The sequence below is a fragment of the Mya arenaria genome, chromosome 9 (assembly GCF_026914265.1).
Source record: "Mya arenaria isolate MELC-2E11 chromosome 9, ASM2691426v1".
NCBI classification, from domain to species: Eukaryota; Metazoa; Mollusca; class Bivalvia; order Myida; family Myidae; genus Mya; species Mya arenaria.
Window position 1 is genome coordinate 2,881,927 of NC_069130.1, and position 72,089 is coordinate 2,954,015.

The window sequence follows — 72,089 nt, forward strand, 5'->3', positions numbered from 1 at the left end:
CATGATTTGTCTTATTTTTATGATTTGTCAATCACGGACACCTGTTTAAATGATGTGTGTGTTTTGGTTCATTTAACATTGATATCATGAGTTTGTCGTAGTCGTATCATTGCACAAACGGTTCTTATTTTCAGACGTCGACATCTTTGTTTGCAAACTCGCTTCTCCGGTCTGTTTATATAAGATAATGTACTGAAACATTAGAACTAAAACCAGTTTGATCTTAAATATTAAATATTTTACTAAAGATATATCGCATTACCAACACCAGTTCAAGTAATGAGTGGATAATACTTACTTTGACATACGTTCTATACATTTTTTTTATCAAGTATAATAATTTTTCTATTATTAGCTATCTACCTCCAAAATTTGCCAACAGTCCATTTAACGCATTGCATATTATAATAATTTTAACGAAGAGTTAATTCAAGAAGGAGTTTAATTTCTGAAATATCAATTTCACAACTTCGAGGTTTTGGCATTTAAAGAAGAAATTAACCTTAATATTTCTGTCCCACCTTCATTCTTGCACACTCAGCTGGTAAATGTTACTCTAGAGCGTTGCATATGGGCTTTTAAACATGGACCAGACTCACCGTTAAGCAAGACACCATTGACAGCGCTAGAGTTACGTGTCCTGTTTTGGGCGAAACAAGTTTTAAAGCACACACTAACAGTATAAAACTAATAACAATTCAAACAACATCTGTATTGAAAATATGAGTGATTCATTTTGACGCTAAGTGCAATTATTATGGGGAGCATTGATGTTTAATGAAACAAATGTATGTTAAAATAAAACCATATGGAAGTTGAGATGTTTTATAAAAAAATGGCCGGGCTCTCCTGAATGGATTTTATTTGTTTGGAAGCAATGGTCTTTGTGTCATAGTATGTATCACTTTGTGTGTAAGAATATGGACTTTTATTTTATTTCCAAATTATTTCAAACACATATATATCTATAATATTGTTTTGTATATGTATCATCGTCAGCGAAAAAGAACCGCGTGGAGGAAAAAGGGATATTTTCATTTTTGCGATGTATCATGTCTCGTAAGCAGGCAATCACAGCCATTTTGCAATATCTGAAAAGTTTATCTCATTCATTCTTTCTCAATTTTATACGGCGATCCTATGCAAAATATAATTGGTTTTGAATTCACAATTTAGGTGTCAGTCATAAAAATAATAAAATTATTATACACAGCATTGCTAACTATATAGTTATATAGCAACGAGTATGTACATACGTCCTGGTACTGTCATAAAACAAAGTTCATATTGTACACTTCTACACAGCTGATGTTTATCGTTCACACAACTTGTGTTCATTGGTCACATCCTAATGCAAGTCAAGTCAAAGTTGTGATACATTATGCAATTAATAAACTGCACAATACACAAATACAAATACACTCGATGGCAAAAATGAGAATATTTATATATCATAAACATGAAATAAATACGAAATCATTTTGTCAACATGTGTATAGTTAGGAGTAAGGTATGAACCACAACTAAACGTGGCAAAAACGATAAAATAGCGATATTATTATTAATTTTTTATCAGTATCACAAAACACAACTAACGTTCAATGTTGACAAATTTACCCAGACATCATTTCGTGTCTTATTATATCTAAATACGTGAAAAGCTCACACCTTTACACAACTAATGTTCCCGCATTTTGTTCGGCACGACTCAAAATGGGAGATCTCTCAGTTTGCACATCCACGTGTGTTTCCTTTCTGCAACACCTGTTATCAGTTACCACGCGATACAAGTAGTCCCGCACTGTATTATCTACGACACAAAATAACACAAAATTCCAGAAACCCTGCCAACTGTCGCCAACACTTTGCAAATCCATTAAAACTTTTTGAGCCATATTCAACTGGTTCGAACCACCTTCTTTCTTCGCCAAAGCGATGACAAAGCGAATCGTTCCCCATAACCGCAGTAAATACAAAATGAAGGGAACGAAGATAAAATTACGATCTTCAAGCCTGAAGTCTTCTTCCTCCTCTTTGATCCAGCTGTATATGTACGCTGTGTGCTGAGCCTAAAGTGTACCAAAAATGGTTTCATTGCAAAAAACATGGATGTGCAAAATTTTATGTAAAGTCGTGAAAAACATGTATATTCTTTTTTTATAAATTCAATTTTATACATAACCGAATATGATTCAGATTAAAAGAAAAGTAGCTAGCAACCGATATTTTTTATATTATCAAACGCGCCAAATGGTAAACTTCATAAATAAACAGATTTTATAAGTGGGCAAGTTTAAGTTACTATATAATAGTTTAATAAAAGTGTTTATTGTTGGCCTTTTGAACTATTAAGCCGTCATGCGAATGCTTTGTCTTAGCGAGTGCGCATGCGCGAGCTTCTAGTTATTAGTTTAGTTTAAACATATTTATTTTACAACGATTGTGAAACAAGTTATTAAAACATTATATTAGAGAGAGTTGTCAGAGTTTATCCAAATGAATAAATGTGAATCTGTCAGGCGATTCCATTGGCGGAGGCATGGACCTGAACACGTAATCAGTGCTGCACGCATTTGTAATCATTGCGACATTAACATCGCGAATGAATAGTCCTCTTTGCCAGTTCACCGCAAAATACTTGCAACTGCAAGTAAAAGTAGTTATACCCTAAGATAGAAGTTTATAACGAGACAATTACCCTTTTGCACAGGATCATTTTCGTAACCATGTAGAGGAGGGTTGTCAATATGTAGCACGTTATCTCCCATGCTTTACCGCTGACAAACATCCAGAAGTTCTGCTGGTCGTACGTGATAGCACTCGTGATCCAGCACCACCCTCCCGTCCCTACAGAGTTGTCTTGGCCTAGCACACCCAGACACAGGGCTAACACAGTGATGTAGCCTGAAAATGCAACGGTGTAAGCAGTGATAATTTATAATTTGTCCCGACGCATTTTCATCACATGGTTGAAGCCTGAAATAAATGAAGGGTTGAAAGGTTATATCTATCGTTTTTGCAGTTTATGCATACGAAGGCTCGTTAAAGATGTATTTACCGAAGTAAACGGTGTAGTTATACATATATAACTACACAATAATGGCACTCCTGAACAACACAACACAAAAATGGGAATATCTCTACGACTATTATCAAGCAAGGGGCTGGCTGCCACAGTGATATAGCTATAAGGTAATGACACAGTATTTACGAATGGAAGCTGCATCAGGACCCTTAAGCGCAAGGCTGGTTACCACAGTAATATATTTTAAAAGTAACGACAATTCGTTACAAATGGCAATTGCGTTAGGACCCTTAAGCGCTCGTGATCAAACACAGTGCTTGCTACCACATTGACAAAGCCTAAAACTAATCACGCATTAGGCGTAAAAAGATTTGTTTGTTTCGAGTAACCCGACCCTACCTAGAAAAACGTGCCGGAACTAACGTTGTTTTCCCTTTCCCATAACGATTTTCAATTAGTCCTCGAATTTCATTATTCCTCCGCAAAAAAGAGAGAGCTTCAAAGGGAAAAAAACGCTTCGTTTGTAACGCCACATTTGATTGGTTCTGGATTTAATATGTCGGTATTAAAGTCAATAAATAGCCAAAAACATTATTTTAAGTTTCTATTCCTCAATAACATGAAATTGATAAAAACATTGATTTTGCAAGGAAGTCTCATTTGCAAGAAAAATACCTTCTTGTCTAGACTGATACCTTGTATTTGAAAAAATAAATCCTTACATACCCTTCCTAGTAGATTTGGGAATGTTACCCTAAACAAACAATCATTTTTCGGCCTTAGTTACATAGATGCGTTTAAACGTTATATAGTTTACAACGATAGCTTATACTAAGTCACTTAGTTGGCACGATGTTGCGCGAGAGTATGGTCTTTTGATGTGGGGGAAACCGGAGTACCCGGAGAAAACCCACTTGTCCGACTTGGTGACCACTAACCAAACTCACATGCTGGGCCAGGCCGGGGATCGAACCCGGGTCGCCTTGGTGAGAAGCGAGTGCGCTAAACACTGCGCTAACCGAACAAATTTATAAAGGTTAATTGCGTCAGGCCATGTATGCGTTCGTGATGAAGAACAACCCGACAGAGGGCCACAATTGATATTGTATGAAAGAATTGACATTAAATACCATTTAAAATACCTTGATAAACAACGAAATGTCTCGGCGACCTCAGTTTACATGTACATGTACTTGATATGACATACGAGTTCAGGGCGTAAGTTTATCCGTTTTAGGCTGAGTTTGATAGTTAGGTAGCACGTGAAGTATTGTATCGTACAATGCTGCCAATGGCAACGCCCATTATCATGCGTGCGTATCAGTGAATAGCGTTGTAATTTATACGCACGAAGGTTATTGCATGGTTAAACTTCTCCTACTTAGTATCGTAAATATATGGGACTTAATGCATAGACAAAACCTCAAAGAAAACACACTCAACTATTCTACAAATTGCAGATTATAGTGCATACTTATGTTCTTTATTTTAATTGAAGATGAATGCATGAAAACTACAGTGGCGACCCTTGAAGGCAAACAGTTAAGTGTGCAAAACTATGCATAGTAACAATTAAGCAAGCATAAGTATACAAGCAGTTAAAGATTCACTATTACTCCGAAATAAGATTTAACACATTTAGTACAATTGTTTAAATATACCAAACAGGATGAAGCAATGTCGCAAACAATGATGCTTATGAAGGGGACCTAGTTTGAATTAAAAAATGGGCAAAAAACACGGTATTGCTACCTTATGATGCCATAGTAGATCGCAGTAAATCTTTTAGCATTCACCAATCATTTTTCTTGCGATTAAACACACCGTTACAATATTATTAATAGTAATTAATATTTTCCATAAATACATTATTTAGTAAGAAGTCGTCTTCCTCCGCTTTGATCCAGCTGTATATATACGCTGTGTGATGAGCCTAGAATGTAGCAAATGTTATTTCATTGGAAATGAATAATTAAGTAAGTTAGTAAATTGTTTTTTATTGTGACATGTGCAATTGAAACAGAGTAGTTTTAACATATATACAAACATTTGCACCCGACCCGTTGGGTCTATAGGTCACCGTATCTAAAATGTAATGTAAGTAACATAACGATTATAACATTAAAGCTGCACTCTCACAGATTTACCATTTCGACAACTTTTTATTTTTTTGTCTTGGAAAGAACAAATTTTTGGTTTAAACATATTTTATTGAGCAAAATTTATCAACATTTTAATACAAATACATAATCAAATTTCAGGATTGTAATGGTAGAAATAAACTAATAGAGTTCCTTGCCCTGTTATGATAAATTAGAATTAGCATTTGAGGCGGAAACTAGTGATGGAGTTATAATCATATTAATACACAAGCTCATATTAAATAATGTTTAAAATTTAGGCAATTCAATGATAGACGTTAAATGCAAAAACATTTATTGTAGAAAAAACAACTATATTCTAAATTAATCAACTGCATTGAGGTAGAAAAATATATAGTATGAGAAAGAACGAAGAAGAAAAGAAGGAGAGGCAAAGTAAAATATGTGCGAGCGTTGGTGGTTTGAGTCGATCACTGGCTTTCAAATCTTTTTGACAAATAAATAAAACGATGAACTGCATCAAACAGAGTACTATTTTGCTCTTCAGTCAGTGTGTCATCACCATATAGTAAGCAACGGAGGGTAACTTCAGTTAGAGATTGAACAGTATTAAACATATTTTGCCTTTGTTCAGTAAAGAGAGGACAAATAAAGAGATAGTGGTATGTAGTCTCCTGTCTTCCACACATGCAAAATGGTGAGGGAACAATATTTTTAACATAGAGATGGTGATTCAGGGAACTACAATCGTTGCATAGGCTAGTGTGCAGGACCTGAAGCCGGCGTTTCCCGTAATAAAATATTCTAAGTGTTTTGGGCTTATCAGAATAGAGGTATGATTTAAAACCAACAATATTGTTTATAGCCTTTGTGTCAACTGGTAGAAAATTCCATGCAGATATTGTAGAAGGAAGGAATGCATTCATATACAAAGATGTGCGGGCTCGGAAACTAGATATATCGGATGAATTTCTAAGTGTTCTTGATGAAGCTTGTCCTACTGTCTGGGGAACCAAAACCGACAAGTAATCTGGCGTAAAACCATTTTTCGTTTTAAAGAAGAGAAGAAGTTTGTGTTTCTTGCGTCTAGTACTTAAAGTTTCCCAACCAGTTTCAATTTGTAGTAAATGCAGAGAAACAAGTCTAGTACAACCAGTAACTATACGTGCACATTCGTTTTGTATTGTATCCAGTTCGTCTTTTTCGTATTGTGTACAATTATCCCAGATAGCATTTGCATACTCCAAGATAGGCCTAATAAAGGAAAGAAATATTACCTCCAGAGACCGCCTATCAAGTAGATAACGAAGACGTTTCGTTATATTAACTCTGGACCAGGCTTTATCTTTGATGTAGTTAATATGAGCATGCCAACTGCAATAATCAGAGAGAAAAATGCCAAGGTGTTTGTGAGATTCAACAGAAGAAATAGCTGTGTCGAACATATTCACTGGTGGGTGATTGGGTTTATTTCTTTTACGAGATATGACCATTGATTCTGATTTTGATGGATTGAACTTAATGAGCCATTTGTCGGCCCAGAGAGATATTTTGTTAATATCATTCTGTAGTTTTAAGGGTGTAGACTGAGGGGAGTCGACAATAACAAAGAGACTCGTATCATCCGCAAAAAGGTTTATATTTGAATCAACCTCCTTAACAATATCATTGATGTATACGAGGAACAAAAAAGGACCTAGAATTGATCCCTGTGGGACTCCAGCTTTAATCTCAGATAATGAGGAAGTAGCTCCTGGAATTACAACGCGCTGAGACCTAATTCCTAAGTAATTGGAAAACCAAGACAGTATACGACCAGAAAGTCCTGCTTGTTCAAGTTTGTACAATAGGCCACGATGCGAAACCTTATCAAAGGCTTTACTTATATCGAAAAAGACAACTCTTATTTCAAGTCCATCGTCGAGAGCTTGACAAAATGTATTATAAAACCTGACTGGAAACTGGTAAAGAAGTGTGAATCACGAAGAAAATTAAATACATGCTTAAATACAATTCTTTCAAAGACCTTTTCCATTGTATTAAAAAGAGAGATTGGGCGATAGTTAAAGGGGTTTGAAGGATCACCTTTTTTGAAGACGGCGCAGACATTTGAACATTTCCATTCTAATGGCATAACCGAAGAATTAAGCGAAACATTAAACAATTCACATAAAGGTTGACTAAGTTGGACAGATGCTTCACATAGGATACGATTATTAATGCCATCTGGGCCCGATGCTTTACCTGTCTTGAGACAATTAATTGCATCCTCAACCTCAGATGGTAAAATGATTACGGATTCTTATTTTCCTTGTTCAGCTCTAATTTCGTGTTGGGGAACAGCTTGACTAGAGTCGTCAACGTATGTTTGGCGGACAAAAAAAGTCATTGAGAATATCCGTCTTATGTTGTTCATCCGTAACAAGTTCACCATCAAGTTGTGACGGAATGCCCCTTGATGTTGTCGGAGTGATAAATGATTTTAAAGTTTTCCACCAGTCCTTTGAACTGAACTGCGCTCACTGGATTTGAGATTCGAAGCAAGTTTATCAAAATAAAGTGATTTAGAACTACGAACGAGAGCAACTACTTCGTTTTGCAAGCTGCGGAACCTTGTCCAATGTGTCGGATTATTTCAGCGTTTAGCTTTTCTAAAGTCACGTTTTCGTTGCCGGATTTTTAATTTAATGCTAGCGTTCATCCAAGGAGGTTCATTTGGATAAATATTTACTACCTTGCTTGGAATACAACTACCGGCAATATCAGTAATAGTTTGTGTTAGATTAGAGGTAAACAATCTATATAAGCATTTCTAACAGTTGTCCAATCAGTATCCGAAAGCTTCTGTCGTAATTGTACATAATTGCCATTATCATATTTCCATACTTTACGACGAGATAACTTCTGTACTGATTTTTTCAGTAATTCCAAATACAGGGCAATGAAATCGAATGTTTTGCTCGCGAAAAGGCTCACCAACACCACTGTGGGCAAGAGAGTTTGAGTTAGAGACGAATAAGAGGTCAATAATTGAGGACGAATGCTCAGTAAAATGTGTTGGTTCTGAGATACATTGCTCAAAGCCAAACTGCTGTGACAGAGAATGAATCTTACGCCCTGAATTATGAACTTGAATGTTAAGATTGAAATCACCTGTTACAATAATATCATCAATACCGCTTTCTCTCGCCAAACCTATTGAGTTTTCAATGTTATTAAAGTAGTTGTTACCTGAATTAGGAGGGCGATAGAAGACACCAAGCAGAATACGCTTAGTTGTGCGGATCTTAATTTCCAACCAAAGACACTAAATCGTTTCTTCTTTTAAAATTGATACCTTCTTTGATATAAGCGGCAACACCACCATACGAATCACCACAACGATCCTGGCCTGGCCGGCCGCGAAAATCCAGGAATAAGAATTTGGTCGTCTAATATTGAAGAAGCTAACCAAGTTTCCGAAAAGGTAAGAATATCAAAGGAGGCTAGCTCAGTTGTAAGTAAATCCAATTTCGGTAAAAGACTTTGAATATTGTAGTGTATAAGGGACAGGTAGTTTGGACTACACAAGAAATTCGAAATATTAAGAGAACTTTCACCATTCAAACTGACAGTGGATGAATTGTGACTTGAACTAGGACCAGGATTTGGATGAATATCTCCGGACAATAAAATAATAGTGTACAACCAAGCTAGTATAACCGTGGAAAATAATAATTCCGTTATTTTTTTCGCAAAACAAGCATTATTACGATACGTTTCACTTGGAAGATAAGAGCGGGCTCCATCGGACATAGACAAGTGAATGTTGTTCGAACGAACAATATTTAACTTGACTGAGTAGCTGCTATGACTATTTTGAACTATAACTAATGCGAAAAATATTGTCAAAAATAATGGGAATTGAACATATAGACAGTACTTAGGCATGACAATTATTGATGGTATATCACGAGCGGTCAAGATATGCGCAAAAGTAAAAACAAATACATTTCTACGGTTGTCATGCCTCTCAAAACTATACTGTAAACAACTGGACAAAAGGGACATTATTCGACTCTAACCACCAAATAACACAGAAACTGTATAGAGAGAGAAGAGGGAGAAGAGAGAGAAGAGAGAGAAAAGAAAACAGTAAAAAATGCAATTCACAAGTAAGCATTGGGGAAGCGTTCTTACAGGCCGATTATTAAAAAAAAAATTATCCGTTTTAAATGAGATCGAAAATATTATTATTATAGCTGTACAATTGACCGGTAAAGTGGTTATTCAACTAGAAGAAGAAAAAAACAACAACAGGAAAACATATTTGATGCAAAAAAAAAGAGAAAAGTGTTTAACACCTACAGAACAATGAACTTATTGCTGTAATAGTAATTCATATTTTCATCGAAGAGTTTAAACTGTGTTCTTAAGGAATTGAACATTAATTTACACTAAATGGTAATCAACCGTTTGTACAAGTTGATAGCATAAATATAAACATGTCAGTTTGTACATAGACACAAAGGACACCTAAACACTTTAAGTCATAACCTATTTAACATATTTTCTTGAAAGATCCTCAGTTTACTTAAAATTGAAATAGATGTTCTTCAAACGAGATATATAAGTAAAATCAAGTAATCATCAATAGTACAGTATAGTACATATACGCACTATGAAGATGCCGTAACTATTACGAGTATCCGTGAAGTATCGCATAGGTTTCTATCTATATGACAAAATAAGTAGTATGCTATGTATTAGGACAAATGAATTGAGATATTTTTATAAATGTTGACATTAAAGCATAAACATGAATATTGTATACAACTTGACAGACACTGGCACACTCACATGTATATACATACTTATACATAGTTACGCAATACAACACGCAGCACCACCAATGAGTAAATAACCTATAGTCGGATAACCTTAAGTTTAAAAGGACTTTAACAATTTTAAATGAAAAGGTCTTACACAAGTTTAAATGTGAATAATGAGTGATTAAACATCGCGTTTTAAGTGAAAATAAATAAATGTGTCGCGGGGTCAATTTGCCCTGCTCTATATGTTTGTGTTAGTGTCATATGTCTACATGTCTACATGTATGTTTATCCAGTACACGTACTTTCCAAGTCCATCTTTCTTGTGATAATCCATTTTCCTATTCTTCCATTCCTTTCAGTAATTCCTATCATTCACTAATTCATATACTAATTTCACTTTCATTTTCGCTTTCACTTTCTATATTTATTAAAGTAGTTCGCCTCGTGCACAGCTGGTGGCGGTATTTTCCTCGTGCACAGCGCACTCATATTTTGTCGATGGAGACGTAAACATCGTTGGATAAATTTGGAAACTTTATTGTTTCATTTCTTTATAAAAGTGTATTTGGATAATTCCAGGTATGATTTATTACTATAATATACATGTTGGCATTGTGTGAATTTGTCTTTTGTGTAATTTGATGTATTGGCACTCATATTTTGTCGATGGAGACGTAAACATCGTTGGATAAATTTGGAAACTTTATTGTTTCATTTCTTTATAAAAGTGTATTTGGATAATTCCAGTCGCCCTGAGAGACGAACCATTTTCATTCGCGACAAATGATAATTTAAAAAAAATAAAAATAAATAAATCTAACCCAATGTTAACATAGATACTATCTTAAAGATTAACAAAACCGATACAACATGCTATACTAAATCGACAGGTATGAATTAAGGCACAGGTAAATAGTATATGCACAATAAATTCATCAATGCGAGACAGACATACTCGTACACCACAATGAAAAGGATTAAAGAGAATCGATGTAAGTGGTCATTTTACTGAGATACACTGGTCACCAATAAAAGCGTCACACTTAGTACAGAAGCTTATTGGGGTCGTCTTCTGTACTCACACGGTGTACAAAACTGCTTCCAGGCATTTTGATTAAGATTGTTCCATCGTGAGTCCAAGTACTTAGTATACGTTTGGATTTGACTTGTTGCCTAGCCAGGAAAAGAAGTCGCGAGCGCTCCTTCGTTAGATCTTCGTTGACGAAGATGTTCTTGTAGCCCTTGTCCTTTGCAAGTGCACGAGATGTGTTCTGTTTGCCTGTGCGATGTGATCGGTCGATGTCGCATTTATCCATTGAGACACCAAGTTTAGCACAAAAGGTGAGGACATAATCATCAGTGTCCTCTTTATTAGACTCGGAAGCGGTGTTTCCTACTGGTGTTTGGTTAACTTCAGGGACTCCAGATATGCGGAGGATGTTGCGTCTTGAGTACTGCTGAGCAGCATCTGCTTGATTTTCAAGTAGTTGAACCCTTTGGCGTAATTTGTTGTTTTCATTTTCGAGAGATTTGATCTTCTCGCCAAATTTGGAGGCAACTGCATCAGCAAGACTAGATGCGAGCTGTTTAAATTGATCATCTGAGAGCACAGGGTTTGCTGGATGTTGGCTGCGCAGAAGTGAAGCTAAGGATTCAATATTGTTATCTGAAAACTCAACTCGCAGGCTGTCATCCCCACCAACGGAAACATCACTACCAAGTCTGTTTCTTTTTAGATCAGCAAGTTCTTCTGGAGAAGACACGGGTCGTTTTTTGGTTTGGTTGACTGGCGTATCAATTGTCTCATTTGTTTCGATATTATTTTCTGACATTATGATTGAGTAGGGTAACCTTTTTCCAGTAGTATAGATTTGAAAACAACCGGCGTGGATTTTCAGGGATAATTAGTTTATAATAAACTAATATATAACATTTTCGAAAGTTCACAAATTCAGAAAATTCAGTTTAACAATTCATACTTCGAAATTCGGCCCATCCGACGTTGAGTACCTAGCACATCGCAGAGTAATTCTCGAATTAACAGAGAGCAGATTTAAACAGCCTAAACCGCCATGACACCAAATTTTTGTGTAAATATCTGCAAACCAATGATATAAGATTGCTGACAAAAAATCAGATCGTAGATTTTCATATTTTCGTTCGAAAATTAATGTTTTATGGCTTAAACCATTACTAAACCGTTACTAACGGTTTAGGAAAAATGCATAAAACATCAATTTTTGAATTTAAATATAAAAAATTGCGATCTAATTTTTGTCAGCAGTCTTATTTAACTGGTTTCCATGGATTTTTGCACGAATTGGCTCGTTCAAAGACAAAAAATAAAAAGTTGTCAAAACTTTCAATCTGTGAGAGTTACTGTCTATATCATGGTCGACTAATTGACGTGAAATTATTTCGTTCAGGTGTAACATGTATGAATAATGCATTCGCAAGATTTTATGGGAAGTCGTGAACAGCATGCTTATACCTTTTTGTATAAATTAATTTCACACGTAACCGAATACCATTTAGAAAAATAATTAGTTGAGGGTGTATCAGTCAAAATTTATGTTTGTAGCACATGTGTATGTATTGATTTTGAATAAAAGTGTCACTTTAAGTATGCCAAGAAATAAGTATTAGCTAGTTTAACTCACAATAATCATTTTAAGAAGACAGACAGAACTGCTGATTGCCGTAAACATGTAATATAGCAGTTTCTTGACAAAATATAATAGATATAAGGATATATATATATAAAATGTCAGTATGGTCACAACGATGCATGGCATACATACAAGAAAAGAAAAAAAGTATTAGTCAGTTAAGATTACAGGCATTCAACAAGACACGCAACGCCACAATACACAAGGCACAGATTACATAGATATTTAAAATCTGTATCAATAAATGCTGAGGCTACCAGGGGCGTAGCCCTCTACTCATGCGGATTCGAAATTGTGCTAAGGGGGCCCGGGGACATGCCCGGAAAATGGACAGTATTAGGATCATGGAGTCAAGTACGCATACTGCAACATACGCTGATTTTTTTTGTCAGAATCATGTGTATTCAGCCGCGTACTCTCATATTGGCAGCTACGCGCCTGGTTACGGTCTTGAAATGGCAGCGGTCAGTGAACAAATAGTTCGTTGGGAATTTAAAGGCCAAGCAACAGTTAGTTAATATACTTGGGTCGAACTTGTATACTTCCATTGTATGGCACATGGCCAAATACGTAAGGGTGTAGTGAGTTACATTGGAGTAAGAACTTAAGAACACAAAGTAACACGAGGCGTACCAATAATAAAGTTGTTTCTGGTTGCATGAAACCCCCGCCCCCCACACACCCCTCAAAATGCCCGAAAATCTCTTTTTCGAAAATCGCAGAGAGTGTTTACAGTATTACTCTCAACAACACAATGTCTTTTTCTAATTATTCTCTGATTTATAGGCAATTGTTTCTGAAGATTTTTCCGTTACCCTAAAAACTATAAATTTAATGCCGAAGAACATAATTATGTACATGCTATCAGTATTGTCATCACTTGTATTGTTGAAAGCCAAAAATATTTCTCAGGGCAATTGAAAGGTTTTGGTTCAGGACAAAAATTGGGTGGGTCGGGAAAACAAGTAAACAAACATTATTTTTTTACGCCTTACCTGGAAACCCCCAACATATGAGGTTGTAAACAACCAAAGCTCTTTTTGAACGTGTTCCCACTGAGCGCACAGTTAGCTGCAAGACAATGTATCCTGCAATAGCAACCGTCCAGAAGAACGATGCCATGCTGGAGAAAGTCGTGATAAAACTCTGGGCGACACAGACGCTGTCTGACTTCTGAAGACGCTTGCATGGGTTTTCCGAATATTCCAATGCAAAGTAACGTATACCACCGATCAAGTTTCCGATTGCAGTGAGCAGGTCGGCAACGGTGAGAAAGAGAAGAAGTTTTCTTGAAAAGTTTCTTATCGCTGGAATTTTCCAGTAAGTCCAAAATATTATAACTGATCCAAATATGGAAGAGGAACATGATATAACGAGAAGAGCGAATGTGTGGGTTGGTATAAAATCTATGCAGCTGTCGACTAGAACTTCCATGTTGAACAATTAAAATGAACATTCATTGATTTTGACTAAATCGAAAGTCCAATGTTCACTGTATTAAATCATGTATTTAAACGTAGGCTTAAATGTAAAAATAGTAATGTTAACATTAAACTTCCGCAATTAAGATGAATGCAGTATACACACGTTAATAAATAACATCCGTAACTTGTCCGTACAAAGCACACTTAAAACAGCAACACGGGACTTAGGGTGCACTTAAATTCATCAATTCACTGATGGACTGGTTCCGGTTTAAAGTATGTTGAAACTATCCAGTAATTCTTGAAGTAAGACTTATTGTTTGAACGCCATTATTTTCCAATAAACTGTATATATGTATTGACTCAACACGCATTAATAAGTGAGTTAAGGGACCAACATGAAAACTACAGTGTATGAGTTATTTTCCCTAAGACAAACATTCCCCGTTTTGTGTTACAGTCCTTGTTACGTTCCGTTCAGCAAAATACAGTTAGCTGTATTCCGAACACAGTATGTACATTCGGGGCACCTTGGCCATTCTTCACCAAAAACAACCTCGGATGTACATGGTCGCTTTAGAATGTCAAATATCTGTACACTTTACTAAGCTGCAAGTAGATCGAGTAGTAATTTTAATTTAGCAGTTAAAATTATGAAGTCACCCTTGGGAATCTTATTATTATTTATGCAATAATGTACTTCGCCGGCAATCAAATTAAACTTAATAGTACAAAATACACATTACAACACTACAGTTAATTAATACTATGATTATTATTTTACGAACTTCCTCTTCCTATGTTCCGGCATACATCCGAGGCATTCGAAACAATTCAGCCATCTCCGGCATACATCCGAGGCATTCGAAGCAACTCGGCCATCTCCGGCATACTTCCGAGGCATTCGAAACAACTCAGCCATCTCCGGCATGCTTGAGATAGTCAATTCCTGTTGGATACTGGCCGACGTGTTCCGATTGACATCCGAGGTTGATTTCGATTGAAAATAGCCAAAGTGATTCGATTGCTGAATATCGTGCAATTGTCCGGTTCTCTGCGTAATGATATTTCATACAATGTAAAGGGAAGGTACTCCAGACAGCATTTGCAATAGCATTAATCAGATGAATTTGGAGAAATGAAACGGTATAAAATAATGACAAGGAGCATAACTCGAACGAAAAGGTATCACTAGCGGGTTCAGGCGGGGGTGCACCCCCTCCCCCCATAAATTGTCCATGTTTTCTTTTTATTGCAGTTTAGAAAAAAAGTAATAAAATATGCGGTAAATGCACCATTTCGGACCATAAATTGTTGTAATTTATTTGGAGAGTACCCCAAAACACACATTCAAACACTTTAAACCAAATACATTTTGGTTGAGAGGGAGGGGCGCACTACGTTACACCCCTCAAACGTCAAATCCTGAAGCCACCACTCGCTATTATATGATGACAAGGGTGCAGCTCAAAGAATCCGATGAAGTATTATGCCAAGGGGTACGGCTTTAACAAACCAATATGACATAATGCAATGGGCATAGCTCAAAGCAACAGGTGCGATATGATGACAAAGGACATCGTTCGAACGAACCGATATGATATGATGACAAGGGGCATGGCTCCAACAAACCCAAATGATGACAAGGGACATAGCTCGAAAGAACCGTTATGATATGATGACAAGGGGCACAGCTCAAAGGGGCCGATATGATAACATGGCAAAAAGCATCGCTTGAACGAACCCAAATGATGACAAGGGACATAGCTCGAACAAACCGATAGGATATGATGGCAAGGGGCATAGCTTGAACGAACCGATAGGATATGATGGCAAGGGGCATAGCTCGAACGAACCGATATGATAAGATGGCAAGGTGCATAGCTCGAACGAACCGATATGATAAGATGACAAGGGGCATAGCTCGAACGAAAAGATATGAGATGATAACAAGAAGCAACGCTCGATAAAAAAACGGTATTATATGATGACAAGGAGCATAGCTCGAAGAGGCTGGAATGATATGATTGCATGGGGCAGAGTTCGAATGGGCCGGTATGATATGATTGCAAGGGGCAGAGCTCAAATGGGCCGGTATGATAATATGACAAGGAGCATAGCGCGAAGAGGCCGACATGATTATATGACAAGGGGCAGAGCTCCAACGAACCCAAATGATGACAAGGGACATAGCTCGATTGAACCGTTATGATATGATGATAAGGGGCATAGCTCAAAGGGGCCGATATGATAACATGACAAGCAGCATCGCTCGAACGAACCCAAATAATGACAAAGGACAAAGCTCGAACAAACCGATATGATAAGATGGCAAGGGGCATAGCTCGAACGAACCGATATGATAAGATGGCAAGGGGCATCGCTCGAACGAACCGATATGATAAGATGACAAGGGGCATAGCTTGAAGGGGCCGGTATGATATGATGACAAGAGGCAGAGTTCGAAGGGGCCCGTATGATATGATAAAAAGAGGCAGAGCTCGAAGGGGCCCGTATGATATGATAAAAAGAGGCAGAGCTCGAAGGGGCCCGTATGATATGATAAAAAGAGGCAGAGCTCGAAGGGGCCGGTATGATATGATGACAAGAAGCATATCTCGAAGGGGCCGGTATGATATGATGACAAGGAGTATATCTCGAAGGGGCCGGTATGATATGATGACAAGGGGCATTGGTCGAGGGGGCCGGTATGATATGATGACAAGGGGCACTGGTCGAGGGGGCCGGTATGATATGATGGATGACGAGGAGCATAACGCGATGGGGCCGGTATGATATGATGACAAGGGGGATTGGTCGAGGGGGCCGGTATGATATGATGACAAGGAGCATTGGTCGAGGGGGCCGGTATGATATGGTGACAAGGGGCAAAGCTCGAAAGAACCGATATGATATGATGACAAGGGGCATGACTCGAGGGGGCAGGTATGATATGATAACAAGGGGCAAAGCTCGAAAGAACCGGTATGATATGATGACAAGGGGCATGGCTCGAGGGGGGCGGTATGATATGATGACAAGGGGCAAAGCTCGAAAGAACAGGTATGATTTGATGACAAGGGGCATTGCTTGAAGGAACCAATGTGATATAACGACAAGGTACATTGCTGACAAAAAAGGTGTCCGTTGAAACTCTCCGCGTACATAAAACAACCGCATATGACTTGAAGCTTTTGGACAGTTCAGTTGAAAGCATTGTCATTGTGTACCGCGAGTGATTTTGGCTATGAAAATATCGTTATCATACATAATTAATGAGGCAGTTTCAGTGGTTCCACAATGAAATTTTCCGAAAATGGAACTCTCACATATGTACAGACACTCACAATAATATTTTCCCGTCGCATTCTGGCAAATGCTCAAAATGAACTCAGTCCGCCTGATCACTACAAATTTAAAACCAGCCACATAGACCATGGTCAAAGGGACTCGCTCATGTTTCAGGCCATGTTGTTTCACGGTAACGCATCTGAAAACACTAATATATTTATTATACTCTTTGATACCGAAATTGCTGAAAATTGTCAATATTGCTTTGGTTTAGTGGTTTAGTGGGGAGTGAAACAACGCCGGTAGTCAAGAAAAATATAGAAAACTTTCAGCAAAACCACTCGCCCACAATGACTCGAGCATAAGCTGAGGGATAATCAACATTTTTGAAGGGTTTAAGCGGTCAGTATCTAAGTTTTAACCCTGATTTGTTTGCTCACTTTAGTGTGTGCATTTTACAAAAACATGAGCAAGCATATAATAAACAAATATGTGAGGGTTAGTTAACGTATTTGTCAAGTGGATTCACTTTAACTGAACACATTGAATTTCACGAGATTATTGACAATGGTCTTTTTATGCATTTTAATAAAAAAAACATTGGCCATATATGTTGCAAAAACTTTAGGGGCCATCCTGTGATTATTACTCGTAGGTGTCTTAATTTCAATTTTATTGACACTCATAAACGTGATCATATTTTTATGTTCACTTTTAAACGATTAATTTTTAACTATTTGTAGTAAATGTGACATACTTAGGACACAAAAAATTCAAATAAAATATGAAAAGAAAAGTACGACAAATCATTGTTTTATTCTTCAATACATAACTAACAAATTATAAGATAGTCTAACAGCCAATGTTATACAGCAATGATATCAATTTTCCAATCGGTAGTCGCTCTTAAGTGTTTATGCGTTTCTATTGAGGGTCCCTGCTGCTTTCTGACATTTGATTTATGTACTACTTTTGATGAGCGTGTATTCTTTACTTTTACTTTAAGAGGTCTGTTCTTCTCACTGTGACAGCCATCCTCTTCATGCTTCCGTTTTTTGTTTATCTTTCTTGAAAAGCTAGAAACAAAGAACCCATTGGTCAGTGTAAGGTCATGTGACATCCTTACACATTTTTCTCCATGCTCATATGTAACAAGACCTCTCATTGGCCAATCAGGCATAACATGATCAATTTCGAAAATCTCACTCACATGTGAGTACACTTCTTCAACAACTTGTTCGTTTTCTTCTTCGTGAATAGAACAGGTTGAATACACAATTTTCTTAACATTAGGAAAGCTCAATGCATGTTTTAAAATAGAGATCTGGAACTTTGAAAGCTGATTTAACCTCTCCTTGGGGTAAGAATCCTCGTCACTTTTCATAGACACTCTATTCACCATTCCTGTAATTACATAAACAGTGATTAAGGAAATTGTAAAATTAGTCGTTTACCATCAGAATTGGTAGGTGGTTAAAGGCTAAACAATTTTTTTTTCAAAATCTTTAATAATATTCTTTCCAAACATTTTCCTTTAATATTTGTAACCTGTATGTAATACCGTTTCTAAAGACACCAGCATATATGAGGTGTGGCCAGGCATCAAACTTCAACATTACTGTCAAGGGTTCCATGAAATCACAGGCTGATAAACTCTTATTTGAACAAAAGATATCTCATTTTATTGCAATATCTTAAACACATGTATAATAAACAACACAAAATACATTTGTTATGCTCATTAATGTGCAACATTCACTTTCTCCATCAATATGGTGTAACAAACTTTCAAAAGTTAACATTCGGTTTACATATTAAACTAAATATTAAAAAGATAATGCATGTACATCACAATAAATACTATGTAAAGTAGAGATAGCTTTTTGAAAAAAAGCTCCCGTCTCCCCCATTGTGTGATTTGAAGTGAGGAATAATCAATGATGGACTTGAAATTTGTATTTTTGGACTGGAAACAAACAAATAAAGAGGTTATGTAATGGTCATGACCAACCTGCATACCAAGTATGAAATTCTTGGGTGCAAGTATGAAGTTTCTTTTTTCACCTGAAGGTCACAATGACCGTGCCCTACTGACCTCAAAAGTCAAAAGCAACAGGGGCCATCTACTTATCAAGACCAACTAGCAAACCAAGTATTAAGTTCCTGGGCTGAAGCATTCTTTTAGTTATTGAACAGAAACCATTTTTGACCTACTGAACAACAGGGGTCATCAACTAGTTTTGAACAACTGGCATATCAAGTATGAAGTTCCTATGTGCAAACATTCTTTAATTATTTAGCAGAAACCATTTTTTCACCTCAAGGTCACCGTGACCTTGATCTTTGACCTACTGATCCCAAGATCAATAGGGGTCATCAACTAGTCATGACCAACTGCCATACTAAGTATTAAGCTCCTTGTTGCAAGCATTCTTTTATTATCAACATAATTTTTTTTAAACCTTAAGGTCACCCTGACATTGACCATTTGACTTACTGATCCAAAAATTAAAAGGGGTCATCAACTAGTCATGACAGACTGGCATTACAAGTATGAAGATCCTGGGTACGAGTGTTCTTAAGTTATTATGTGGAAACCATTTTTGCACCCGAGTCACTGCAACTTGACCTTCTGATCTCAAGATCAATAGGGGTCATCTACTAGTCATGACCACCTGGCATACCAAGTATGAAGTTCCTGTGTGTAAGCATTCTTTAATTATTGAGAAGAACCCATTTTTCAGCTTTAGTTAACCACAAACACTTCGTTTTTCAACTGGCGGTCAATGCAACCTGATCTTTGACCTACTGATCTCAAAATCTTTAGGGGTCATGTACTGGTCATGACCAATTTTCATACCAAATTTGAAGTTCCCGGACCCAAACAATCTTCAGTTATCGAGCGAAAAACGTTTTTTCACCTCAAGGTCACTGTGACCTTGATGTTTAACCTTTTAATCTCAAAATCAATAAGGGTCATCTAATGGTCATGATCAACCTGCATACAAATAATAAAGAGTCTGGATCAAGTTCTCAAGTCATTGAGCAGAAATGAAGTGTGACATACGGACCGACTGACTGACAGACAGGGAAAAAACAATTATATCTCCATATCTCCCCCATTCATAATGAACACTCTACACAGTAGCCCAAAATAAGCAAGAGGGCCTATCATTTCTTTCAAATTTGAAGCCTACCTGATCCAGAACATGAGGGGTCTACAAGGATGTACTCCACCCGTGCATAGCTGCTGTCTGTAGGGTCAACAGAGAGGAAGTCTTTAAACACGGGCGTAACACAAGTGGCTCCAGCAGTTGTTACCATCTTTTTTAAGATTTCCACTCTCTTCTTGTCCTTATCAAAAGCAAACACTTTCCTGAAACAAAGAAAAAAATATGTACTACAATATGTTAAAGCTGCACTCTTACTCCCAAATACATTTGTACGACACTTAATACAATATAAAATTGTTTTCATTTACTGGAAAGGATGAATAAATATCAAGACTAATGGCTCTTATGAAGGATACTGAGTTTAATTTGTAAGAAAGTTGCAAAACACCGAATTTCTACCTTATGAGCACTCAAAAGTCATTTAATTTTTTGTTTGTTTTCAGCTATTAAATACACGGTTACAATATTGGTATCAATATTAAATATTTTCCAAAATTGTTTAGAATTTATGTTTGTAATACTTATGTATGTATTGATTTTGAATATGAGTGTCACTTTAAACAAAAGTTGAACTTTCTAATGAAAGTTTTAAAAAGTTTATAATATATTTGGTGTACACGAAATCAATAGAGCTCCAGCAACTGCCAATGACTTTCTATTGTCAGTTGTTGCTTTTGTTGTTGTTTTTGTAAAAGATTTACATCCTGCATTTATAAAAAAAAATAGAATATTTGCACCAGGGCTGCATGCTCGGAAACCTGGAAACCGGCAAACAATGAATTCTAATGAGGACTATTACCCCTGGCGATAGAGTATCAAATTCTGAATCAGAGGGTCCCAGGTCCGATCCCAACTCGGAGCTTTGTCAATGATAGTACTGGTTGTAACCCAGGAATAGTAAATAGCTCTTTATCACATGTTTATACCAAATTTTAAAGATGTATGTACGCTCGTTGCTAAAAAGCTCTACGGACAACAGAGCTTATGTTACACGTTCTTGACTGTCAATGAAATTTGTGACGTTAATAAATCTTACCCTGTGTTGCCCATGATGGCAGCTAGGTGGGTGGTTTTGTTCCCAGGAGCAGCACAGCAGTCTATCACTGTAGATCCTGGGGGTGGGGATAACACATGCGCAGGGGTACAGCTAGCCTGGAATACCCAGTTAAAAAGAAGAACATTTAGTTTCAACTATGTACAATAGACCTCTTTGGCTAGGTTTTATATACAGATATGGGAGGCAATATAGAGAGAGGATCACAGTAGATCCTGGGGCTGTGGAAAACACCTGCACAGAGATACAGTGATGAACTTCCATACTGCCTCTACAAAGAAGAGTATGATTGTACCTAAATCCTATGCTTTTTGTTTTGTTTTGTTTATATCACTAGACCATTCTCACCCTGAAATGGATCAAACCCACAACCAGTTGGGTGAGAGGCAAATACTTATATAACTAGACCACTCTCATCCTGGCAAGGAATAGAACCAAATATATCTTGGATGAGACAACCAGACAGATTTCCCTCTAGTTTGGATTACACACACAACCACTTGAATGAGAGGTGAACACCTCTAGGCTTTTCTCACCCTGGAATTGATTAAACATACAATCCCTGTGTAAGATGGATGACACAACTATTGCGATCACGTTTGTAAGTGATCATTCAATATACCGTCTTTGGCAAGACAAAATCAAAGAGCTTAACATGTACATGTATGTTGATTGGTTGATATAAAATAACAATACATCATCATGTATGGCTATTACTTGTCTCACTCTACTAGGAAGCCCTTTACCTTGTCCTGAAGTATAATGGCCCCAGTCTTGTAGAGCCGGTGTGAATGTAGGTCTGTTCTTGGATGGAACACTAGCAGATTGGGGATGTGGGGGTCCCTTAACACAGTGTGGGGTGTAAGTAGACTTGGTATGTCAGAAAAGCTGAAAACAATATACTTTCTGTTAGATTGTTATCTAATCACTTATTAAAAATGACGAGTGCATCTAAGAAAGAACCACAATGCTCATTTTTGATTTCTTGTTGAAAAAGAGGCATAACTAGATAATTGTTAATTTTAGAGTTACCCCTCTCAATTAAGGACAAATCCACTAGATTTATGAGACAACTTGTTGGTTGAACTTCCTTACTCCTAATTCCTTTCTGATATGCGGGGCGCCTGACAGGAGGGCAATTGCTCCCCATTGTTCAGCAACCAGAACAAGCCCCTAGAAAGGCTTGAACATGCAACCTATTGTTACAAAGGTACACTCCCTATCCACTGGTTGTACCTTAGCCAAATCTAGAGAGTGGACACCAAATATACAGTTTTTACACATTTAAAAGCAAAGATCTGAAGTGACTGAGGCATCATAGCTGCTTATTTAACATGACAGCAAATGAATTTAACCAAGATATTCTGCCATTAAACACATTCTGACCAAATTTAGCGATGATTTGACATCATGTTATCAAACTTGTTCAAGATATTATGCCCATACACATTCTGGCCTGGCTTGGCTTGGCGATGATACTAAATGCTTCTAAAGTTATTGATCAGACAAGACCAGTTTGAGGTAATATCTATGATTAAAGAGCATTATTTCTAAAGTGACTCAAGCAATATGGCTGACTAACTTGTCAAAGGCCTTTGGCCAATACACATTCTGACCAAATTTGGTAATATTTGGACAATGTCTTCCAAGGTTGTTGTTGATCAAACACCATTTTGGATGATGCCCACCTGCCCAAATGCTACATACATAAAACCAAATTCGTTCTGTAACTTAAGTGATTACTAAAAATATACATGTAAAATTCAGCACTTACCCAATATTTGGTCTTGAGATGAAGGTGAATGTCTTTCCAAGTTCTTTTTCAACATCAGCCATTGAAATCTTGATGGTATTCACCCTGACGTACTTGGGTAGTTCACCTACATGTATAAGGAAGAAACAAGACGGGTTAAAGGAAAAAGGTTCAAAGTGATACTTAAAGGGACTAGACACCAGATGATACAATTGCAAGAAAAAAAGAACATGGTCAAAAACTTGCATATCTTTGTGTACAAGGTATTGAATCTCACTAACTGATGTCTCAGATTGCTTAAGACACATTTCTTTATCATGTTTTATCCCAGTTAATGTAAAAATAGTGTCAGTATCTGTGCTTATAACATGACTTTCACATGCCAAAATTTACACACTATAAACTGGAAAACCAATACGTGCTATTTTTAAATGGGTTAACTGACAGCTGAGACAGCAAAAAAAAATTCTTTCAATCATGTAAAATGATGCATTATCTGCCTCAAACTAGCTCTTATCAACAATTCTAGGCTTGTTTTGTGTTTTCAGATTTTCAGACCATCTGGTGTCCAGCCCCTTTAATACATGTGCAAATAGAACCTTTCCACATTCACTCATGAAAATCCAAACAGAGATGAAGATCTAAATCCTGGCAACATTGCCAACATAGCTACATAATTTGATTGTTAGTTTCAAGTAACTATAGAAAGTCACAAGTTAGTATTTATAAGCAACTATAACTCAAAACTATAAAATTAATGAAACTTAATATTATACCTAATAAAAGGGTACCATTGCAAAAAGGCTCAATATAATACATCTATAGTTGCTGAGATATTTAAGGATTGATCACATTTGTTCTTGCTTTTATGCCGTATGGATGCGGGCTAGTGCTTCTAAGTCATTTGCTTGCTTGTACAACTGCGTTCATACAGCATAAACGCAAGAAAAAATGCAATCAATACTTACATTTACATACACAAAAAATAGTCATTACAATTAAAAATAAGCAGTATATTCTGCAATTGAGTATTTGTTCTTTAAAGAAGTATAACTGACAACATACGTTTGTATAAAAGAATAGTTGATTTTTGTAATGTCATGTATCATTGGTTAAATGACTTCGTGCTAATCCAATCAGAGCGCACTATATTTGAAGTGAACGATCACGTCATAATTCCTTGCATGTCATACAATATGAACGTCAAGTTTTATCTACACAAAGGACTAGGAGAAAGTATAAGCCCATGTGTGCTAGCATGCAAACCTTAACCAGAATTTCTAAGTTGAACAATAAAGGGAGATTATTTGCATTGTATGCAAAAAAGAGTTATCTTGATTGATAAACTAAGAAAGTTGGATAGCAGAGAACACATTTCTAAAGTTTCATTGCAATACGTGTACTTGCTGAGATTTATAATGATTTAAAGGTGTTCACATGTAAAACCTTAATCAAGGTGTGATGCCGATGCCATGGTGAGTAGTATAGCTCTCCTTAGTCTTCTAATAGTTGAGCTTAAAACTATTGTTATATATGTGTGTATACATGGATGGCCATTTTTACTTGTTGCCATTATGTACTATATTCGGCCTTGTGGATCTATGACCTTCAGGTGAATGATCTGTTCTATCCTATTTTTCTCATACCTGAACTGCCAGTGTCACTGCAGGATTGAGAGAACAGCTGCTTCACGCTATCAACTCCGGCCTTGACCTTTAACCTTTCACAGGCCACATGTATTGAGTTCTTATGCCGTTCCACCAACGCCTAAATATAAATTTAACAGAAAAAAATATAATAATGCGTGTAACTTTCTTACATGCCAACAATTTATAAATTTGCAATTTCTTAATGAGAAATATTTTACACAGAAAATCTAAAAATATAAACACAGATAAAATGGGATTTCACTTACACAATTAACGCTTAACTAGAATCCTTCACGAGCTTCTCATATGAACTTATGAAATGTGGGGCTACAAACTCTAGCAATATGATACTTCATAAGATTATACAAGTTTGCATTAATTTCCTGCTTAAAGATGCACCCTTACTTCCAAATAAGGTTTACCCAAATTGTTCTTATATTCAAAAAAGGATGAACAATTGTTGAAAACAATGGTTCTTATGAAAGATACCGAGTTAAATATATGAAAGAAAGAAATTTGCATAAAACGTGGTATTTCTACTTTATGGGACTATAGTAGATCACAGTAAATTTTTAAGCATTCACCAATTATTTAATATTTTTGCGTTTTCTGTTATTAAATACAGGGTTATAAACTTTTTATCTGAGTAATAAATATTTTCCATAAATACATCATTTAGCAAGTAGTTAAAGGTGTATCAGTCAAAATTGATCTTTGTTATCTTATACATGTGTATGTATTAATTTTGAATAAGAATAAGAGTGGCACTTTAAGGTTTAACAAAAAGTAAATATTAAATTTCTAAGTCAATGTGAATTTGTATGTCCAAGGTTGGCTAGTAAATCTCTATTGGTTTAACAGTTATGAATATCTATATATCAGGGTGGTTTGGCGTGACGGCAATTAGTTACCTTGAACTTGCCCCTCACACCTTTCCCAAGGATGTGTTCAAACAGAAGTACATGTAACAAGAATGGATGCGGCTGCCCAGCAAGTCTCTTGTCTTTGCCAAAGTTTTCACATTTTCTGCCCACATTTTCCAGCTGTTGTCTGTGTTTGATAACCTCGCAGACAATGGCATACAATGATTTCTTGTTCTGAAACGATAATTTACAAAATGTCATATACTTGTATACATATTCTAATATATAAGTATAATACAAATACAGTTTGCATATATATTTTTCATATGAAAACGTTGTAATATTCTTTTATAACTCTCTAATGTCATGTAAACATGATGGCTGAAGTCCATTTTTTTTACACACAATTTGCTATATTTATATTTAGCAAAGACATCTTTCAAAATTCTTGTGACAACCAAGTGATATATACATAACTGTTTGATGCCAAGTAATTGATGTTTTTAAGCTTTCAGCAAATAATAACATCCTTAATTTTAGTACTTAAAAAAATATGTTGTCATTTGTACTTAACTCTTATTTTTGGATTTCATGTTTTAAAAACTAGAACCAATAAGAAAATCAAGTGTATTCATGTTTGTATCAGGCATTGACATTTTTCGTAAAATGTAAAGATTTTTTTTTCAGTTTTAATAGCCCTTGAGGATATTTTAAGCTTTGCCTTTATGTGAAAATTAATTGTCATGGAATCAAGATAAGTTGTTGTTTTAAGGATCATGATCATCACTACTGGTTGAGAAGCAGTATCCAACAATTGAAATTGCTTTTTTGCGTACTTTTTACAGATCTTCTTTAAAATGGGCCTGCAATTCAATTATATGGTTACTAGGCAATTAAACGCTGAAGTTTATACAGAGACTCCTAAGTAAAAAATATTATGTGACATGTTTATTTTTCATTTTGTACACCTCGCAAGTGGGGGATCATCATGCGCAGCGAATTGCGCATGCATGTGAACCTAATCTGAATATTTAATAATAGCTACAAGGTTTTCTGAAAATGACTCTTACAAACGATGATTATTGTGTACATGTTTGCAGATAGTATTGCCGTGCTACATGTAGTTGTTTTCATTTAAGTGAATGGTGGGCGTGAAGCCCACCATTCACTTAAATGAAAACAAGCACATGGTTTACCATTAATGAATTAAGATTATCATAAAAAAAATAATTTGACTTTGGAAATATTGATTCTTAATAAAAAAAAATGAATTTGACCTTAGAAATATTGATTCTAAATTATAGGGTTTATTTTTTTTGTAAATGCTAAAGAATCAAATAATATTTAATCTTATTATAGCCTTATATTTAGTTTAGTAGTAAAACACTATCAAAGCACCTGAAACCTGCCACAAAATCAATTTGTCAGAAACTGCTGCTTATCACAAGTAAATCATAACGGTGTAAGTACCTTATTGGCACCCCTATTAGATACACTACAAATGTATTGGGACTTCACACATGCGAAGAAAAGTTATTGACAATAGCAGCTTAAGCTGCAGTTCTCTTAAATGTGAACATTTTAGTACATATTTAAAAGCATTTGAATAATTCAATAAAAACCTGTAAAAAACTGTTGATAACTGCTTTTCAACCTGTACAGTGTGACTTTGCATTACAGTTTCTGGTGTTTGTGATTCCTGCATGTTGCATATCTCATAAAGTCATATATTTTGCTGCTTTAAACATGACACAATACTATAATTAGACATTTTAATTTAACAGTTTAAAGGGTGGTTTAATGTTCACATATCGTTTAAAAACTGAAAACTCAAGCATAAACCATACATTTATAATAAATAGTTGGTCACGAAATTGTGTTACATTACGGAATTGCTGATGAACTATTCAATGTCAAGCAATATGCTACTTACATTTAATGTGATTGTTACTCACCTGGTACTGGGATTTGTAAACTAAGGTTTTTATTGAGCCCGTTTTGTTTAAAACTGCTAAAATTATTTTACTCGCGTCTACATAAAGATCCATGTCGACAGATGCTTGCAATCTTAAATTCCGTTCAACAAAGCGTACCGTCATCATCCGGGTCAACTCGGCCCAATTACCATTTCGGCCTGGTCCATTTCGGCCTCTTTTTTATATTATTATTATTATAATAATACTCATATTCGTTAGTGAAATTGTATAATTGTATAAGATGACATTGCTGCTGTATTTATTATTTTCAGACGTTCTATTTCATCAAGAGACAAAATGGAATCAGAAAGAAAGAAAACTATGATGTTTTTAAATATTTATTTCGTAACTAATATACTCTATAATCATTCAAAGACGATCAATAAATGGATTGAATTTAAGCAATTTCAGAAAATGTGTAAAAAATAATTTAAAAAAAATAAATTAATTACATAGACAAGACAATTCATGAAGGTCTGGAAAACAACAACAGCAAGCCATTCTGGGGATATATAAAATCTAAACGCCAGTACAACATTGGCATAGTACCGTTGAAACAAAAAAGAGTCCTAGTTAACGAAGGTACATGCAAGGCACAGATTCTCCTAGAACAATTCAGCTCAGTTTTCACTAGAAACACATAGAGATGACTTCCGTTGCTTGAAAAAGAGTACTTGTAAGTATGATCTACCATCTTTATACATTACAGCACCTGGAGTCGAGAAACTGCCTTCTAAACTGAAACATCTAAAGCTTTGGGTCCAGATAAAATCTCGAAAGTTGTACTTAAGAAGTGTGCTTGCTCCAGGCATATGTTCAATCTTCCAACTATCATCTAACACTGTTAGTGTTACAGCAGCATGCTGTCAAGCGACTGAGTAAATGCGAACATATCACCTGTGTACAAGAAGGGAGACGTTTACCTTGCCCCAAGAACTATAGGCCAGTGTCCCTCATGTCAATATTATGTAAGACACTTGAACATACCAATTGCAAACACCTGCTTAAAATATGGGAAGGAATACGATTTAAACAAACTTGAATCACGGTTTCCGCTCAGGATATTCATGTGAAACGCAACTCTTAGAAACGCTGAAAGACCTCCTTACTTTCAATGACGAAGGTCACCAGACAGATCTCATCATACTTGATTTTTTCTAAAGCGTTCGATTCAGTCCCGCACCAACAATTACTCTGCAAATTAGAAAGCTTTGGTGTCAAAGGAACTATCTTCAATTGGTTGAAATTCTTCTTGACAGGTTGTTATAGAGGGTGAATGCTACCAGAAAGCCACAGTGAACTCAGGTGTACCCCAAGGAACTGTATTGGGCCCACTCCTTTTCCTATGTCATATAAACGACCTGCTCTTATTTGTAAAGTCACAAGTGCGCCTCTTTGCAGGCGATTGCCTGCTATATCGGAATATTAGAAATCAGAAAGATTACGACACACTTCAGAATGACCTTCTAGAACTGATAAAAGGGGAATGAAATTTAATGCAAAAATGCTACATTATGAGTGTCAACAACAAAACCCCACATTTTTAAACACTCTGTGAGATATATTACAAGTTAATGAAAACCCGTAACTTGGACTAGCTATCTCCGAGAACCTGACATGGTCTACCCATATTACTATGATAACTAAAAAAGCAAATTCAACTATGGCACTCCTAAGAAGAAACTTGAGACACTATCCAGAGGCTTGTAGAAAATCAGCATATCTGGCACTAGTTAAGTCTATACTTGATTATGGTGCTATATTTGGGACCCATATCTAAATAGGACATTTTAAAACTAGAAAAAGTTCAAAGCCAGGCAGCCCGTTTCATAACCGGGGACTACACGTCCATAGAAGAAGGATGTGTGTCAAATATGCTAAAAACTTTGTAACTTCCTACTACTCTACAAGAACGACGAGCAGGCAGCAGTCTGATTGATCTTCTTCTATAAGGTGGCCGAGGGTTTGGAGCCAACACTACAACCGACTGAGTTTTTACAGCTAGCTAGGGAAAAGAAGCAAATTAGAGCTACTAAATTTCAAGACTGTATTTAAAAAAAAATATTATTGTCAAACAAGTGATTAATCATGAAAGAGGATTTATAATTCAACAGTGTAAATCTGAGCAGTTAAAATAATTATTCACCGTCAAAACGTGTCAGAACTGGAACCATCTTGTGAATAGTGTAGTCAACGTACAGACAGTGGATGGCTTTAGGGCCGCCCTTCATTTTGACTAAACGCCCCCCCCCCCACCCCTGTGTACTACGCCGTAACAAGCCCTTATCAAAGCAGAAGAAGAAGCAGAATATATATAACTTAAAAAAACATAACAATTATTCGTGATCTCCATAAAATCCACAAATTGTCATTACACCCTGACAACATAAATACCTCAAACAGTTTTGAGGAACTGGGATGTCTTGAGGGTCCTTCCATATATTCGTTGATGGAAGCTGCGTTGATCTCTTCGGGGATACTTTTGGAGGATCCTCGATCCAAATCACCGCCATCAACTGCCACATTTACTAATTCCGCCTCTCATCTTAGGAGTAGCACAAGGCGATAGAAACCCAAGGTGGCACCATTTGCCTTCGAGTTGATGCGGTGATGCCAAACTGAATATAGAACAATATAATTGTAAATATATGGCGCAAAATTGAACATTTGTACAATTTCGTTTGTACTAAATGATAAATAATGTTTAAACAAGAGATGTTAGTGAAACATTTATGCCCCCTTGGGAGCCAAATTGTTAGTAGGATTTGGACACTTAAATAAAATATGGATAATCAGAAAACCTTTTTTCAGCTTACAGTCACACTGACCTTGACCTTTGACCCACTGACCTCAAAATCAATAGGGTTCATCTGCTGGTCATGACCAATAAGCCTACCTAGTATGAGGTCCCTGGGTCAAAGCGTTCTGAAGTTATTGATCGGAAACCGTTTTTCATGTTAAGGTCACACTGACCTTGACCTTTGACCCACTGACCTCAAAATCAATAGGGTTCATCTGCTGGTCATGACCAATACACCTACCAAGTATGAGGTTCCTGGGTCAAAGCGTTCTCAAGTTATTGATCGGAAACCGTTTTTCATGTAAAGGTCACACTGACCTTGACCTTTGACCCACTGACCTCAAAATCAATAGGGTTCATCTGCTGGTGATGACCAATACACATACCAAGTATGAGGTCCCTCGGTCAAAGCGTTCTCAAGTTATTGATCGGAAACCATTTGGTATTCCGACCGACCGACAGACAGACAGACAGACCGACCGACATGTGCAAAACAATATACCCCACTTTTTTCAAAAGGGGGCATAATAATATGTATTTAACCTTGCATATTAAATGTAGGTCTCTCGTTTCCCTACGTTACGCGACCGTCGGTGCATCTCTGACGTCATTGCGTCACCGTTTCAATACGCGTACGAGGTTCTCCTACGTTAAAATGCTACCCAAAATGCCTTAAAATTGGGTTGTAAATGTCGAAGATATCTTAGCATCACTGCACGTGCCGAGGCTGGGTCCAGATTTATCATTTAGGGGACCTTATTTCCTACAATTTTCACTCGTAGGGGTGCCTGGGACGTTATTTGGTCACCGGTTTCTAACGCGTCAGAGTTTCCGCAAAACGCTGCTTTCTGTACTTTTCAACGCGCTCCGACATAGTTTGTAAAGGGAAGCTAATTTCGAAGATATCTCCGGAATCACGAATGCTAGGATGTCTTGACCGGTCTTGTAATTAGGTGTCTCATTTCCCTACAATACGCGACCGTTCGCATCTCTGACGTCATTGCGTCACCGTTTCCATTTGCGTACGAGGTCATCCTATGCGCTAAAATGCCACCATAAATGTCTTAAAATGGAGAAGATAATGTCGAAGATAATTCAGCACTCCTGCACGTGCCGTTTCCATTCGCGTACAAGGATATCCTATACGCTTAAATGACACCCCAAATGCCTTAAAATGGGGAAGATAATGTCGAAGATATCTCAGCATCATTGCACGTGCAGAGGCTGGGTTTAGTTGTGTCATTTAGGGGACCTTTGCTTGCGGGGTGGCAGAACTGGTTTTGTAGTGTTCTGTAGTTAACTGTTTATATCGTTAACCTTTTCTCGCGAATACTTTGTAAGTAAATAAAGTGCCATTCAAGAATCACATTTGTGGAAATCGTTGTTATGAAAATTTTGTATTAACTTTTGGGATGACACGAAAAGTATTCTATGTATTGGTGGAAATTTGTTGATTTTTCAAAAACGCTTGTTTCCAAACCACCCTTAAGTATTTTTCGATATCTACACCCAAGAATGAAACACATGTTTTTGAGACATTATTTGTTATTTAATATTTGTGTGGACTTTGTTGATATCTTCAAGAAAAGCCGTTAATTCTTCTTCAGAATGTTCCCATATAAAGAAAATATCATTAATAAACCGCAACTACAGTAACGTTTTTTGGAACTGTTTTTAATGAAATCTCTTTAAACTTTCCCATAAACAAAGATGCAAAGCATGGTGCCTTTTTCTTACCCTTATCTGTTCCTTAAATCTGTAGGTAAGTTGCATCGTTGAATTGAAAATTGTTCTTTGTTAATACAAGTTTGATTAATTTCAAGATGTCGTCAACATATCCAAGACAGTTAAAATGGTCTTGTTCAAGAAATAATCTGCATACTGCTATACCATCATCAAGTGGAATGTTAGTATAAAGAGATCTTACGCCAAGTATCACTTAAATGCATATTTTTTAACTCGGTTAAAGATCCTATTTTTTATGAAGTCTGTAGACTAAGTGTCCTTTACAAATGATGGCAAATTTTCCATGTACGATTTTAAAACGCCTTCAACAAAAAAAGATATCTTTTCTGTTAGTGATTTGCATCCCGATACAAGGATATCCAAGTGGTAAAGCATTATTGACATCTTTGTGAATCTTCGGCAGGACGTAGAAAGCAGGCACATTTTTGTTAGTACACGGGAGTAGTTTGCTTTTAATTTTTTCACTGATTTTGACACTTCGTGTATAATTTCATTGGAGAACTGTTCATGTGGTTCGTTTGGAAGTTTACAATAATGTACATTTATATCATTTTCAAGTTGTCTGTCTACTTCGTTTATATAATCTTAACGATTCATAAAGACAATAGTAGCACTCATGTCTGCCTCTTTTACTATGATATTTTTATCTTCTCGGAGAACTTTTCATGCAGAATTTTTTTCAGGTGATACATTTGACTGATATTTATATTTTTTGCATAAATATAAAAATCCAAGGTAGTATCACGACCTGACTGAGAAATGAATGTAAAATTATTTAGTTCCTTATTTTTCCTTTTTTCAGTATTATTCTCACACTCAGTTGAGAGCTCACTGTCAGCACCGATTTCCGAAAAAATACGATTAACGCCTTTGCAATGTAATTCAAAACATTAAGTAATATAAATCGATACAAAAATCAATAATTCAATCACATAGCCATAAAATAATAGAGGTTTTTAGGCAACAGGGCATGTGTCATTTCATTGCATAACGTCTAAAAGGCAAAGAGGTTGGTTCCTATAATACCTAAATCCATTCAGATTAGTAATTCTAAGTAGGAGAGTGTATAAATCAAGTTTTGCTCAATCAGATAAAGTTAATTTGATAAAAATGCACTATTTAAGCTATTTGTAATTGAAAGTGACAATCCCCCAAGACTTGTACTTACCCTTTGTAAATAACAATTGTGTTGGCTTAATCCCATTTTTTTCAAATTCGAGTCAAACTTGAACTTAAAGGCACATAATTGAGGTTGATGCAATTATTATTTTATTCCATTGTAATTCTTTGAGGGGTTTCCAAAAAGAATTCGAAATGGGAAGTATGATTATCAACTTTTTTACCTTTTTTATCATCAAATTCGGGTTTTCAGTTTTTCGCAGAAATATTGAAGTTCCAGTTCCTCAAACACTGAGCATAATTTACCATTCTAGACCATTGTACTGCTATTCATATACGAATAATAATTAGCTGCTAAATATGCCATCTCAACAAGAGTGTATACACACAAAAAGAGGATGTTTGTTTGTTTCGTTGTAAGATCGTAGTATATTCCACTGAGTGAGCACAAAAATATATATTTCACTCGTTGCTACACCACTTGTGAAATATTCACTTACACTGAAACAAACAAACAATTTTACTTTTTATTATATGCCTTTAATTGGAGTTAAAAGTCATTTAATATTGAAGAAAAAAAAAACATTACAACTCAGAAAGAAGTCTCAGTATTGTGTCTAACTGTTTAGTTATTACGCCCCCACCCCGACCACCCATGTAGGACAGAAAAAAATGTTTACATAACTGTAAGCATTTCTTACACGAATATTGGGAGGTACATCGAAGAAGTTGATATAAAATGAACTTTGGTTTATTTCAGATTAAGATGGCCTTTTGATGGTGGGACACACCCATGATGTGGACCAGTTATTTAGCAGGGTTGTCGACCACATCCGACGGCAAGACCTGTCTACACTCGACAGGCTTCACAATGAAATGGTCAATTCTCAGGAGCTGCACCATTCGCCTGTCAATCTGCTTGCGCATTGTAGAGGACTGATTGAGGGAATCTCAACGCCACACCATTTCATCGTGAAAAAGGAGAACGGAAACAAATATTCTGCGTTATAGAGAATGGCCCCAGAAATAGGAAATGAAAAGCCTGGACTTGACAGAACATTTACTAGAGAATTTTATGTGCCAACTATAGTACCATGATACATTAAGCTGGAAAGAAAGTTACAATTGTTCAAGGCAGATTTTCCAAAGTTGCTTTCTGGCTTGAATATGGAATGGTGGGTGAGGTACCTGTCACAACTAGAAACTGTTGGACCACCCAGTGTAAAATTTTCCACTCCCATACCATTGCAGCATATGAATGAGCCAGCTCTACGAGAAGAACTTGTAACATTGTTGCTTGGAGCAGCTTCTCGAAATGAGCAGGCCCATAACAAAAAAGTCAATTGAAATGAAAACAACAACCGAAAAACAGGAAGATTACAGTTTTGTTAAAACACACACGGAAAACAGAAAGATTACAGGTACTGCAATATTAATGTCTTCATAGCCATTGTTTTTATGCTTCAAATATCATAAATGTAAAATTTGGATTGTTAATTGTTGCAAACTTGGGCTACCACACTTTGGTCTGTAACTTGATATTTATAACTTTAAATAACTTAACGGATGTTTGTTTATTTTCAAAGAATTCAATTTTAATGCAAGAGTATACACGCTTAAAAGAGCACGGAAAAAAGATAAAACGTATAAACTGTGTTTAGTATTAACGCATCATATCAAAATGTGTATCACATGATATCATGCTAACTAGAAAAATTTTGTTTTCATGTTTTTGTTATCATGCACTCTTTGTGATATGTTCAACAGTTCATAGCGTATTTGTACTTTCATTGAATCATGTGAACGTTTTATTATCATGTACATTTAGTTCCTGCTACTTGTAAAAAAGATTCCTGAAATAGCGGCTAATTTAAGATACATCATCTTATACCTACATTCATATTAATATTGTCGTACTTTTTTAATCTCAACGTTAATCTGATTCATCACGGGAAGGGCAAATTTCCTAACGTTGTTATGAATTGTGGGCCAACTCAGTTGAATAATTAATATCGTTTGTTGAAATGATTTATATAATGTTTGTTTATTATATACAATAAAATTTGATTAAACTGACACTTCATTAGCATGTGCATTTAGCTCCTATTACTCGTATGAAAAATGATTTAATAAATATAAAACACATCATTTGAGCATCTTTATTACTTGCATTTCTTTTTCGGCAAGATATCGATAGCCATAACCAGACTAGCTTATTAAGTAGATAATAAATTTAATAACTTGTGCTTGCTAGGGTTATTAGGGCAGTAGCCTGGCATATGTATGGTTGTTTTGCAGTAAGTAGGGATTGACCCAATCAACACCGAATTTGTACTGCGTCCAATATTAAATTCTGGAAATATCACATGTTCAAACACAAGATAGTTTCACAACAAGTTAATTTTCTAGGCCTTTGTCTTTCGCACGATTTTACTACATGCAGGTTTATCTGTTATAACATGAAAATGATTATTTTTTGTGTTCAATGTGTTTCTCATATTGTGTGTATTTATTGTATAGTTATGATTGTTTGAAATTGTTAACATTTGAATCACTATATATGGTGGAAATAAAGAATATATACAGTCAATGTGTTAATAAAACATAATACTTTTTCCTATTTGTTGTTTAAATATGTTTAAATAAAGTGTTCTAAGAAGTCGTATTACATTAATTATTTACTATGGTATAGTCCGTATGTATAAATTTATCAGAAAGAAGCACGGGGTAAATGCATTGTTTAAGAGGGCTCATATGCTATAATTGTATCACCTATTTTGGGCCCTCTTATGAACGAGCCAACCATAGAATAATGTATTATATAAATCAGTAAATTCAATTCAATACAAAGACAATTAACCTGTTTTACAACGAATTAACATAGTCTTTCATTTTTAGCTAAACTTTTAGTTTCAAAACCATAGCTCATTTCACCAGAAGATAAACTATTTGAGAAATGAAACGTTCATAACATTACCTCTGAAGTCTTTATTGTGCATCTATATAGAGGGCTTAGTTCGAGACAATCGTAGTAAATGGTTCATTCTAAACAATATTTTTTTAATCTTTTAAAACATGTTTCATACTTTGTGTGATTTCCTGGTTAAGTTCCAGTTAGTCTTAGGCTTGTGCTTTGTAAACTGTAGGCTCGCTCTATTTAAGTGTAGATGTATGGTTCATGATTCAAAACAGAAATCAACAGAGATTACTACATTTCATAGTTCTGACCTGAAACAATTTGTAAGCTAAGTTATGGTAATTAAATTACTTAAAGACTGAAATGAACACAAAATCAAGTTGTCTTCACTCTTTTGTTTATGTATGTCACGTTATTTTTTATTTCTTTGTTTGTATTGTGTGATCACAACACAGCAACGCAAAGGTAATACGGGCTTGAAGTGTTTGTCTTTACAAGCCCTCTTACGGTTTGTACGTGTATGCAAGGGACTACTTCTTTTTTGCCGGAGTGATAGGCATTAAAAAATTTGGGCACCACTGAACCGTGAAAATGAGAACCAGAAAAGCTTGTCATACATTGTTCATATAAAGCGCGTGCATGCCGGCAAGCAAATTGTACATGTTTAGGGCGGGGTTTGACCTCCGTTAACCAATGAAAATCAATACGGAAATACCCGAGGTACATGTACAATCCACCTTCGGCTCTTCCATAGAAGGAGTGGAGTACACATATAATGAATACACGTCTAAAGAGTACTTCTTTTGACCGGAAATTATATTTCATAACTCTGCAATATTAATTCAAAACGAACAGGGTTTGTTATAACAATTGTGTTTTTTTCACGCATCTTAAAAAATACCGTTTAAACTAGAAATCTAAATAATTAAGTTAAATGTATTTATGCGCATTTTACGACAGCTGATGTAAACAATGATTTGCATATAGGCACATTGCAGGTGCGCGTGACGTCTTCCTTCAATGTTTCTATTATATTGAAACTTTCATCATGATGCAATAACACGGATTTAGCGTTGCTTTCACGGTGAGATGTACTAAGAATTATACTTGTTATTGTAAATTCAATCGTTCATACGTTGCTGTTTGGACACCATAATGACATAACGTTGGTTTTTACGGATAATGAACAAGCTAAGTTGATGCAATCGGTATCCAGATATGACCTTGTTGTACCTGAATAGGTTATTCAGATGACAATATTGGATAATACAAACAGTAATCAAACCGGAGATCAACTCAGACAGTTAGACATACAAAGTAAGATACAACAGTGACAAGTTCTGAAGAACGCGGGACAGGAAGCAGTAGGGAACGGAAATGTACTTTCGGTTTCAATATTCCATAACCGCACAGTCAATACTTAGATATACCGTCTCGCTCAAAGACGGTAAATGGACGTTTGGAACTAGTTTTACCAACAGTGCCACACTCCCCCCTGTCCTATAAACCCCCACCTATGTTTTGGCTCTGACTGACAGGCCATAGCCCCAACTTGACTGAAACTAAATTGATCCAGGAACGATCCGATCACTAGCTTTGAGGCAACATTTAAATTTTGGTAGGCCCAAAAGTTGTCCTAATACCTTGTCCTTCAAGTCTGCATCTGGCACTTAACTCTACCAGGCCAAAACTCTGACACCCTACAAAAGCCCAGAAGGCTGGCTTAAACTGTTTTTAAATAAATTCTTGACCTAGCCTTACGCTTGGCCTGCTCCGCACCTCGGACAGATATAAATGTCTATCTCTTCTGCTTTCTCCTCTGTCACATCAACACATCTACCATGAAACCATTCATCACATTGGTCACATGCGATCATGAAACTTCCATCATCTCCCTTTCTGCATAGACAATACACTTCCAGCTCCACACCCCCCTCTACATGTGTATGAGCGCTATCCTCTCTCGCCTTCACAAGCCAGTTTGGAAGATCTCTGCCTTTGTATAGTTTCATCCGGTCATGATTAACATTCATGATCTTTGACTTCATTCTCACCTTATAGAGGTATGGAGAGTACTTCCTTTGCACCACACCGGGACCATTCCATTGTGATAAAAGCTTTTTGGCCTTTCCTTTTCGCCCTGCAGTATTGAGGACAAAAACAATATCTCCGACAGCGTAAGCAAACTGATTCAGCCTTACATCATGGTCTCTTTTCATATGCTGTTGATAAGACTTCAAGCAGCGTCTGGCTGTTTCGTGTGCCTCCGCCATACTTTCTTCCAGGGATTTAACATACTCATGGGTTGATTCTACATTCTTGCTTGGGAGCCTGTATAACAGATCTACTGGAGTGAAAACTTCACGTCCAAGCATTAGGCGATTCGGTGTATACCCAGTGCTTCTACAAAGTGACGAGCTGATGCAATCTGTGGCAAGTACTTTTCCCAGGTGTTTTGCTTTGTCCCAACGAAGCAACGAACAGAATCCACGAGGGTACGATTGTATCTTTCCAATGGAATTCCTAATCTGCAGAAAATGTGATCAACGACAGCTTTAGCTGTATCCTCGGCTGTTTGTGACGGTAATGGGACACACTCCACCCACTTCGTGGTCCACAGCCATTAGAACATAGCGATTGCCGTTTTCTGTCACTGGAAGCGGTCCCAAGAAGTCGATATGGGCGTTCCATAGGTATCCCAGAGTGATACAGACTCATTTCCCATTTCGGCTTCTTAACCGGGTTTTCGCTCAAGCAGCACTTCAGGCAAGTTGACACATACTTCACTATGTCTTTTGACATCCTATGCCAGAAGTATTTCACTTTCACCTTTGCAACCGTACGATCTTCGCCCTGATGGCCAGCCATTGGTATATCATGGTTTAGGTTGATAATTTCCTCCCGCAGACCCTCTGGAATTAGGACTTCAACTGCAGCTGGTACTGCCGAAATCTGGTGAAGACCTCTCGCAGCGTTTTCAAATGTCCAGAGAAAGTTTCGCCCATGGCCAGTATGTCATCCAGAAACGCAAGCACAGAGTTCCAATTTAAGCCATGGAGCACTAAGTTTACCACTCTGGCAAATGTTGCTGGTGCATTACAGAGTCCAAATGCCACACGTACAAACTCGTACAAGCCGTACTTTGTCGTAAACGCTGTTTTCTTCTGATCTGTCTCTTTTATCCGTATCTGCCAGTACGCCGAATTCGCATCCAACTTTGAAAACCATTTCTGACCTGCCAACATATCAATGCAGTCCTCAATAAGTGGTAGTGGATACACATTTTTCACGGTTACAGCATTCAACCCCCGATAGTCTACGCACCAACGCACCGACCCATCCCGTTTTCTAACCAGAACAGGAGCTGAGCACCACTCTGAGCATGAAGGTTGTATCACCCCAGCTTCTAACATCTTCTTCAGATGGCCCTCTTCTTCCTTTACAAAAGCCACTGGAGTTCTTCTCATTTTTTGCCTCACTGGTTTAGCATCTCCAGTATCCACACAATGTTCAATGGCTGTGAAATCACCCAAATCAAACTCATTCTCAGCGAAAACATCCTGGAACTCAATCAACAATTCTGCTAACTGCTCTTGTTCGGGTTCATTTAGGTTTTCACCAGAGCGCTGGAATAGGTCTCTTAAATGTTCAGGAATCTCTGAACTCTCGGTCTGCACTGAAAAACAGGCGGTGCAAGACGACACTTTTTCTGATACAGGCCTTACAATTTTCACCTCCTCAGCTGTACCAACAAAACAGCCTTTACGAAACTTCACATTGTGCTCTGATAAGTTAATTACAGGCCACTGCATGCATGTATCGCTGTCATAAACAAATGTTGGAATAACAAATTCATGCTCCCGTGGCTCTACCAGGAATTGGTTCAAAGACCCTTCCACTGAACATTTCACCATCGCTATGGAATTTGGTGGGACATTCACTGTTTTGTCTACAATAACTCTAGCTACACTGATATCTTTAGCTGTTGTCTCATGATCCATGTTGACGGCCTCGTCTCCGACCATAAGAATTGATTCAGGGATGTTGATTAAGATCTTATGCTTCCTTATGAAATCCAATCCTAGCAGCATACTATCTTCAATAGGAGCTACATAGACCTTTTCCTTAAACATTCTACTCCCAATCTGTATGTCTACTGGTCCGACAATAACACCTTTCATGCGTAAATCTCTCCCAGCCGTTTTCATGATGACATGCTCAAGCACAGATATTTCTCCTGGCACGGTGTCCATCATTCGATCTGATACAAGCGTAACTTCTGCCGCTGTATCCACCACAGCATCTTCTTCTACACCGTTCGGCTTTACCCTAACTCTAAACATGGAATCAGACTTGATCTGGTTAATCATCACTTGACGGCCCTCCTCGTCTGGGGTCAGAGCAGGGCCCTCTATGCTGACCCTTTGGCGTTTAAATCAGCGAAAGACATCTTTTTCTCTCTTTGTCCATCCCCTTTTCGGTGTGGGCATTCATACTTGAAATGCCCTTTTTCATCACAGTAATAGCATCTCAATTCGCCTCTGGATGGAGATGGTGATCGACTGCGAAGTTGTGGGCAATTCTTTTAATATGCCCTTTCTGATTGCAGTTGTAGCATGAACTATCTGATCTACTTGGCGATGGTGAAGCATTTCTTGAACTTTTGGGCACTAATCTTTCATTTTTGCCAAGTATCAAATCCATTTTCTCTTCCAACTTCCCAACTCTCTTCTCTAGAACATCGAACCTGTCCTTTGGCCTTCCTGATGGAGCAGTCCTTACTTCAGCAACTTGTATCTCATCATCTTCTGCTACTTTTCGAACCATCTTTGACTTCCAATACATGAGGCCATGAGTATGTATAGCCTATTTCATCTGATCAATAGCCTCCTCCATGGTACTGGGATGGTTATTCACAACTTGTTTTTCCGCCTCTTTCTCCCTGGCACCCATTCAAAACCACAAAATAGACTGCTTGGTCATAAATGCTTCAGGTAGGTTTTTGAATGCCTTACTGGCTAGTGTTAGGACCCTATCTGTCCAATCATCAAGCAATTCTTCGTTTTCTTGACGAGCGTTGGTAAAAGTTACCATTGCTGTTTCGGCAACTCTTTGTGTCCAAACCTCGTTTCTAATCTTTCGCGAATCTTTTCATAGTTCAGACCCTCCTGGCCATCCATCGTTAAGGAATAGAACTCACTAGCCTTGCCTACCAAACACAAACACAAGAAGTCTTGTTTGTCATCTTCATCCCAATCATGCAGTGTGGCATATTTTTGAAATTTAGTGTGAAAAGCTTGCCAGCTGCCTTTCTCATCATATGACAGAGATTTTGGAATCTGCTGCACTTTGGAATGACTTTGTGCTGGCCGGGGCCCCTGGAGGGTTAAATACAGTGCTAGATTTCTTCTAGCAGTCTGCTGACCTTCAAAATCAGGCACTGTACGCACTGGCGGCTGATGAAATGTTACATTCACAGGCCCTGTACGCACTGGCTGCTGTGGAATTGTTACATTCCCAGGCCCCTGTTGTGGCTGTGTATGTTGTTGTGAGGGAAAACTCTGTTGTGGCTGATACTGGTTATGCATATATGACCATGGCCACATAGGCGGCATTGAATACGGAGAGTACTGTGGATTATACATCCCCGGAGCACCCCCAGGCATATTCGGCCATTGATATGGTTGACCTGGCTGCACTGAATGGGGTGGTGGGACACTGTGATCATATGCCCATGGAGCACCCCCAGGTATATTTGGGAATTTATACTGTTGACCTGACTGATCCAAATGGGGTGATTGGCCCTGTAGTGGGGCTGCTTCCTGCTTTGGCCTTACACTTTCTACTGCTTCTATTTTTGCCTTTACCCCTCTTCCCCGCACTTTTTTAGGTGTGAACTGGGGAACATGACTAGGAGGACCCGTCAATGAGGCCTTCTCCATAGCTGCCAAGATAAGTTCTATGCTAGGCTTGCCACCATCATCTTGGTCATCTGCATTGTCCTCATCCGGCACTTCCTCCATTTCACCTTCATTTTCATTTACCGGTTCAGGAATACTGAACTCCAGCATGGACCATGCATCCTCTGTTAACTTCAAATGAGGGATGGATTCCAATTGAAACCGGTTTACCCGGCCTTTTTGCTCTCTAAATTGCACTATAGCCTCAGCAAGTTTAGGCCCAATACCCTGCACTTTTTGCAATTCATCAGACGAAGCGGTGTCAATGTTTATTTTTGGAGCGGCGGCCATAATGAAGAAATAATATCACGACAGACCTAAGCTATGAAATATCCGGGCCAACCAAAAAAAAACAGACAAACAAAATAAATGAACAACAAAGCTATGACAATACAGTGATGAAACCAAAAAGTAGTACACCCTATTAATTAAAAAATAAATAAATGATGCAGACAATTATGAAACACCAGTGTACCCATTCGCAACAAGTTTAAAGAACCAAATATATTGCGAGAAAAATTGGAAGATTTTGACAAAAACAACACAAAAAATGAAGGCTGAAGATACTGTCCAATAAAAAAGAAGGGGTTCACTAACTCACCACAGGAAGTGATGCAAGCCCGAGCTGTCACAAAAATATTCACCAATGAATTGAACACTTATAAACAAAATACTGCTTAATAAAAATAATTACTAAAATGAACACCGTCGCCAATGTCAAAAAAATGATGCAGAAAATAAAAAAAATAAAATAAAAAATGATTCACCAAAATTTTTATCTCAACTTTTTGCAAATATCAAATAAGACAGCCCACGCTGACAAACCATGTAGTAAACTCAAACCTAATTTAAATATGAATGAGACTATATATAGAAAATTATAAGTGCACTAATTTAATGGTCTAGTGCCGCGCGCACTACAACCGCGCACTACGGAAAACGCCAAACACAGTGTCAATAAATTAAAAATAAACTATAATGGACCAATATAATATACGGAGACACGATAGAAACCAGTACTAGGCGCTATGAGAGATTTGAAATTTGGAATTTTTTCCAAGATGGCTTCCTACACAAATGACTAGTACGATAAATATCTCAGTTCGGAGCTCGCAGCGCCATTAGTTGTACCTGAATAGGTTATTCAGATGACAATATTGGATCATACAAACAGTAATCAAACCGGAGATCAACTCAGACAGTAAGAAATACAAAGTAAGATACAACAGTGACAAGTTCTGAAGAACGCGGGACAGGAAGCAGTAGGGAACGGAAATGTACTTTCGGTTTCAATATTCCATAACCGCACAGTCAATACTTAGATATACCGTCTCGCTCAAAGACGGTAAATGGACGTTTGAAACTAGTTTTACCAACAGTGCCACAACCTTCAGGTCATAATTTATGACTCATCACTATACATGCCAAACTAACTGTAAATTGTGTGATTGTGTACTTCGTTTATTGTATTGTAAAATTATAGTATTGAATAAAAATGTTAAAACTTAGGTAGTGAAACTAAATCTAAAAAACCCGTTCCTTTTTCATTAAAAACCATTGTGAATGCTTATGGTAAACTGGTTTTAACTCACACAGACTAGACTCGTCCGCCCATTAAAGGGGCTATCTCACAGATGATAAAATAGCGAAAAAAAATGAAAATTGTCGAAAAATATCATAAATTTGGCATCAATGTGTACAATGCATTGAAACTTACTTACTAAGTATCAATAGTTTACAATTTATTTAAGTTCATATTCAGAGATATTTCATATATTTCACGTTTAGAAAAGATTACCAGGTAGAATTCATTCCTTATGCGTGATTAGCTAGTCGGTGTCCTGAGATTTGTTACAGAAACAAACTTTTTTTGGTGCTTATAGATCTGTGACACAGTCCCTTTAACCATTTAGGCCGACATGTAGGCATTTCTGCTCTTTTACTGCTGTCACGATTGTGGGTAACCTGAGTGTAATTATGCCCAGTGAGGCGATTAAACACAACAGGGCAGCCGGAACTCTATATAGCTACTCAGAGCTAACTCGGCAGCTGGTCCTAACCCAAACACACTTCAACCCACTTTAAAAATTAAAAATGTTTATTGAATAATTTTTTTTGTCATGGCAATACTTTAAGCGATAAAGATGTATGAATGAAATTACAGAAAAAACACTTCAGCACAAATAATGAAATCAGATGTTTAGTAATTCATAATTTGTTTTAAAGGGGAGGGTTGGGGAGGGGTTTCCCCTCCCGACAACCATCAAATTTGGCATGTTTGACCTGGTTTCAACAAGCATTATAATGTGAGTATTATAGATTATGAACCCAGGGGAGGTTTCGGCATAAAAGGGAGTGTTTCTTTTTGGCAGAATTACATGATAACACATGATAACACTAGAGCTACAGTGTCGTACTGGTGATTTCTTTTTACAATGGTTTTACCTTTAGGCGAGATGAAATGAATTGACATGTCGTGCTTAAACTGGCACATATTTCCGCACAGAATTTAACCTCTTCAAAATTATTCAGCTGAAGGCATGTATAAGCATGCAAGACAGTTTTAGACAAACTCTTTCCTACAAAGTAAAAAATGACAGTTAAGTTATTAATTATGTAAATGGGGTGGGTTCTGGGGGGGTTTCCCCTCCCGACAAGCAATGTTTATAAAACCTTTTTTAACTTTTTGCAATATTTGTCAGAAGTTTATAACATGCTTGTAGGTGTGCAATTTACTCTTCCTAACAGCTGTTTTGACTTGAGATAGAATATGGTAGAGAAATATTTTCTTCTCAATATGTTCTTAAAACACAGTCTATATGAATTACTAAAAATGCAATATTGTTCATGCAAAATTAACAAGACATTTACAATGCCAGCTCTAATATAGTAAAGCATAGGCATAGCAAAATTCAAAACATTTTTATTATATACCCGGTATGCTTTGTGGTGATTTATAGACATTTATAAACAATAAAAACAATCGTTCACTGTTTCAAACATATTGATATATTTTTTACTGTTTGAAATTAAAGCCAGCTCTCAAACAGATATTGAATCCCATCAATTTAAACTGGTACTGCAGTATGCCAGAAATGTGTTGATTGAGTATGTTGTATAGGCTATAAGGATGTCAATGATTGTATGTTTGAGTAAGTGTGTGCGGTTATTTATTTTCCTTTCTTATTATTTTACTTGCCATTGTGTATGCCAACATGCCGACATGCTAAAATTTGTTAGCACTTCAAGATCTTATAATGGAAATTGCATCCAAAATACTATGGTTATATTATGTTGTATGTGTATTGTCTATGTTTAATTTGCGTTACCTAAGATCATTATAAATACAACAGGGACTCTAAATAAAAAAGTTTTGTGGACAAGCATTGCTAATTTCCTTTGAATAGTCTTACTGGTATTTGAAAAGTTCAACAAATTTGGTTAAATTTGATCTATTTAAATAGTATTTCTGTATGTATTGTCTTCTTCAATACTAAAAAAAGTACATTCAAACAAGAAATGAAACTCATCTACTATTTTATTGCAAACTTGACTTTTCCTTTCATATTCAGATATAGGAAAAGGTTTGTGCCATCTACCGGCCTCAATTTCTTACCTGTGTGAGGAAAGTCTATGTCTCGTCAATGCTTTCCTAAATTTAACTATATTAACAGCACACAAAAGTGTTGGTAACTTACAGTCTGCGAACAAAACAAACGTTTTGACTGTAGATGAATTAATAAATTCAGCAAATCATTTTTGTACATATACATTTTAGTCTCTGTTTCAATTCACTTTAAAATTATATAAAAATCACCAACACTTTGAAATAACCATGCTTCATAAAATCCTAGTGATTGTAATATATCTTTAATAACCTTTGCCCATGACTAACAATTTGGCAATCTTTTTAAATATCTATACGATTTTCTTAAAACAGCTTTAACATATTTAATATCATCACATTGTGAAATCTTTAACAAATTATAAATCACATTTACAATTCCTATAATTAGTAATGTCAAACAACAATGGTATATGATTATATTAATGTAAACAACAACATGACTTTACTTATGTAATATGCAAACATATATCAAAGAAATTGTTATTGCATCCAGTACGTCCATAACTCAAAACTTTGTTTTTTTACATTATGAGCGCGACGTTTTGAATCATTTCACTAAAAGGGTTTGTCATATATCATGAAAAAAAATAATGACGTCATATACAAATACAATGGATTCAACCAGCAAAACATGTAATCACTATTTCTTATATTCCATAGTTAAATGATTAATTGTACATTAAAAAGTAGTTCAATCATTTCTTCACTGTTGACTTTCTTTTACCGGGGGATGTACATGGACCGGAGTTGGCTGGAGTATATCTTGTCTTCCATTTGAATGTACTCATCACTGCATCAATTGAATTTATCCATCTTTTGTCAACATTTGATGAATTATATAAGGGTTGACCTCGTCTCTTACAGAAGGACAATGGATAATTTGGATAATCACCATGACGGCCAACCTAGAATATAAATTTAAAAAAACATTTTAAATCGATCAAATGGATGGATATATATTCATTCATAATAGAAATATCATCTGGAATAAAAGTTAATGTTGAATTATCGTCAAAGTTAAGAGAGTAGTTCAAACTTCTTATTAAATAAAATAATCATGTTATGAGAAGAATTTACGTTAACAACAGCAAATATAAAATTCACGTTAACAACAGCCTTTCTTGAAATATCGATATTCATTGAAAGAACTAAAATAAATTATACAAACAATTCGTTTAATGAATGAAATGAGTAAAATCAACATTTTAACACATGTATAAGTCCTTAAATGTTACTAATTACTAAAAAATGTATACTAAACAAAGACTCACGGCGCACACAGCGTTGCATTGTTCTACAAAATCCCGTCGATTCGAAATTTTGGCCAAGGATTCCATCGTTAAAATACAAGTAAATCCAAAATATTTCACACTTGTAGAAGCAGAAAATAGCAAAGTCTTTTATAGGCTAAGAAATATGTTCCCATCATTTCTCTCAAAAAAGTTATTTAGAAATAACTGTCACTTTCTTGCTTGTTTACATCGGTTTTGAACCGTGGTGTCATATGTGAGAACCCCGTTGAAGTCACGTGATTCCTCACCCTGTTACAGGCCTCTTTCAAACTTTAACAGTAGTGGCAGTTTTATTAATGTAAAACATTGCTTTTGTGTCTTGCTTGCAGATCATGATGTGCCAATAAGCTCCAGTTAGCTACGGCTTTTCCCCACCGGCGGTAGTCCTGCAATCTGAATCCAGGAGATGCAGCTCTGAATCCAATATTTCAGAAGAATGAAGATGTTAGTCATTTCTGTAGTTCTTGTTTATGTGTAAATGATTCCAAAGAGTGAGATTTATAGCAAATCAGGTGTAAATAAGCAACTTATAGACAAAGGTGAAGTGCTGTGCTCTGAATTAATAATGCCAAATCTAGCCTTCAAAACAGATACTTAAAGTATTTTTTTTAAATGGGCATAATAATGCTGTTTCTGCATTTTCTACAACATGTAGCCACCTCATACATGAAAACACTAGCAGTTGTCATGAATCTTTCATTTTTTTTTTTTTTTTTTGCCATTTCCTTTGTTGCGCCATTTGTCCCAGAAGCATACAATTTGCCATATAGTGGTGTTTAGACTGTCTATAAACACATAATCACTAAATTTCTTTTGTTAAACAGTTATCTGCCCCCCGTTGCCCCAAGATCCGGATGTGAATACAGAAAAAAGAGTGCTTGTGTTCAAGTATCAATATTTTATTAAAGTTGAATGAAAGAGAAGAAACAGGTGGCATAGAGTTTAACATAATTTGACACTGTATTGCAAAAACTGATAGTTTTCAGTGTAAAAATTGGAAAAATCATTGCCTGTGGAACTATGAAAATTGCTTACATGTATTAAAATGTATTGTGAATCTGGTTACAACCGGTGTTTGCCTTATTTCTAAACGACAATTCCAAAAAGATGACAGCTTATATAAACAAACAATAATTACAGAATGAATTGATTAAACTTGAAAGTTGTGTTATGGTAAATATCTTATATATGTATGTAAATGTTACTGTGTTCGATATAATAAAATAAATATTGCATGGCTTCCAGTGTGACAGTACATATTGTCAACATTCAGGTAAATACTGTACTGTCACACTGGAAGCCATGCAATATTTATATAATGTCATATATTGGGATATTACTCTGAACAAAAACATCAAAAAGACTTTATATCAAAGTAATAGCACTGGTTTTGTCATACTTTAGCGATAGAGTTTCTATCCTATTTTTATCAGATATTAAACAGCTTTTTATGTAATTTATTTTCTGACATGTGTGATACCTGTTTTTTTCCATTTATTGTGATATATCTGATGTTAAAGCTGCACTCTCACAGATTAACGTTTTGACAACTTTTTTTATATTTTGTCTTTGAACGAACAAGTTTTTGCATAAATATCTGCAAACCAATGATAAAAGACTTCTGACAAAAGATAAGATCGTAGCTTTTCATATTTCCGTCCCAAAAACGATGTTTTATGGATTTTATTAAACCGTTAGTAACGGTTTAAGTCATAAACATTAAATTTGGAATGGAAATATGAAAATCTGTGAACTGATCTTTTGTCAGCAGTCTTTCATCACTGGTAAGCAGATATTTACAAAAACAAATCTAATTCCAAGACAAAGAATAAAAAAAGTTGTCAAAACAGTAAATCTGTGATAGTGCAGCTTTAAGTAACAGCAAAACCTTTATGGCATTTTGATATTTTCCTCCATAATCAAGTGTGTGCAGAAATGACAACCTCAAATTAGTGGATTTTTCTTTATTATATATCAATGATTTAAAGGAAAACAATCAAAAGCAAAAAGTTCTTGCTTCAGTTCATGTACAAACAGGAAAGTTATTAACAACTTCTAAACTTGACAAACATGTACATTTCACTGCTTATTTAAGACCATGTAGTTACTTTCAATCCATTATTTTTCAATAGATTGTTAGTTATTCTTAGTATAAGCCTTAAATATATTTTAGCATTAACTAATTTCTTCACTTATGTTGCCATCCACATTCAATGATAAAACATTTTTGTTGAAAATTGTAAGGCTCACTTTTGTTTTCATTTTCAATTAAAAAAAATCCATGCCTTTTTTTCTGTTACTTTTTTATATATTTATTTTCTAATTACAGACTTAATCTACAATTATTCTTATTATAAACAAAACACTTATGTGAAGGAAATATATTGCAGATGTTGAAATGTGCTTTAAAAAATATACTAGTTACTAGTTTTAAAAAATGGAAGTAAACCCCTTAAATCTTTTGGTTTGAAAAAATGAAGTTTTAATAAAAGTTGAGTAATGTTTGACCTCAATGGGCAATTAATTGCATTCTAATTTTCAACTATTATTTTTTTCTCTGTGTTTTTCTCAAATGTGATAATGCTTTTGACATGTGATATTAAAAAGAATTGTTTTATTTACTGTTAATCAGGGATTATACTCATGCATTTGGTCAAAGGAATGTTTTACTGATGTTGCAGTTAAATCTTCATATTTTATGAAATGGATAGTGTTGAAGTTAAATCTTCAAATATGAGTATCGAATGTTATTGTTACAAGAATATAATAAATCACCTTAGTGCAATAACTCAATAACTGCATATAGATATAGAAGCAGATATTGAGTTCTTGCACTAAGGTGACCATATACTCATCTTTAACCTTTTTTTAAAATGTCTTCAGTATCAGCTGAATGTTCATGTTTTACCCTCATTATTATTATATGCTACCTAGTTCTTGTTTATAATAATTAATAATTTGTCTACTGCAACATAACTGAATGAATATCACATTACTCATTTACAATGACCATGTGCATATTTATCTCATATTTTATAGCTTTTGTTTATAAATGTATGTAGATAGTGTATCTATGTAAATTAAGGACTCATAAATAAACTGTGAAATACTTACTGCTTGCTTTATGATGGTGTGAAAGACCAATACTTAGGCCTAAAAAAATGTTTGGTTAGGGTTACATCCTTTTCAAAAATAGGTAGGGAAGATAGGGTTTTTTTTATATGGCTTTATATAAGAATGTTATTTTCATCATTGGAGAATGGTGTTAAAGTTATCTTCTGTATAAGCATTTAAGGTTTTAAACTACATATTGAAAAGCAATAGTTTTTCAATTTTTTTTCAAACTGACTATAAAACGGTAGGGTTGGCGCCTATTCCGTAGGTAGGGTCGGGTAACCCGAACCAAATGTATTTTTTAGGCCTTATAAGGATTTACATCTTGTAATAGGAACGACTTCCTTCACACTACTTAGCCGGTTTCTTTCACTATGGTCTTAATTACTAATAAAAATACTGAGAGATCATGCAAAGTATGTAGCAAAAAAGATGGCGAACAATAGAGATATGCCTGTATTATCATACAAGTATTCATTAAATCATGGATAAATAATGGTCTGTAGCTTTTACTTCTTCAAAATAATTTTACAGCTGAAAAGCACATTCAAAAAAGCCTCTTCGTCCTTGCCGTATGAATATTCATAAATTAAGGCTCTGTGCTTAACTTTAAAGAACATGTACTCAAGTTTTTAGACTTGTCTATATAAAACAGCTAAATGTTCTTGAGGGCCAGAGAGGCCAAATGTAGAACACGTGTTTCATAACAAGAACTACGATTCCGGCAATAACACTTCAAGCCCGCAGAGGCAGCGCCTTAGTTCATATTATTGTAAAATAACAAACAATAAACAATAAAAATAACAAGAAAACAGTTGGCTTTTCTAAAATGAAAGTTTTTTTTACTTGGCAAAAACGCAAAAGTTAGCTTACATTCTCGATTAGATCTACATTCTGGAGTAGAAATTTCTATGCTATTTTGAATACATTTATGTTAACTGTTAACTGTTAAGTTGTTCTTTACCAGTTGTGTTCTTAATAATAACAGTTATAAGTCCTAAATTGAAAACTAGAGGGTTGTGTTCGAATCAAGACGATTGTTTACAATGTCAGATTTCACGAGGCTTAAGCCTATACCTACGAGTGTCCACGTTTTGGAGTCGTTAGTAAAACAAATGATCAATTTAGACTAGTAAAACAAATGATCAATTTAGACTAGTAAAACAAATGATCAATTTACACAAAAATCATAATACTTGCTTAGAAAAGGGTATTTAATTTTTAATGACATCTAGCATTGCTATGTGACATCATTCTTAAAATTATGATCCGAAAATTATGGTTAGCAAAATTGCCATATATTTTATTCATAACACACGCCAATATGACGTTTATAATGTTCTTGTAAATGAAACGCAATTTCCATTTTCAAATCCCTTAAGCGATAATTTTGACGGGTAATGAATGTCTAACTATAAATAATATATAGTGCTGTTTTGAGTTGAATTGTTAACCCGACAAAATGAAAATATTACCACAACTCAATTACTGACAATACATAATATATCTGTTTTGCGGTCTATGTGAAGCCTATGCTCATTTATACTTTGCTGTTTTCAATTCCCCCGACATTTGGGTGAACAAAATATCAACGGTGTTCTAAATTGTAAATTTGCACTGTCATACCATCGCTTAAATTTTGAATGTCGTGTCAACTGTTCCGATCCATCCTTAATAATGCGTACTTTGTGATAAAAACAAAACCAATTTTAACCTTTTGATGTATAATACATTTTGAATAGGACAACTCATCGATTTGTATTTTAAAACTATACAGTCCTCAATAAGCGAATGAATATTTCAGTGTTTTTTATTTATTACAAGGACAGTGAATGAAAGGATATATTGAACATTTTTGAAAAATACGGAAAAAATGCGAAAAATTAATTAATTGTAAATAATGTGGTACTTCAGTTAGCTAGTTAGTTAGTTAGTTAGTTTCAATGCACTGTACATATCGATATCAAGCTTATGTCAGGTTTCGACATTTTTTTTTATTTTCGCTATTTCATCATTCAGTGTATAGTCCATTTAAGTGCATCTCGCATATCTGCGTGAAGTTGAAATGACAGCCTTTACGCAGGGCAGCATGACAATATATTGAGAGAGTGGCTAATCACCAAACACATATCGGTCAATAATCTGGGAAAACTCGTTTATTGCATAAAAGCATACACCAACTATAACGGAAAGGTGCCGATGTTGCCACTTTTTATAAACCGATTCTCGTACATGCTAAATCGACCTACTGCCAAAATGTCCAAGTGGCAAAAATTTCGAATTGTTCAGAATACAATCATACGAGTACTACTTTAAGAAAATGTGTTTGTAGAAACTCCATCTTATATATTAAAGCTTTCAATAACTAGCCAGTACTCCAATAGTATTCAATATGTAAGGTAATTTATAAAAATATTTCTTAAATTCAGTTTTATTAATGAATTTCACCAACGAATATGTTAATTAAGATGTCTGGTGAACTGATATTATTTTATATCAATTAAAAGGGTTTAATGTAAAATAACAGAGAATGTGAACATATCACGGAAAATATTGCATAAACAGTTTGGCCTTCACAGATCGCGAAATAAGTCATTTTGCGTCCGATCTATGTTGAAAAAGAGCAAGTATTAAAATAACCGGAATAGCCTTATGTATAATGTACTTTTGGTACTGAGGCTAATTGCCGGATTTGCCAGAGAATTAGCTTATTTGGAAATTGGATTCCTAAAACGGGAATTATACAATGCAAATATAGTAATAAATAAATAGCTCATAAAGCTTTGCAAGGACTGATAAAGCATCGTATCAGCTGGTAATAAAGTTCAAATAGCTTTGTAATAGCTGGTGTAAAGATTTGTAACAATAGTGATAACGCTTTGAAATAGAGTATATAAAGCTTTGACCAGAGGTTAAAAGACATTGCAACAGAAGTCATTAAGATTTGCAACAGAAGCCTTAATGCTTTTCAACAGCTTGGAACAGCTGTCATTAAGCATTACAACTGCAACAATTAAGCACCGCATCGTGGTCATACAGCATTGCAACAGCTATCATAATGCTAAATATTAGCTCTCATACAGTTTTTCAACAGCTACCATGCAGTAGCTGTCATAAGGATTTGCAAAATCTACTATAGAGCTTGATAACAGCTTTCACCAAGCATTGCAACAACTGTCATGAATGCTTTGCAACAGCTGACATAAATATTTGCAAGTTTATTTGGTCTCTACATTGTTACTGCCCCTTAAGTGGAAATTGAATGGTTGGTTTGCAAGCTGATTCTATGACAATTTAATTATCGATTTACGGCTGAAGATTGTATTTTTCTATTGTTGGTTGGGCGTTTTTATTAAACCAATACATAATTGATTGGTTGTCAATGACTTCTCTTTGTTAAAAGCACACACACACACAGTAATAGAACATCAACTACTTATAATAAGTCGAGATCGAGCGCGGTGCGCAATTGATGTCATCTGATGTCATATAATTATTACTCTATAATCTAAATTTAGAGGATGTTGAAGAAAAAAATGAGCTAGCTATTGAGAATATCCAGAATGACAATATTTGTGCAAGTAAGTCTCATGTGGAGTTTCGTCCTCAGCATCCAGTATGCAGGTAAGCTACATGTTTAGAGTTTTTATATAGTTTATAAAATAATGCTAATACATCTGGACAAACCATTCATACATATTGTATGTGTTAGTTACTCACTACCCGTGTTATTGAAATGTGGTTGTAGTTACTGTTTTATACCACGTATTGTACTGTAACAGTTATTGACTGATGATGAAGTGTATATCCCGTTTTATGAACCATATAAAGTGTTATTTTACTTGACAAAGATGTCAACATGTTTTATTTAATGCTCTCAGTCATAATCTTTCGTAAAATATTTTAGCTTCCTACGTTATTTAATTACGTCCAAAAATGCAACGCTTCAGAAACGTCCACTTATGATTCAGCAAATCAGCGTATGACTTTACCTTTCGGTTATCACCTCATTCAACTGATATTATTCTTTCATATTTAATAGTATCTACACACCTTCAGAAAGTAATTGTTCATACATCACTGGCGTACGCCTGGGAAGGCCGGTCACATTGCTCGACTTATGCCGGTTATTTGCAAAAAATGCCTAAAAGTTTACCGGGTAAACTATCGGTGTATGCCAATTGATGCTGGCGAGCAAAAACTTGATATCAAACATATAGCTCCTCGAAATTGATGTTGTTCCCTAGCTTAGTCCGACGTTTTTGCCGCTGTAGCCAGTTAAGAACTATTTTAATCAAAAGTTCGTATTTCGCAGGTGCCTAAATTTTATTTTTCTACAAACTCAACTCTCTGTTTTATTTTTTACAAAGATGCGAGGAATCTTGCTCTTAGAAAACCGGCATACCAGACGGATACGTACATACAAGACGGTGAATATTTATCAGCCGACAGAGCGGTTGATGGGAACACAAACGGGGATATGACTGCCGACAAATCATGTGCACATACCATAGCATATGATGCAGTTTGGAGTGTCGACCTGGGTGATATATATCAGGTTTCCAGCGTCACAATCTACAACCGAATTGGCTATTGTAAGTACCTTGTCAAAGGGACTCTCTCATATAATAGCAGCAAATTGCATTCTCGATTTGATCAATTAAAATGACTTACATATAACTCTTTTCTACTGCGGACAACCTTATCGCAACTAATCGGTAGCCACGTTTCAAATTTGGTGTGTATACTTTTGTCAGCTGCGCATGTGTAAATTGCGCGATATTTATTCTAATTGTATGATTAAAGGCCTTTAGCAAAGACACCTCGAAATGCCTTTTTTTCTAACACTTCTTAATATTATGCATAAAAAAGTGGATCAAGGGACCCGAACGACCCTTAAAATCAGGGGTTGGACCTTAACACAATAATGGAAGAGTGCTAAAAATACATAAGTGCATTCATGAAGCATACTGGTAAATTCATGAATTATACATATACGCTCTACTTAAAATCAATCAACCTTTCCCAAAGAGTAGACTCGGGGGGGGGGGGGAGTGGTGTATTCATAGACAAATTTGGTACATTCTCAGAAATTTCCAAGATTGTAAAAGCTTTTTATTACCACGTTTTACTACAACCAACGAATTGCTTTACTTGCATTCGAACCAGAAAGAATATAATCTGCTTATAACAAATCTATGAGCATGATATTCCGGTTATTAATTTCGTGGAAACAAAACAAATAACAAAACAAATGACTAATAATAAGAAATATATTTTTGTGGATAGTGTGTACAAAATCGGCCCATAACACGAAAGCTTTGAATAAAGTAATACTTTAATTTATTTACTTACGTCTAGAATACCACTGTTTGCAAACAAACTGAGCAAAACGTGCTGGTCAATCAGTTAAAAAAATCAGGGTCACATTGCAATTTAGCACTGATTACGAGGTCATGTTATACCGCCAAAACCAGAACGGTCACACGCATCATTTAACACCGCAACGCATCTGCATTCGTACTTCTGCCTGATGAAGGATGTTAATCATAATAATATATGTCATGTGTTTCCGGTCTAATAGAAAAATCCGACCCGAGGACACCTACGTTGCAAGGTAACCGAGCTTGCCGAATTATCGTCTACGCAGCGTGCCCGAGGGTCAGATTTGTTCTATCCGGACCGAACACACATGATTGATATTTTTCTAGCATACCTTAAACTACTTTTTTGTGCAAAAATGCCATATATAATCGCATTCTTGTGCATTTTACCAAAAAGCGCGTGCGATGATGTTTACTGATGTTACGACATGCAGTATTTGCGCAGACCGGAAATTATTATCTGGTGCGCTAGAATACTAGTGGCAGTCTGGAAGTCCAAATTTAGCGGTTGTACGGTACGCGCAGTGGTTAGCGCACTCGCTTCTCACCTACGCGACCCGGGTTTGATTTCCGGCTTGGGCGCATGCTAGTGCGGTATGTCAAAGTTGGTTTTCTCTAGGTTCTCCGGTTTCCCCCAAAACACAAGACAACACTCTCGCAACACAAGACAACACTCTCGCGACACAAGACAACACTCTCGCGACACAAGACAACACTCTCGCGACACAAGACAACACTCTCGCAACACTCGCGACACAAGACAACACTCTCGCGACACAAGACAACACTCTCGCAACACAAGACAACACTCTCGCAACACAAGACAACACTCTCGCGAAAAACGAGAGTGATTAATATTATGTTGCAATAGCTTGTTTCACAGTCGTTCTAAAATAAATCTATTTAAATTAAATTTAGCTGTTTTACAGCGTGATACATTTACATCCATTATTATAAGGGTCACCAAAACTCAATTCCTTCAGAAGGCAATCGTTTATTTGAGGCAGAGAATTAATTGACCTCACTATACAAAGTTGCAAAAATTCCAACTTTTAGTTCCATTTTCTAACAGTATTATAAGTTACAATTGAACTTATTTGACGCAATAATATTTTAAAAAACACGTATTTAAGAATGTCTTAAGTATCATAAAAGACATTATGTCCTTACATTTAGTCAACACAATCACGTTTCAGTTGAAAGGCTTCAAAATGTCGAGCTATACCTGGGAGTAGATAAAGAGGGGCCCTATTCTCTGGTTGGGTTTCACCAGGGAGCTGTAGGCGCAAACTACACATTCACCTTGCCTCCCAGCCCGGCTCGCTACGTCAACATCACACGCAATCCTCCATTTTCGTATTTTACTCTGTGTGAGGTGGAAGTCGAATCCGCAAGTAAGTTGATCTGAAAAAAGGCGTAGTATCGGACCTATATTAATTGTATGTTCTTTGGCATCATATCAAATATCTTTTTATCACATGCTACACCTTGTTTCCGGTTTAATATAACCATCACGTATTTTTTTATATTACACATGTGTAATATAACATTGCTCTTCATCTATTGGTCAGAAAATATATCGCTCCGCATTTATATAAAAAGTTAATTGGCAAAAAGGAACTGCTAATTGGTAATATTCCTGTATACCAAACCTTCAATTCTTATTTTATTTCTATAATAAATATTTGTTTTGTTAGGGTAGTTGAATTTCTTTCTAAATATTAAGAGGATAACAAAGTATGTCGTCTTGATATCTTGAAAAAGCAAATTTAGAAGCGTCCAAAGTTTAGTTTATTTTAACCGAAAATGAACATAAACATTATGACGTCACATCTTCTAGATGACGTCATGATGTTTATGTTCACTTCCGGTATAACAGAAAGAAAGATTTCGTTAAAATTAAAGTGTTAACAGTGTGATTTTTACTGGATATCATCTGAGAATGCATTCTTAAATAAACGGAATTAAAACGATCGGGTATATATGCTGTTTTAAATAAATCCTGGTACTACATTCCTGCAATGCATGTAGCGCGGGAAATGACAACACTTGGTGATATTCGGCTCATCAGCCTCGCAGGTGAAACAGGTAGGTTTTTTTTTTTGCCATTTTATACCGGAAAAAGCATGTGATAAAAAAAATCTGACACTCGTTGTCATTTAATACCAATTTTTATTAAACTCGTCCAGGAAAACTGTTAGTAAGCTCGCCAAAGGCTCGCTAACTAACAGTTTTCCTGAACTCATTTAATAAAAATTGGTATTAAATGACAACGAGTGTCAGATCCTCTATACACAAACAGTGAACTACTTTTTAAAAATTCATTATGTTATCTTTAATACAAGTCATGGAACCTGTTATATGTAGAAGGTATGACGTTTTTCACATAAATATTCATATTAGTTGTACTATATAAGACCCAATTCTGAATGTCGCGACTCGAATAATAAGCATACGTTAACACCGATAGAAAAAAAAATCGAAGCAATAAAACAAAAACCTTAAATATCATTATAAATCGGTCGTATTTAGTTTGTAAAGATATACTAAGTTTGTGTAGTTATATCGAGTGCGGGTAGATATTCATATTTGAGCCTTTTAGATTTTCATTAAAATAATGAAAATATCATATTGTTAATTTAATTACCTCAAAGTAAATACATGTGTGTATGTGATATTTTCTAGTTTCGTTGAGCCTTATTTTTTTGTAATTATTGATAAATGTTGGGAAAAATTCTACGAGCACAACATCTAGTTTAAACTGCCTGTACTTGAGTTCTAGTAAAATCGAGTTTCTCTAACCGTTCCAATCAAGCCAAGGTTCTCTGACCGTTACAACTCGGTAATCCAATCATTTATTGATAAGGCTATTTTTATGCGTGTGTAGTCTGTTTGTGGTGTTTGTACATGAGTGTCAACCTCTTAGTATCGTTTTGGCCCCTACTTTGTGCCTCTAAACAGGGTTAAATTTAAATACTGGACTACGTGGCCTGTCCCAGCAGATTTCGTTGTATTAATGGTCCTGTAACATGAGACTTGCGTAAGCAAACGTGATAAAAAATAAACGTGATTTTGCCATTTAATCAGTATGAAAACATGAATGATTATGACGTTTGGAATTCAATAATTAATAACTCTAAAATGTCTTAAAACTTCTCAAAAGCTGGAATTGGAAGTGATTTATATTATCTGTTTTAACAATCGAGCTATTATTAAAAAATAATAATTTTTTTTTTTTAGTATAAATGTCTTTCAAAATATCTGAAATTGCCTGCCTTTGAGGTCACACGACTTCACAAAAGGATCAGTTTTCATTCATAGGAAGGATTTGTTTATCCTCCAAATCACCAATTTGTACAGGTCATTTAAAAGATATCCACACAATTAATGTCAATCCGATTTACAGGCGTCGCCTTCGCTTCCTTACCAATGTCCAAATCCCACGACAACACACCAGTGGCCACCCTGTTTACAGGCTTCACCTTCGCTACCTACCCAATGTCCAAATACCAAGACAACACACCAGTGGCCACCCTGAACAACGTCCGTAGTCTTATAGGGTGTGCTTACGCATGCTACATAAGGCTGGACTGCCTAAGTACCAATTACAACGCGGCGACCTTGACCTGCGAAGTACTTGAGATGCCATTGGAAGAATTGGAAGACACCGAGGACGCTTCATCCGAATACACTGCAATGAGGCGTATTCCGTGATATGATGTTTGTTTTTCTTATTTATTTTCAACGTATATCATATGTACTTAAATAATCAAGAATATATATATTAGCACATTTTTATGATATATAAAAACGATTTTTCTATTACATGCACATGCTCACTCTCACGCACGTACACACACACACACACACACACACACGTACACACACACGCACGCACGTACACACACACGCACGCACGTACACACACACACACACACGTACACACACACGCACGCACGTACACACACACGTATACACACACACACACACACACACGCACACACACACACACACGCACGCACACACACACACATACACACACATATTTTTGTGTTTATACTATTACTTATATGAGGAGAAAAAATGTTGTACGTTGTTAAGACTAGATGTGTCTTTCTATGTATATTTGTTCTTTTATAATATAACCCAATGGAAATGTTTCATTTATGTACCAAACCAGTCATCGAAAATAGACCTTTGGAAAAACAAGCTGGAATACTTCAATATTGTAAAAAGCCTGTCTATATAAAACTCAAAATACGAGCAATATGTATGCGAAAAGCAACAGAAACAAGCAGATTTGTTTTTGAATATCCATGGCTTGCTTGTGCTCATTGAGACCACTGCACAAAGGTTAATGAGTTAAGGGCTGAAACAGTATTTTGAAAACTTATAAAACTATTATCCGCACAATAACTTAAGAAAACAGTTTGACCCGAGGCCATGAAACTTCATTGGTATGTTGTCCTTGACTAGTATATGACATTTTGTACTCGAGGTCAGTATGTCAAGTCTTACATGTATGGAAACCTTTGTTCACTCAATGACTAGTTATTGGTTTGAGCCAGGACCGCGTCCTTCCAGTGGTAGGTAGCCCGTTATTACTTAAGGCGGATTAATGGTGAACAGTTTCATAAAAGTTTTATCAAAACTTTGTAAAACTAGTATTCAAATATAAAAGCATTTCTTCTTGAGATACCTTTATTTAATGATCCAAAACGTTCTAATATGTTTCATGCTTATACAGGCGATCGTCAGTGCATGATTTGATGCGATGCAAGCTATTTACAACTCTGGATTTGTGAAGCCTTATCATACCATGTTGTTCACATTTCTTTTGTCACAAATTTCAGATAAAAAATGTACATGGGATTGTTAGCTATCATATATTTTAGTTGATCGTGTATACACTTTACAACATTTCTAATCATCAACTTAGTGTTAAATTTAAATATGAGAATGAAATAAAAAACAATCTTTATTTTATCTTATCTTATACAATTGTTTTATACACACGTTTAACACGTTTAAATTACCTTGGATATGAACATTTGGAATGTTGGCGTACACTGAAATTCCTGCCCATACCATCACGGAACCACCGCCGAACTGATCTTTGTTAAACAGAAGGCATTCTCTGTTTAACCCTTCCATCCCTCGGTAAATGCAGACGCGCCCGTCTGACCCACGGAGCTTCCACCTAGTTTCATCCAAAATAACGACATTTGCCATGTAAAGCCTAGTTAATCGTACCCTCCGTCTCGCCCGTGAACGACATTTGCCATGTAAAGCCTTGTTAACCGTACCCTCCGTCTCGCCCGTGAAGGACATTTGCCATGTAAAGCCTAGTTAACCGTAACCTCCGTCTCGCCCGTGAACGACATTTGCCATGTAAAGCCTTGTTAACCGTACCCTCCGTCTCGCCCGTGAACGACATTTGCCATGTAAAGCCTAGTTAATCGTACCCTCCGTCTCGCCCGTGAACGACATTTGCCATGTAAAGCCTTGTTAACCGTACCCTCCGTCTCGCCCGTGAAGGACATTTGCCATGTAAAGCCTAGTTAACCGTACCCTCCGTCTCGCCCGTGAACGACATTTGCCATGTAAAGCCTAGTTAACCGTACCCTCCGTCTCGCCCGTGAACGACATTTGCCATGTAAAGCCTTGTTAACCGTACCCTCCGTCTCGCCCGTGAACGACATTTGCCATGTAAAGCCTTGTTAACCGTACCCTCCGTCTCGCCCGTGAACGACATTTGCCATGTAAAGCCTTGTTAACCGTACCCTCCGTCTCGCCCGTGAACGACATTTGCCATGTAAAGCCTTGTTAACCGTACCCTCCGTCTCGCACGTGAACGACATTTGCAATGTAAAGCCTTGTTAACCGTACCCTCCGTCTCGCGCGTGAACGACATTTGCCATGTAAAGCCTAGTTAACCGTACCCTCCGTCTCGCGCGTGAACGACATTTGCCATGTAAAGCCTTGTTAACCGTACCCTCCGTCTCGCCCGTGAACGACATTTGCCATGTACAGCCTAATTAACCGTACCCTCCGTCTCGCCCGTGAACGACATTTGCCATGTAAAGCCTAGTTAACCGTACCCTCCGTCTCGCCCGTGAACGACATTTGCCAAGTAAAGCCTAGTTAACCGTACCCTCCGTCTCGCCCGTGAACGACATTTGCCATGTAAAGCCTAGTTAACCGTACCCTCCGTCTCGCCCGTGAACGACATTTGCCATGTAAAGCCTAGTTAACCGTACCCTCCGTCTCGCCCGTGAAGGACATTTGCCAAAGCCTAGTTAATCGTACCCTCCGTCTCGCCCGTGAACGACATTTGCCATGTAAAGCCTAGTTAATCGTACCCTCCGTCTCGCCCGTGAACGACATTTGCCATGTAAAGCCTAGTTAATCGTACCCTCCGTCAAGCCCGTGAACGACATTTGCCATGTAAAGCCTAGTTAATCGTACCCTCCGTCTCGCCCGTGAACGACATTTGCCATGTAAAGCCTAGTTAATCGTACCCTCCGTCTCGCCCGTGAACGACATTTGCCATGTAAAGCCTAGTTAATCGTACCCTCCGTCTCGCCCGTGAACGACATTTGCCATGTAAAGCCTAGTTAATCGTACCCTCCGTCTCGCCCGTGAACGACATTTGCCATGTAAAGCCTTGTTAACCGTACCCTCCGTCTCGCCCGTGAACGACATTTGCCATGTAAAGCCTAATTAATCGTACCCTCCGTCTCGCCCGTGAAGGACATTTGCCAAAGCCTAGTTAATCGTACCCTCCGTCTCGCCCGTGAACGACATTTGCCATGTAAAGCCTAGTTAATCGTACCCTCCGTCTCGCCCGTGAACGACATTTGCCATGTAAAGCCTAGTTAATCGTACCCTCCGTCAAGCCCGTGAACGACATTTGCCATGTAAAGCCTAGTTAATCGTACCCTCCGTCTCGCCCGTGAACGACATTTGCCATGTAAAGCCTAGTTAATCGTACCCTCCGTCTCGCCCGTGAACGACATTTGCCATGTAAAGCCTAGTTAATCGTACCCTCCGTCTCGCCCGTGAACGACATTTGCCATGTAAAGCCTAGTTAATCGTACCCTCCGTCTCGCCCGTGAACGACATTTGCCATGTAAAGCCTTGTTAACCGTACCCTCCGTCTCGCCCGTGAACGACATTTGCCATGTAAAGCCTAATTAATCGTACCCTCCGTCGCGCCCGTGAACGACATTTGCCATGTAAAGCCTAATTAATCGTACCCTCCGTCTCGCCCGTGAACGACATTTGCCATGTAAAGCCTAATTAATCGTACCCTCCGTCTCGCCCGTGAACGACATTTGCCAAGTAAAGCCTAGTTAATCGTACCCTCCGTCTCGCCCGTGAACGACATTTGCCAAGTAAAGCCTAATTAATCGTACCCTCCGTCTCGCCCGTGAACGACATTTGCCATGTAAAGCCTAATTAATCGTACCCTCCGTCTCGCCCGTGCTAAACGTGCTTCTCTGTTCCTCGCGGTAAGGACAGGAACCAATCGTGTTTGATAGGCGCGAATACTGACTGCCGGGTGCCGGTAGCTGTTATGAGTTATGGCCTTCGGCGCATGTAAACAACACTTCTACTAAATTCTTTATTTCAGCTCTAAATTCACACACCAAAGACGCTTGCATTACTTTAAACTGTTAAGTGTATTTTATGTATAAAGTAATTTCTAATACTTAACAAACGCTATAGCATTTCAACGGGATAGTATTATATTTGGGTTCGACATGTTATTTGAAAGGGAATATATGCAAAGGAAGGCAGATCTAATATCGTTTCAAACGTAACCAACATAATGTGACTAGCTATCTACAAGTAATATAGCGTTGCCTCATTCAACAGAACTAACATATTTAAGTATATATCGACTTTGAACTACTGTTGTATAAGCGTCATATTCTCAAGTCAAGATACACATTTCTTTTTCTGTTTCATACGTGCACTCCAAAGAAGAGTAGAAAACACCGCAAACCATACACACAAAACTACAGTTACCGTGCAGTGTTTATTATGAATAATAAGTGTTTCTGTAACAACGATAGATTTGCACTTCCACAAATGTAATTTTTAAAGAGCATACTATCTTTACTTTCTCATTATCTGCCTGATGAGTTATCCATATTGTTAGCGGTATTGGAAAAATAATTCTTCTAGGACGTACCTGTCAAGGCAGACATTCATGCTGTTTGATACAAAACATGCACCCCCCCCCCCCCTCGCCTCCCCCGTCTAAAATGAACGTCTCAATTTGTCCTGGACCTAACAATTATTGGCACCTTAGATATATTTTTCTGTTCCCCTTTTTATGCAGAAATATTATGCATACTTTAAACATACCAGCCAATATAACTATATAATGTATTAATGCGTTTGGATTGTCACCATTAAGTAAACCTGGTAGGAAAATTGCGCCATGTTTGGAGCTCAAACCCGAAACACTAGCACGCCGCTTATTAAAACGACTGGGCTTACCGGACAGCTGGTAAGATGCCCCGGTGGTCGCGTTCTTTCGGGAACAGAGCGACCTTAGGAACAAAACCTGTCCTGACCCCCCCCCCCCCTCCCTCCCGCTTGTGGGGATTCTGAAATATCTGCGACATTAACTTTCCATTGTAAGGTATAGTTGCTCAATTGAAAAGTATTGGAGAAACTTTTTGACGACAGAAACCTGTGACCAAAATACGTCCCAGTTGTCCCGACTGTCGCGGTCCGTCGGGTACAGAGCTCCCTTACATCCACCATGTCACCAATAGGGCCCTCATAACTTATAATTAGTAAAAGCCATGAAACACCATTGTGATTATAGACATTGTAATAACATTGGGTTAAACTTATTTACCCAATATTATATATTATTACAATATCTCTAAACACAATGGTGTTTTTTACTAAAAAAACAGGGTCTGTGAAAAGAAGCCGGGTATCTGTTTCGGTATAAAATGTGTTTAAAGGCCCCGTATATATAATAATTAGGGTACTTACAAAAGTTACAGTGTGTTGGGTAAGAATACGTCAGTGTTGTACGCTTATTATGTCTGCAATATATCATAGAGAAAACATCATGTGGACATTCACAAAAGTCATTAATCATTTCAATATATCCACAGTAAGGGAGATATTAACACAATATAATAATTATGAGCATGATAAGTTAGAAATAGTTACTAAAATAGTTAAGATATCTTTTATATTATTTCGCATTCCGCGTGTTTTCACATTACTTGTTGTGAATCTGCTTTTGTAAAACTGTAAGCAAATATATTGTGTTATTGTTTAAACTATGTTGCTGGTTGTTCTGTCTCTGTTACGTTGGTGGTCTTAACAAAATCAAGTTTCACCAGTGAAAACAACGGTTAGAGCATTCGTTTTTCACCACGGCGCCCTGAAAACATATTATTTTATTTTGCACAACATGAATTAAACGGATATTTTCTTTATTTGCCTTTAATAGCACTCGACGTGTATAACTCATGTACATTAAGAGATATGAATAGTAACTGAGCTGTTATTAATCCAATCTATGCTTTAATTCAATAATTAAAGTTGAAACTACAATATGTATATTCCGTTTGAATCGTATAAACTCGAGTTAGGAATGTTAAGCAGCCTACTATAAGATGATAGGCATTATCGATATTTGTTAGAAATATATAGATATATAAATATATATCTCTTCTAAGGTTTCACCAGTACTCGACAGATTTCTTTCGCACTACGTGTATTTTTTGAGCTGTTGAAAGGTAAGTCACGTTTTTATGAATAAAATAGATACCGCTTGAATTTTATGGCGCAATTCTTCTCGTACAAAATGCTTAAATAGAGATTCTTTTGATAAAATTATGACTTTATGCTATTCGTTCGCGGCATAAAGGATCAAAGCATGGTTTGAAATTGTTGTTGAAAAAAAGAGTATTTTTTTAAATTTTATGCACGTGTATTATTTGTTACATTTATTTAGGATATGAGATGGATGGTCATTTATTACTGCATTTATTAAACGAGTTTTTCTAATAGTGATAAAAACCTAGAAAGTCTTGGCGAGTTGTAACGCTGAATTAGTAGGGCGAAATCACTTCCATGCCAAATAATATTACTCTTGCGTAATACAATATGGTCAATATACTGCGTGTGGAACACGGTGGTTGTATTTGACTCAAGTGTGATGTTACGAGTGTAAAACTCCATGAGAGTCGAAAATAAACTCCCGGATCAAAACGCATTACTAAATGTTTTTCATTATTTACATAGCTGGTTTACATCACATATAAGACGGGAAATGATATTAAAAAAGAATATTTTCATGAGGCTCCTTTTTCCTTTCGACGTCATTTAATCATCGCGCACAAATACTTGTTATGAAGCGACGCCAGTAGAGATGAATACGCTATAATGTAGTGGAATATGGACAGACGTATATAATGGTTGCAGATGAAATGTATATAATAAAATGATATGGTTTTATACATTATGATTGTAAAACACCCGGAACAAGGAATTATATGTATGAACTACCACGTTCATGATTTATAAAGAGCGCTCATATTTTCAACGTTATTTATTGATGTAGACAAGTAAACATTTACTTAACTAATTATTCCATATATAATGTATTTTTAAACTTGATATATATAAATCCATCAAAAGTATTATAACGTTTGTTATTTCATGATGGTGATGTCATTTGTGATATGACTTTTTAATTGTAAAAACCGATATAATATTCTTCATCCAGGATAAAAGTGTGATTTATTTGTTTATTGCGATTTTTATTCAAGAGATATTTTCTGTATATTTCCCTACTAACATTGATCTTTTTCATGTACATTCCGCAATTCAAAGTTTTTTTACATAAAAAAGTGACAATGTGCTTTTCATAAGAAATTTCGTACAAAAAGTTATCAGAATGGAAAGTCAAACACAACAAACAAACCGATTGCAAACAGAAACTACCTCATCTATGTGGGTATCTCTGAATCCGTACCAGGTGAACTCGTACACTGACGCGCACAAAAACCCTGTGGAGCAATCCACACAGGATCAATATATGGGCATTCGCGTTAGATTACGAACAGGGTTTACTGAACACACAACAATAGATGTTCATGACAACCTCAGTGTTGGAAATCAATTTTCATCTCGTGAATGGAGCTAAAGTCACGTCTATACCTGGTCAGAAGAGGTAAACGAAATCGAGCTGGATGACCGTCTAGACCAGGTCAGACGATGATAGTCATAGAAAGCTTGAGGCCCGTATAGACCAAGTCGGACGATAGTAATCATGTCATGTATGGGGCCCTTATGGACTAGGTCAGACAAAAGTAATCATAGCAAGCTTGAGGCCCGTATAGACCAGGTCAGACGATGGTAATCGTAGCAAGCTTGAGGCCCGTATAGACCAGGTCAGATGATTGTAATCATAGCAAGCTTGAGGCCCGTATAGACCAGGTCAGACGATAGTAATCATAGCAAGCTTGAGGCCCGTATAGACCAGGTCAGACGATGGTAATCGTAGCAAGCTTGAGGCCCATATAGACCAGGTCAGACAATAGTTATCATAGCAAGCTTGAGTCCCGTATAGACCAGGTCAGACGATGGTAATCATAGCAAGCTTGAGGCCCGTATAGACCAGGTCAGACGATAGTAATCATAGAAAGCTTGAGGCCCGTATAGACCAAGTCAGGCGATAATAATCATAGAAAGCTTGAGGCCCGTTTAGACCAAGTCGGACGATATAAATCATGTCATGCATGAGGCACGTCTAGACCAGGTCAGACCAGGTCAGACGATAGTAATCATAGAAAGCTAAAGGCCCGTATAGACCAGGTCGGACCATAGTAATCATAGCAAGCTTGAGGCACGTCTAGACCAGGTCAGACCAGGTCAGACGATAGTAATCATAGAAAGCTTGAGGCCCGTATAGACTAGATCAGACAATAGTAATCATGTCATGCTTGAGGCCATTTTAGACCAGTTCAGACGATAGTAATTATTGCAGACATGAGGCCCGTATAGACCAGTTCAGACGATAGTAATTATTGCAGGCATGAGGCCCGTTTAGACCAGGTCTGACACGATAAGTCAAATCAAGCTTGAATCTTAACCCAATAGAAAAGAATGTAGGACAAAGGTATGCTATATAAGGAAGCGCAATAGGGGCGGGAAGCTAAACATGTTATATTATTTATAACATTTTGTATTAACGTTTTTAATTTTTAGACTGTTTGGCATGTGCGTGTAATCTTATTTGTACAAGACATTATATTTTATAACGAAAACCATTGCGATGAATAGTTTTAATTTAAACTTGATATGACCAGTAGCTTTTTGCATATATATTGAGAAGAAATAATGTTTACATGAAATATTATTTCTGCCAAGGAGTAATGGTCTATTTCGTTCCATTGATGACAGTAAATAAAAGCGATAAAGAACTTGTTTTGTGGTTTATTTTATCGAATAAACTTACTAGTAATTAATATTCAATTATGTTGTATGGAATAGTCTGTTGCACACCTGAGCACCATATACTAACAGATTCATTTCTATTATTAAATGGTGAAATAATTACTTTATCTTGTACAATAAGCGAAACCCGTCTCTATGTATGTTAGATCTGATCACTTGTATCAGAATTATATCTTAAGAAGGGGGCTAAAGATTTAATGCAGCGATATTTATATTTAACTGAAAGCTAATTTTTAATTGGATTATTTTCCACTGTGTATCAAAATACCATTTAGAACAGTAAAAGAAAAACTAAAACTGCTTCAAAACAGACCAACCAAATATTTTAGAACTTTCAGGATATCATATTTAAGATATTGTAACGATTAATAATTACTGGATATGATTATTAAAACAGTACAAAGAAATGATTTAGATATGCACTTAATTGAAAACGTAGTACACCTTTGTATATGATTTATGGTAAAATCGGTTTCTGACCATTGTAATAGACTTTGGTTGACAAGTTAAAGCTTAAACATTTTTAGTCCCATTTTTAACAAGAATACAATGAAAACTACAGGGACAATCCCAGTAGTCGAATACTGAAAAATAAACACAAGGCAAGGCCACATCACAATAAACCAGAGACACAAACGTTTAAACACCACGAACACAAAAACACACTTCACAAACAGTATACACACTCATTAAACTAACTTAAATTATCAAATGATGGGATAACCACATTGGAACGGTCAATGAAACAAAAGTTCCAGTGGCTTAGTATTAGTAGATATATGTATGACGGTAGAAACAATAAATATCGGTGGATAAACCATCTAGAACATGTTATAGCCATTGATTATTCAAAGAACGTTTATGAATCGATGAATACTTGGTTAAAACATCGGCTAAATCGTTAAATTATTTATAAAAGTTAAAAACTAGAAATGATCGAATAAAATGTGAAGTTGTGAGTTGGTTTGACACAGCTCAATAATAAACGCCTATTATTTTTGTCATACCTGTTATAACATGTGTGTTAACCTGTTAGATTACATTACAGATGCAATCTGATGATAATAATAAAAATAGTTCAATTCCTGAAGTATGTTTTTGAAAAAGTTTGTTCGAAAAAAACTAAATTAAATTTAACGAATCATTCAAGCTCTCTAGCGTTCTTACTTGTCCTACCTTATGAAGGCCTCCATTTTTATTATTCTTTTTAAAACATCCTATCATTTCCACATTTTTTTGTAAATAATGCTGATTAATAGATAAGATTATACCTGTATTCGTTGAAATAGGTCACCGACTACCTCGTGACTCAGTACCGGCGCATATTAGTGAATCAAGACACTGACTATCTGAGATAGCCTGACTATAAGATAAAACCTAGAAGTTATCATTGACGAGACGTCAGTTATGGATAGGTTTCAATTTTGTACCATGGAGGATCACGTGATCAAAATGGACCAGGCAACTTTATTATGGTAAAGTAAAAGTATAACATATGTTTGATAAAAACAACCATTATATACAAACAATTGTATAAACGATTAAAAAAGGGAAACATCTAGATACAAAAAAACGTATGTCTTATTAGTATAATCAATAAAATAAATCGGATTTCGAAAAATTGTGTTAAGGTTTGCGTGGGGAAAGTGTAATGCAGTAAAGTAACCAAGAAGGACTGAACGATGGAAAATTTGTTCGTTTTCCAACACCTTGAACATTGAAACGTGTAAACGTTTGATCCAATCTTGCGAAAGACCCCAGGAACAGCTGAATACTGGTTGGATTAATCAACATAAAGCTAAATGTACGAAGGTAACCAATGTTTACATGTACACACGGTTGTTCAATTATATACACGAAAAGGACATCCAAAGAGAATAAATTGTGTCATTTAAAAAAATGATATTGTATGCCGGTTGTAAACTAAAAGTCAGCATCTTGAATAGTTATTGAGTTGTACCCTTCCATTAACTTTAAACTTGTTTTGACGCCTATACTACTGATTTCTGTATTCAGGAAATCTAAAATTTGGTAAATAATAAATTGTAATTGAAGAATATCATATGTACAGCTTAATTTTGAAACGTTAATTTATTGTACAACATTTTAATAGTGGTAATGGCCCTACAGAGAGCCATCCGGGCCCGGATCGAGCAGATGGATCCGTAGTATCAAATAATAAACGTCCAAAACAGGATTCTTCTAAGGCTTGTTTTTCTTCAAAAAATGTAGAAAAATCAGTCCACGTGCAATTACTTGGACTAATTGATCCCACGATGATCCCATACTAGAGCTGCTTAGGGGCTGTTGGTAAAGCGATCAATCATCTCCGGTGTTCAGCCAAAGAGACTTAAACTTTCGACAAAATAAATCCAACAGGTTATGTTTTGTAAATGTTAATATATTCGTTTTTTACTATAAAATCATTTAGATTGATCAAAGAAGTTGTATTTTGAAATTACTTGGTAGTTCATCTAAAAAAATGATTATTTTCTAATTGTATCTTACAGTTAAATAAATACGCAAGCATGTATGCAAAACGCTTTTTAAAATCAATAATGCAAGTTTACATGCATGATCATATTCATCAAAATTAATCATTTAATAAATTAAAGATAATTTTATATGTAAATTTACTCTCAACATAAATTGACAATTTCATAAGTTTATTAAATTCGTATCACCTTTGTTTGAGGCATCTGGTTTTTATTGCAGTCATGATATCTTATCAGAGAAAGGCGGAGAAAAATCTGGGGTTTCCACACAGACTAAAAAAATATGTAAGTACATTAAGATGAATTTTGAATTTTAACAGTTTTTATTTTTGAGAACACAGCATGGTTACATAGAATTCTTCTAATCTGCTCAACTTATCAGACAAAAATAAAATGTCTGGCAGAATTCTTTACTTGTGTACTCATTTCATAATACATTTGCAGAAATTGGATCCATTTATCATCAGTTGATATTTAATATGTCCATAGTACTAGTATATTTCTTTTTATGAGACTTTGTTAAGTAGACGTTTATGTCTCATCTATTGTCATATTTCTTGCTGAATATGGACATTCTTTTCACCATTGTCACGATCGCATCTGGTGCCACAACGAGAAAGGAAAATATGTTGTTTTCACCTAAACCACATTTTTATCCAGGTGGACAGGTGCAGTATTTGTTTTAGAAAAATTGCAACATCTTTGTACATCATAGCGTAAAACGATTGTAACTGAAATTTTGAAAATTTTTCAGGAGAGCATATAAACTGATTTATTTTCCTAGTTCCTATCATTTTAACTTTTTTTTTAAATTTTAGCTTTATTTTTGTGGGTTTCACTTCATAAATAAATCACAATAACACATTGCATTGAATTGCAAAAAGATATATTTTTAAAACAGTCAGTTATAACTGTTTTACACAAAAAAATGAGGAATTTTCGATATCTATTGAATCTGGAGCCAAAACATGAATATGAGAATAACCAGCATGCACTCGAAACAAGTCATTAACCCCAGCATGATTTCCATTTAACTAGCTCAAGACTATTCGAATGATTCCTATTTTATCCGATATGCATCTATTTCTTATTCAATAGTTACTTAGTAACCAGATTAGAAACCATGACGATAGTGACACCATTACTATTATAAACAACTATTCATACTGCTTTGCCAGTCAAAACACGAGCATGGCTTAACTGACAGCTCATGACTGTCAAAGGACTGAAATTGAGTTATTTCTTCGCCACACCAGCATGACATCAAACTGTATAGCTAATGAATATCTGAATGACTTTACATATCTACTTCTCAGAAATTTATAAACACCAGCATA

The 72,089-nt window shown here is 36.2% G+C and overlaps 2 protein-coding genes across 2 annotated transcripts; both read right to left on the reverse strand.

The window, feature by feature from the left end:
• Nucleotides 1–424: 424 nt before the first annotated feature.
• Nucleotides 425–14,834, reverse strand: LOC128245585 (G-protein coupled receptor 157-like). The gene is made up of 3 exons (XM_052963791.1): nt 13,606–14,834; nt 2,699–2,904; nt 425–2,069 (listed from the first exon to the last, which is right to left on the reverse strand). Exons 1-3 carry the CDS (start codon nt 14,042–14,044, stop codon nt 1,671–1,673), a joined length of 1,044 nt encoding a protein of 347 aa, XP_052819751.1. The 5' UTR covers nt 14,045–14,834; the 3' UTR covers nt 425–1,670.
• Nucleotides 14,835–18,135: 3,301 nt separating this feature from the next.
• LOC128203215 (28S rRNA (cytosine-C(5))-methyltransferase-like) lies at nt 18,136–27,874 on the reverse strand. Its single transcript, XM_052904522.1, has 8 exons — nt 27,773–27,874; nt 25,866–26,051; nt 24,952–25,072; nt 23,327–23,432; nt 22,299–22,440; nt 21,535–21,650; nt 20,523–20,701; nt 18,136–18,729 (listed from the first exon to the last, which is right to left on the reverse strand). Exons 1-8 carry the CDS (start codon nt 27,863–27,865, stop codon nt 18,191–18,193), a joined length of 1,482 nt encoding a protein of 493 aa, XP_052760482.1. The 5' UTR covers nt 27,866–27,874; the 3' UTR covers nt 18,136–18,190.
• Nucleotides 27,875–72,089: the final 44,215 nt, after the last annotated feature.

What these genes read in the sequence shown, in the direction of transcription:
- LOC128245585 (XM_052963791.1), bottom strand. Translation starts at nt 14,044, where the DNA reads ATGGAAGTTCTAGTCGACAGCTGCATAGATTTTATACCAACCCACACA. An exon ending in CATATGTTGGGGGTTTCCAG is followed by an intron (nt 2,905 to 13,605) that starts GTAAGGCGTAAA and finishes TTGCATTTTCAG; the next exon opens with GCTACATCACTGTGTTAGCC. An exon ending in AAATGATCCTGTGCAAAAGG is followed by an intron (nt 2,070 to 2,698) that starts GTAATTGTCTCG and finishes GGTACACTTTAG; the next exon opens with GCTCAGCACACAGCGTACAT.
- LOC128203215 (XM_052904522.1), bottom strand. Translation starts at nt 27,865, where the DNA reads ATGGATCTTTATGTAGACGCGAGTAAAATAATTTTAGCAGTTTTAAAC. An exon ending in GTGTGAGGGGCAAGTTCAAG is followed by an intron (nt 25,073 to 25,865) that starts GTAACTAATTGC and finishes ATTTATATTTAG; the next exon opens with GCGTTGGTGGAACGGCATAA. An exon ending in GCCATCATGGGCAACACAGG is followed by an intron (nt 20,702 to 21,534) that starts GTAAGATTTATT and finishes TCTTTGTTTCAG; the next exon opens with GAAAGTGTTTGCTTTTGATA.